At 40.3% G+C, this 72,089-nt stretch overlaps 1 non-coding gene and 1 pseudogene across 1 annotated transcript; one reads left to right on the plus strand and one right to left on the minus strand.

Moving 5' to 3' along the window:
- Nucleotides 1-3,443: 3,443 nt before the first annotated feature.
- LOC140888701 (fructose-bisphosphate aldolase 2, chloroplastic-like) lies at nt 3,444-52,299 on the minus strand (annotated as a pseudogene).
- An 18,256-nt stretch (nt 52,300-70,555) lies between these two features.
- Nucleotides 70,556-70,628, plus strand: TRNAE-CUC (transfer RNA glutamic acid (anticodon CUC)). Its single transcript has one exon. It is a non-coding gene; the product is annotated as a tRNA-Glu (tRNA).
- The last annotated feature ends 1,461 nt before the right edge of the window (nt 70,629-72,089 follow it).

Raw genomic sequence — 72,089 nt, forward strand, 5'->3', positions numbered from 1 at the left:
TCAAAAAGAGTATCGTTTGGTCAAGGAAGTCACACAACTGAGCAACCATTGGCCTACATTCATTCAGATCTATGGGGTCCTTCTCGGACAAAAACTCATGGTGGAGGCAGATACTTCATGTCTTTGATAGATGATTACTCAAGGAGAGTATGGATATTCATCTTAAAGACTAAGGATGAAGCATATGACAAGTTCAGAGAATGGCTGCTGGCAGTTGAGAACAAGAGTGATCGAAGAGTGAAACACCTGAGAACAGATAATGGGCTGGAATACTTATCAGATAAGTTTGTCAAGCTATGCAAGGAGAAAGGCATTACCAGACACAGAACAGTGGCAGGAACTCCACAGCAAAATGGCCTGGCAGAGAGAATGAACAGAACTCTTCTGGAAAGGGTCAGATGTATGTTGATCAATGCTTCTCTTCCTAAGTATTTCTGGGGAGAAGCATTATCTATTGCGTGCTATTTGGTCAATAGGTGTCAATCCAGTGCGATTGGTTTCAAGACACCTATGGAAAAGTGGAGTGGAACACCAGCAGACTACTCAAACTTGAGGGTATTCGGATTTCTTGCATATGCTCATCTGAAACAGGACAAGTTGGAATCAAGGGCAGTCAGATGTATATTCATTGGGTATCCGGATGGTGTGAAGGGTTATAAGGTTTGGAACCTGGAATCAAGAGGTCCAAAGTGCTTCAACACCAGGGATGTGAAGTTTGATGAATCCAAACTGGGATATAAAATGAATACAGATGGAAAGGACAGTCAGATCAGTGTGAATGATAAACTACCAATTGAGGTGGAGTCTTCTGTGACAGATGAAGAGGCAGATGAGATGCAAGATGATGATATGACAGCGAGTGATCCAAAAAAGGACTTAAGAACTTATAATCTTGCAAGGGACAGAACCAGAAGGGAGATCAGAGCTCCTAAGAGGGTTGGTGAAGCTGATCTGGCTTGGTATGCACTGACAGTAGCTGAGGACGTGGAGTATTCAGAGCCAAATACTTATGATGAAGCTATGGCGAGTAAACAGAAAAACAAGTGGATTGAAGCTATGAATGAAGAGATGAACTCACTTGAGAAGAATCAAACCTGGAAGCTAGTAGACAGACCGAAGCATCAAAAGACATTGGGATGCAAGTGGATCTATAAACAGAAGGAAGGAACTCCTGGTACAGATCAGATCAAGTATAAAGCAAGATTGGTTGCAAAGGGTTTTGGTCAAGTAGAAGGGATAGATTTTAATGAGGTCTATTCTCCAGTGGTCAAACATTGTTCCATCCGGATTATGTTAGCACTGGTGAACTAGCTTAACTTGGAGCTTGAGCAGATGGATGTGAAAACTGCGTTTCTACATGGTGACCTGGAAGAAACCATTTATATGGAACAACCAAAGGGCTTCATACATCAGAAAACCCAGAACAAAGTCTGCTTACTGAGAAAATCATTGTATGGGCTAAAGCAGAGTCCTAGGCAGTGGAACAATAGGTTTGATGAGTTCATGATTGATATTGGTTTTGTGAGAAGCCAATATGACAGATGTGTCTATCTGAAGAAGGATGATGGGCAGGTTATCTTGTACCTACTGATTTACGTTGATGATATCTTGATCGCAAGTAAAAGTAGGACAGAGATATCATCCTTGAAACAATAGCTCAACACAGAGTTTGAGATGAAAGATCTGGGTGAAGCGAAGAGAATTCTGGGCATGGACATAGTGAGAAACAGGAAAAGACAGGAGATTCATCTGAGTCAGAAGAACTATTTGAAGAAGGTTGTTCTGCGGTATAATATGAATCATGCAAAATCTGTCTTGACCCCTCTGGGACAACATTTGAAGCTATCTGCGAATCAGTCACCTGAATGTGTGGAAGACAAGATGAAGATGGCCGGTATTCCATATGCTAGTGGAGTAGGGAGTCTTATTTATGGAATGATGTGTAGTAGGCCTGATCTGGCATACGCAATCAGTGTAGTGTCAAGATTTATGGCTAATCCGGGAACATATCATTGGGAAGCTTTGAAGTGGATTCTCCGATATCTCATAAACACAACTGGGCTGGGATTGAAGTTTGAGAAACAACAAGATGGGATTGATCCGGTAGTTGGATATGTGGATTCAGATTTTGCTGGGAACTTAGACACGAGAAAGTCATTGACTGGTTATGTGTTCACCTTTTATGGCACAGCGATCACCTGGAAGTCTAATTTACAGTCAGTGGTTGCTCTTTCTACCACTGAGGCAGAATTCATAGCTGTGACTGAGGCCATAAAGGAAGGATTGTGGTTAAAAGGGATGATAGCGGAGTAGGGTGTAAAACAAGATCAACTGGTAGTACACTGTGACAATCAAAGTGCAATACACTTGATGAAACACCAAGTCTATCATGAACGATCGAAACACATAGACGTGAAAATGCATTTCGTGAGAGATGTAATTGAAAAAGGAAATGTGATCCTTGTGAAGATAGCATCAGAAGAAAACCCTGCAGATGCTATGACTAAGTCACTGCCGTATGCTAAATTCAAGAAATGTTTGGACTTAGTTAATGTGGTGATTGGAAATTAGCCAAGGCGGCTAGGATGGAGAGCAGCATTCCTTTTGAAAGAATCAAGGTGGAGATTGTTGAAGTATGCTTCTGTTAGATTGAATGGGAATAGAGAAGAGATCGGATCGGATAGTACAGATCAGATGAACTCGGTGATCAGATGAGTTCATGGCCAGATCGTATATTGGGATCAGATCGATGTGATGGTCAGACGAGTCTTCGGATGAGTTCATGCAGATAGATTGCTCGAGTATTGTGACTTGGTTAGAAGTCAGATGAAGTGTCCAAGAAGCTATACGCTTGCAGGCAGATCAATGCAGATCGAAATACAAGGGCAGATCAAACTGATGAATGAAGACTTATCGGGCTGGACCATGTTGACTTTATAATTGGGTCATAAGTTACTGTTGACCTAAAGCCCAAGATGAAAGTCGGTCTAATTCTCTATGTAAGCAGATGGAAGCTGGCCGCAACGAGAACAACAAAAAATCAAAATTCTTCAGAATATATTGAGGGAGAAGAAGGAGAGATTTCGGAGGAGAAAACTAAGTGTAGATTGTGACGGGAAGATTCAAGTATCAATAGCTTGAATCGTGTCTGTATCTAGCTTGATAGTTTGTCTGAGTCCATCTCTTTAATAAGCTCTGTTCTTGAGCTTGGGTTGTTCTGTTGGGTGATTAATAAAAGTGTGTGTGTTTCTCTCCCATGGACGTAGGCAAATCTTTGCCGAACCACGTAAATACTTGCGTCGTTTAATCTCTTTCGCGTGAGTTAGTTGATTGATCTGTGTGCGTTGGTTTTATCTGCTTTCTGGGATTATTGTTCTTATCTGTGTGTTTTGTTTGCCTGGTGAATTCTCGATCTTCAAATTTCAGATTGATTCCTAACATGATTAGTAATTTATAATTCTCACATCATAGACTAAAATCAAACACTCGTAGAAATTCTCAATTCTTTTCTGGGAACTTAGTAACTGTAACCCTTTAACAAACATTCCTGTCTTGGCTTCCTCCGACTCTCCTTCGGCGGTGTATTTGCCTAGCTGAGCCAGAGAATTAGCCTTTGCTCTAACAAGTAACGTGTCCTGCGCCGCCTTCACACATTCTCAGGTCTTCCTCCCCATGTCTTGAGGCATGTGTTTTGAAGGGCTCGTGCGTATGAGAACGATACGTGCCACGGGTTGGGGCATTGGTTCATAGCGTTCAAGTTGAGTGTCGCCTCCACTTACGATTGCCCGCCAGACAAAAACTGTGTCACGAGAATACACATTTGCAATTCAGTATACCACATTCCTCTACATAGAATGATACAAATGTCATGCCCCAGAGCCCAGAACCCCATTAGTCCATGCAACGATCCATTCTAACTTTACGAAAATGGTTAACACGAGTAGAGATTGATACAGAATTTGAGAGTACTTGCCATGATTCCTGGGACAGCAGAAGGGACTCTTCTTTTCAAGAGTTTTAATTAGAGTGTAATCAGCGACCTCTTGCGGTGTTGCCTTATCCTTTCTTTCGGCTCCAGGAGTTACCATAATAGGTTTCAAAATAATGCCTTCGAACAAGACATTGTTCTCGGTGAGGTAGAAGAACACCTCAGCCCACACTTTTAAGGCAACTTCAAAGTTTCTTTCGATCCCATGATCTCCATCAAGTAGTATCTCGGACTCCACTATAGGAAACAAACCAGCATCCTGAAAGGTTCAAAAGAAGTAAATATGTCATATGGGACGCAAGAATATATATTTATATATATATATATATATATATATATAGTTCAAGAATCCACTGATTAAAGTCTAATGTTGTTGATGAGTATATATAGATAGATATATATAAACCTGGGAAATGGCAGCATATCGAGCAAGACCTGTAAGAAATATTGACTTGGACCTAACTCACCTCAAAAGCTAGCTCAAGAGGTGAGGGTTGTCCTTGTCTATATTAAGGGCTCCCAGGTTATTTAGTCAACCGATGTGAGACACAAACTAAGACACCAACAATGTAAGGCCCAGGATTATTTAATTTTAATCCGAGAATATTTAATTTGGGAATATTTAGAGTTTAGAATTAAATTCTAATATTCTTAAATGAATAAGGATTGAAATTGAATTAAATTGCTTTTCCGGGGACTGAATTGCAAATAGTCAAAAGTTTAGGGACTAAACTGCAAAATAGCTTATATATATCTATTTTGACCCTTATTCCATCAGCTTACATGACACAAAGGCAGAGAACACGGCTGAAGGGTTCCAAAACGCCATTTTCAGATTTTTCAACCACAAAAGCTTCGATAATTTATGATCCGGCCGTCAGAAATTCGAGATAAATATATATCTGCGATCACCGCTCCGAGAGCTACGTTTTGGTACAAGTTTCATTCACTTTTCTCAGATTTTATTTTTATGTTTAATATGGAAATTCATGATTTTTAGATATATGCATATATGAGTTGTACCGATTATGTATTCGCAGACGGTTCGGAAAAAGACTGTCGATTGGATTTCTTATGATTTTAGGAAGCAAAGTTGAAACCCTGTCAATTCTGATTTTGTGTTGGACGTGTATATGCATGTTTATATGATAAATATTATGATGAGAATAGCTTGGTATATTGATTGTGATATTAATTCGGTTGCCGGTTTTTAGCCGTTACGCCGCCGATTTCAGAATTTGTACAAGTTTAACCTTGTTTACCTAGCTATGTTGAAATGGATTTGGAAGTTGATTTTTATGATTCCAAACACTTCATTACAGCTTTGTTATTGACGTATTCGAATTCGAGAATCCGAAATTGAATCGGCGAAGAAGTCAAGAAGGTTTGAAGCCTTTTGCAATTGAAGTTTGAGTTGAAAGTTGAGCAGCCTTTTGATATGAATTCTCATTGATTTAATTGCAGATTTGAAGTACTTTCAAACTTGACATCGAAAGGTATAAATGTCAGCTAATCCAGATGGGATAGAACGCTCGAAATAGCTATTGTTTCGAGTATTCCCTTGTTAATCACATACTTTTTTGAGTTTGTATTCTATGTGATTTAGATGACTTTGATGATTTGTGTGCTTATATGCTTATATGTTCAAGATAGTTTATAGTCTTTAATGCATACAGATTATATTGCATTCATCTTGAACTCCAGCCTGACAAGCACAGAGGGTTGAAAAGCCTAGAGTGCATATGACGTTTGGAGGGCTGTAGTTGAGTGGCACGGAATGTAGACTTACTTCCAGAGCCAGAAGACTCACTATAGTTGCACCAAAGTCAGAGAAAATAAAGTATTTGACTTCACCTTGATTGGGTGAGTTGGTGTTCGTTGAAGATTTTATTTCCTCGGGATCCCAAGAACCAATATCCTATTGATATCAGATTGATAGCTTCTTTTGACATATGCATTGCATTTACGTTTATTATCTTGCGCTTTATGTTGTTTATACTGGGATTTATTCTCATCGGAGTTATCCGGCTATTGATTTGTTTTGTATGTGTGCATGGCAATAGGTGGGGCAGGAGCTGGTCAGAAGCGACAAGAATAGATCGAGAGAGAGATTAGCATGTGGTGATTTCGGGTATAAGAAGTAGAGTTGATGTCAACCTTTGTATCTTGAACTTGAGTTTTTCTAGTACTTGGAACTTTTGAACATATAGATATGTATGTTGGTCAAGAACAAGAGGATGTAAGATCTTGTGGGTTTTATATCAAGTTCCATGTTTTGTTGCTTGATTAGCTCATGGTTATGCATGATTTTGTTTAGATTTTGAAGCATGAATCATGTTTGAAATGTTAGATGGTGTTTGAGATTCAAAACAGGGGCAAAACCTTCATTTTTCAGCTGTTTAGGAGTGGTACCCGAGGCCTAGGCACGGCCGCGCCTAACCAAGGCACTTTGAGTGCCTCGGCCCGCGCCCAAGGAGGCGCGCCCGCGCGTCAGGTTTTAAAAAAAAAAAATTGTTGATCTTTTTGCGACGTATTTTTGCGTCGCCAAATGTAAGGTTTTGCGTCGCCAATTGTCCGATATTGCAGATTAACTATTTTTTAGTTATTAATCGCCCTATAAGATTTGATTAGCACCCGAGGTCCCCACAACAGGTGGTATCAGAGCATAAGTTTCTGGATTCAGATAGAAGTTGATGAGCGGGGTAGATTGAGTCTGTCTGATTTTTTGATATTACATGAGATTACATGTTGTACCTGATTATGTGCAGTATATGCTAGCATGCTTATATTGCAATAATTATGTGATTGCATGATTATGTGCTTTCATTGCTACTGCATGCTATATATGCAATTGTATTCCAGAATATCTTCAGTCAGAACCTGAATTCTCATAAGAATGCATGAGAATGCTTATCAGAGAAGGATGGAATAAATTGCTGCATATGATATTGTTTATGCACTAATCTGTTTGACAATCAGATATGCCTCCCCGTAAAGCACCGGCTACTAGACATCCATTATTGGTTCCTCAGGCCGAACCAGCATTAGTACCACCGCCAGTTGCTGAACCTCAGAATGCACAGGGTAGTACATCTGCTGATTCTATGGATGTTACTGCTACGCCGATGGAGACATTGCTGAAACGATTTCAATAGTTCAAACCGCCAAAACTGAAAGGAACAGAAAATTCAGTTGATTGTGAGAATTGGTTAGAAGACATTGAACAGTTGTTTGAGTCACTTGATTATTCTGATGATCGTCGTATCAGACTGGTTATACATCAACTTCATGAAGTTGCCAAGAGTTGGTGGATTATGACAAAACGGGCGTTAGAACATCGAGGTACGATTATCACATGGACTGTCTTTAAAACTGAATTCTATCAACGTTTCTTTCCAGTCTCCTACAGGAAGGATAAGGGTGCTGAATTTGCCAATCTGAGGCAAGGCAACTTGAATATCGAAGAATATGTGGCCAAATTTTCAAGTTTTTTGAAGTTTGCCCCACATATAGCAGCGACTGATGAAGCCATGGCAGATCAGTTTATCAATGGCCTCAATCCAGATGTGTTTACTTTGGTGAACAGTGGACGACCCAATACCTTTGCTGATGCCTTGAATAAAGCTAAGGGTGCCAAAGCGGGTTTATTGCGACAAAGAGGAGCACCATTTCTTCCACAGCCATCTCCATAGCCGGTATCAGCATCAGTTCCACATAATCCGCCACAGTTTCAGCAACCTTCTCCCAGATTTGAGGGAGGAAGTAGTGGCAGAAAGGATTATAGATTCAGGCCAAAAGGGAAGCAATTCAAGAAGGCATGCAGTAGTTTTTCCAGTTCTAGTGGACAGATACAGTTTGGTACAGGGCAGAGAACTGGTGAGTCAGGAGTATTTTGTGGTAAGTGTGGTGGACGACATGCTATTGATCAGTGTAGAGGTGTGTCAGGGAATTGCAATATCTGTCGCCAACCAGGTCATTATGCCAATGTGTGTCCTCAAAGAACAACTGGTGCAAGTTCTTCTCGACCATCACCTCAGACAAAAAGGCAATCAGTGCATTCATTTCAGCCTCAACAAAAAACCAGATCAGGAGGAAGCCAGACTGTGACTCAACCTCCTAGACAACAGGCACGAGTGTTTGCATTGACAGAGGAGCAGACTCAGGCCGCACCTGATGATGTTATAGCAGGTAAATGCTTTATCTTTGGTTATCCTGCTTACGTTTTGATAGATACAGGTGCATCACATACATTCATATCTGAAAAATTTGTTATGATGCATTCTTTATCGTCTGAGCCATTGCCTACTGTTGTTTATATTTCTTCACCTTTGGGTAAAGGTATTATATCTATTCGAATGATTCAAAATTGTGCTTTGCAATATGACGGGAATGTGATTGATATAGATTGTATAGTCCTTGGATTATCAGACTTTGATTGCATTATCGGTATAGACATGTTAACCAAGTACAAGGCGACTGTAGATTGTTTCCAGAAAGTGGTCAGATTTAGACCAGAAATGGCAGCTGAGTGGAAATTCTACGGTAAGGGTTCCAGAGCCAAGATCCCTTTGATATCTATGTTATCTATGACCCGTTTATTGCAGAGAGGTGCAGAAGGATTTCTAATTTATGCAGTTGATGTATTGAAATCCAGTCCAGTAGTAACAGATATTCCAGTTGTGCATGAATTTGCTGATGTATTTCCTGATGAAATTCCTGGTTTACCTCCAGTTCGAGAAATAAATTTCAGTATTGAATTAATGCCAGGTACGCAACCAATATCCAAAGCTCCTTACAGAATGTCACCTATTGAATTGAAGGAGTTGAAGGATCAGCTGAAAGATTTATTGGCCAAGGGGTACATTAGGCCGAGCGTTTCACCTTGGGGCGCTCCGGTACTATTTGTACGAAAGAAAGATGGCTCAATGCGGTTGTGTATAGATTATCGTCAACTGAACAAGGTAACCATAAAGAATAAATATCCATTGCCTAGAATCGATGATTTGTTTGATCAGCTACAGGGTTCAGCTATCTATTCAAAGATTGATTTACGATCCGGATATCATCAGCTAAGGGTAAGAGATGAAAATATTCCTAAAACTGCTTTCAGAACAAGGTATGAGCATTATGAATTTATTGTCATGCTTTTTGGACTAACCAATGCTCCTGCAGTATTTATGGGATTGATGAATCGGGTATTTCAGAAATACTTGGATGACTTTGTCATAATTTTTATCGATGATATCTTGATATATTCCAAGAATGTGCATGATCATGCTGAACATCTCAGAATCATTTTACAGACTTTGAGAAATGAGAAATTATATGCCAAGTTATCGAAATGTGAGTTTTGGTTGCAAAAAGTTGTGTTTTTTGGGCATATTATTTCAGGTGATGGAATTTCAGTGGATCCAAGCAAGGTAGAGGTTGTACTGAATTGGCCGAGACCTACATCAGTGCCAGAAATACGAAGTTTTATGGGCTTGGCAGGTTATTATAGACGCTTTATCCGAAATTTTTCCAGCATTGCGAAGCCTATTACGCAATTGACTCAGAAAAATAAGCCGTATGTCTAGACTGAAGCTTGTGAAACAAGTTTTTTGGAGTTAAAGAAGAGGAAACTTACCTCTTGGCGCTTCTTTCATAGATGTTTCTCCATCAGTCGCCTTCGGTTCTTCTTGTGGCTTCTCCTTGGTTGAAGTCTCCACTTCTTTTTCTTTGATCTTCAACTCCTTCCCATTCCTTAAAGTAATTGCACTTGCGTTTTCTCTTGGGTTCGGAATTGTCTGAGATGGTAAAGCATTGGAGTGCTGTGCTTCCAGCTTATTGATGGCGGTGGCGAGCTGTCCCATCTGGGTATTCAAGTTTTAAATACTTGTTCTGGTTTCCTGTTGAAAAGCTACAGTGTTAGTAGCAAGATCTTTAACGATATTTTCAAGAAACTCACCTGGATTTGGAATTTGAGGACGCTGCTGCTGTTGAGGATACGGCGGCCTATAAGTTTGATTGTGCGGTGGTGCTTGAGTCCCCGATTGATTTGCTTGAGGGTTTCCATATCTCAGATTCGGATGATCTGTAGTAACCCAAAACTCATTTTAAGATAATAATATGTTAAACATGATTAAGAGTTGGTAATTAATCAATTTCGGAGTGTTATTGGACTTCGAAAGAGAATTTGAGTTTTTGACTTTGGGCCGGATCGAAAGCTCCGAACTCAGATCGGAAGCTCCGATCCCATCCACTTCGGAAGCTCATCGGAAGCACCGAGATCGGAAGCTCCGATCCTGGAACGGAAGTTCCGATCTTCGGCTGCCAGCTTTGCCCGATGACTCAGCCGCGAGTTTTGACAAGTGTTGAACATAGAGCAGATCGGAATCTCCGATCGTCGGATCGGAAGTTCCGATCCTGGCGTGTCTTGCATGCATGCAATGAGCTGGATCGGAAGCTCCGATCCCGAAATCGGAAGTTCCGATCCTGGCCGGGAATTTTGCCTATAAATAGGTCTCGTTCGATTTCATTTTGAAATACGAATTCCCGAGTTTCTTTCTTCAGTTATATAGTGTGAGATATACACTTTAGGGCCCTATCGGTTATAATAGAGGTTCTGGAATAACCAAGCTGTGGTTATAGTCATCCGGGACTAGCGACTTCAAAGGGCTAACTACGGACGAAGGTATGGTCCGAGAATCTATTTAAGTTTTGGGAGTACTTATTAGCTTAGTTAAGGCTTATAGAATTTATGTAGTGATACGGTGAACTTTTGAATATAGGCTTGGAACCTAGGATCCTACTTTACTTAAACTAGCCTAGAGGTACGTACACATTGTGTAACACCCGGTATTTTAAATACGTAAATTCGCATGCATAATTAGGAAATTTATTTATTTAAAATTTTAAATTATGGGTTAAATTATTATGTGAATTATTTGTGTATGATTTAAATTATTTTCAAGCATTTAACCCATAATTAGTGATTTTTATGGATTATTGGTATTTGAATTATTTAATCGCGTAGACGGGACCGTGAACGGACGAGATGACAACTTTCTATCCAATTTATTTCATGAGCCTTTTTAAGAGCCCAAAAATATTATTTTGAGTTTTATTTCCTCAAAATTATCAATATTTATTTTATATAATTCTAGGAGTCCATTTTTATCCAAATTGAGCCAAAATATTGACTTTTAATTACTTTTAAAATTCCCTTAAATTATAATTTCGAGATTTTAATTTTGGCATCAGATTTTATTTATTATTTAGAGTTTTTAAGTTATATATTTCATATTCAAAAATTCCTTATTAATATTTTAATTATTCCAAAACTCTATTTTAATTAAAAACACCCTAATTCTACCCCAAACCCTCACGCCTCTAAGCTCTCAGCCGACACCTCCCTTGTTCTTCATCTTCTTCATCAGCCTCCCTCACGATTTGACAGAAAACCACAAGCCCTTAGCCGATCAAGCTCTAGATTTGAAGGTTTTTGGTCCGTTCGTCGTCCCGGAGCCCGTAAAACGCATCTATCTTCGTCGATTTAATTATCAAGGCATGTCTTCTTTCACTTTTCTTCACGATATCAGTATTATAGGTGTGTGTTGCGTGTGCATAGAAGATTTTTTTTAGAATTTTCAGAAAAGAGGATCGGTTTTTGTGGTTGAAGATTGTTTACATGTTTATTCATTCATATCACGATTTGTTTTTGGACATGGTTGGTTCTAGCTGCTGGTTACGGTTGGTAAGGGGGCTAAGATGGGTCTAGGCTCGAGTGGCTTGAGTGGCTCGAGCCAAACGAGCCCAGACTTGGAGTCAAGAGGCGATCGGCCAAGAGGGGACGCAGGTTAGGGCTTCGTGGAAGGGGGCTCGGGTTCGGCTCTGTGGGTTGCATGGGGCTGGGTCAAGGACTAGGTTCGAACTACCCAGACGTGGGCTACGTCTGGGCGGTGGGGCTCCGGCCAGGGGCGGCCGGAGCAGGGCGGCAGCAGCCCTAGAAGGGCTGCTGCTCGCGGCCGAGAGCTGCAGGGAAGAAGGGAATCGGGTTTAGGGTTTCTAGGTGGGTCCGGGTCGGGTTGGTGGTCCGGGTCAAGTCAGTGGGTCCGGGGTTATGTTAGTTGGGTCCGGGTCAAGTTAGTCGGGCTCGGGTATTTTTATTTTTAAGTTTTAAGTTTAATTAAGTGTTAAATAGGCCTAATTAAATCCTAAAAATTTAATTGGGTTCCATTTAATTACTTTGGGTTAAATTTAATTATTGTTGGGCTTAATTAAATTAATTAAGTGAGTCCACTAATTTTTATGGGCCTTGGGGGCCCATGAGAATTATTGGGCCAGTTTTGGGCTTTTGGGCCCATTGGGCCAGATTAATTATTTAATGGTCTTAAGAAAATTAATTGGGCTTACATATAATTATTTGGGCTAAAAGTTTAAGTTATTGGGCTTAAGTATGTTAATGGGCCAGTCTCAGTGTTAATGGGCCAGTCTCAGTGTTATTGGGCCAGGTTTAAGTAATGGGCTTGAGAGTTTAGGGCCAGCAGTTCAGTACAACCCATGAGAAATTGCATGTGTCCTGAATATATATTTAATTATTTTTATGCATGGAAGTTATTTTTATATTTATATGTTAGTATGAAATTAAATTAAATATATATGAAGGACACACATTTTATTTAAGTACATGCATTCATGAAATAATTTTTATGCATGATTTAATGTTTAAGGTTGAGCAAAAGAAATATTTTATGTTGGAATTTGAACTAGTGTGACAATTTAAGGGGGATTCGTCCCCATATGTGAACTATTGAAGGGCAGTTTACTGCCAATTTAAGAGGTGATTCGTCACCGCCACGTACATTGGTTTCCACGCTGATCAGTATTTGATGTATGATTTAAGGTTACACTATGGATACAATCATGCGATGTTAGAAAATACTTTGCTCAACAATGTTTATGTATTATGTATGATTATGATATTTAAGTTAATTTAAGTTATGTTATGTCATGATATTATTTTAAGCATGCTCATTCATGTATATGTTATGTATTATTATTAAAGTGATTTAAATTATTTTAAATCCTTGTTATGTTAGCATATTGGGCCTCTAGGCTCACTACACTGGTATGGTGCAGGTGAGTATGTAGAGGACGTAGTACCCACCGGAGGCGAGGACCTATGAGCGAACATGCAGTGATCCCCCGCGGCCGTCGTCTGAGTTTTTATGATTATGTTTTTATGAAATATTAAACATGTTGTTCTTTTTATTCGTTTTCAGTGGTTGGTACTAATACTTATATTTATTTAAATATTTTCAGTGCATGCAAACTTTTATTTAATTGTTTAGAACAACATTTTTATTTAATGTATGACTCTGACATTTAATTTATTAAATGTTGCATTTTATTTAAGATATTTATTTTTAAATCTATTTATTCTGTGCATATATGTATGGGCATGTGTGTACATATATTTTAATTAGTATAAAAAAAAATAAAAATTTCCGCATTTATTAGTATTAGATGTTTCAATTGGTATCAGAGACACGTTCTTGGTGGGGTCATCACTGCTATGCGAGCTCAGAAATCCACGCTACCGGTCTGTAAGTTTTAATTGCTTTTAGTATGATCTAGTAGTATCATGTTTAAGACTTAAGCATTTATGTTAGCAGAAAATTTTTAAGTACTTAGTTATGCATGGCGATTTACGTAAAGAAATATGTGGTGGTGCAGAATGCCTCCTATACCGATGAACAGACGTGGGGAATCTACACCTCCACCTCCACCTCCGCAGAACCCACTTGCAGCATTGGAGCAGGCCAATGCTACTTTGATGGCAGGGGTTACTGCTCTGTTAGAGCAGCAGGCTTCACGTCCCAGAATTTCCCATGAGGAGGACGTAGCTGAGCGGTTCCAGAAGAAGGGGCCGAAGGAGTTCATTGGTACCACCGATCCATTGGTGGCTGAGGGGTGGATTCGTTCTTTGAAGTCCATCTTTGCATATATGGGGATCACAGATGCGGACAGGGTGAACTGTGCGACGTATATGTTGAGGGGAGACGCAGCTCTTTGGTGGGAGGGTGCTGCCAGGGGAGTACACCTCCCTACACTGTCTTGGGCGGAGTTCAGGCGTGTCTTCTACGCCAAGTATTTCACGGAGGATGTGAGGAGTCGCATGATCTGGGAGTTTATGAGTCTCCGGCAGGGGGACAGGTCAATGGTTGAGTATGTGAGCCAGTTCGAGAGGGGCTGTCATTTTGTGCCTCTGATTGCAGACAGTCCACCGGAGAAGATGAGGCAGTTTGTGGAGGGACTGAGAGCGGATATCAAGCACGACGTACGTATGATGGACGTCGCTACATATGAGGCGACAGTTAGTAGAGCACTGAGGTCAGAGGAGGGTAGGAGAGAGATGCAGCGAGAGCAGCAGGGGAAGAGACATATTCAGTCGGGGTATCAGCAACCATCTTCGCAGCCTCCTGCGAAGAAGCAGTTTACTGGGCCGGCTAAGGGCCCGAATCTGCAGCAGAGGCCGCAGCAGCAGAGGCCACAGCAGCAGAGGGGCGGGGCCCCTAATGCTATAGGTTTTCCTACTTGCCCAAAGTGTCAGAAGATACATTCGGGACCTTGTCTGTTGGGAGCAGGAGTTTGTTACCACTGCAGGGAGCCAGGGCATCAGATAGCTAACTGCCCGAGGAAGAAGAACACGGCTGGTAGAGTGTTCGTCATGCAGGCAGAGGAGGCAGACCCAGACACCTCCTTGATCACCGGTATATCTTATCCCTAGTATTTTATAATTTTTCCTTTGGTTAAGAATCTCGTTTTCTTGCGAAATTGTTGTTATTTGGGTTACCTATCTGCATGTTAGAATAAGAAGCATGTTTTACTTGTGATTAGAATTAAGGGTTATTAGTGTCTCGTTGGGGGAAAGTTTAGTAGTGGCATGAAGTTGTTGGGAATTTTCTGCGTGCAGGGAGAATTCTAGTTGGAGGAAACTCCACGTTTGCGTTGCTAGATTCTGGGGCTATGCATTCGTTTATCTCCCTGGAGTTTATCAGGCGGATAAGCATCACACCTGATATTATTGACAGTGGGTATGATGTTACTATGCCGTCAGGGCAGATTATTTCTACCTCGAAGGTCATTCGAGAACTGGAGTTGGAGCTTCAGGGACACTCCATTTGAGCAGATGTGGTGGTTTTGCCATTGAGTGGTTTTGATTTGATTTTGGGTATGGACTGGTTGACAGTCAATTGAGCTTTGATTGACTTTCGTCGGAGATCAGTGTCAGTGAAACCATCAGAAGGCGACCCGTTTACTTTCCATGCATCTCAGAGCAGTGATTTTCCTCAGGTGATATCTCTTATTCAGGCGAGGAAGTTGTTGATACGGGGTTGCCAGGGGTTTCTAGCAAGTATTGTCACGGCCTCAGAACCATCTAGCAGATCATTATCAGAGATAGAGGTGGTTCGTGACTTTCCGGATGTCTTTTCGGAGGATGTTGCAGGAATTCCACCAGTGAGAGATGTGGAGTTCAGCATCGACTTAGTGCCAGACACCGTGCCTATCTCTAAGGCACCGTACAGACTTGCTCCTACCGAGATGAAAGAGTTGAAGGAGCAGATTCAGGAGTTATTAGAGAAAGGCTTTGTTCGTCCTAGCTTTTCTCCATGGGGAGCTCCAGTGTTATTTGTGAAGAAGAAGGATGGCAGTATGAGACTGTGCATCGATTATCGAGAGCTCAACAGAGTCACGGTGAAGAATAAGTACCCACTGCCGAGGATAGAGGATTTATTTGATCAGTTGTAGGGAGCTTCGGTGTTCTCCAAGATCGACCTGCGATCTGGTTACCATCAGCTGCGAGTTAGAGAGGCAGATGTGTCCAAGACTGCTTTCCGGACACGTTATGGGCATTACGAGTTCTTGGTGATGCCATTTGGGTTGACCAATGCTCCAGCGGTTTTCATGGATCTCATGAACCGGGTATTTCAGCCGTATCTTGATCAGTTCATCATAGTCTTCATTGATGATATCTTGATCTACTCTAGGAGCATTGAGGAGCATAGACAGCATCTACAGACAGCCTTGCAGACCTTGAGGGAGCATCGTTTGTATGCCAAGTTCAGCAAGTGCGAGTTTTGGCTCGAGCAGGTGGCATTTCTTGGCCACGTTATTTCGAGAGATGGGATTGTAGTGGATCAGTCGAAGGTTGAGGCAGTGCAAAAATGGGGTATTCCGAGGAATGCTTCGGAGATTCGCAGTTTTTTGGGTTTGGCAGGATATTATAGGAAGTTCATCAAGGGTTTTTCCTCTATTGCAGTACCCTTGACTTCCTTAACCAAGAAGAATGCGAATTTTATTTGGAGTCCAGACTGTCAGAGGAGCTTCGATCAGCTGAAGGAAGCACTCACTACCGCACCGGTTTTAGCGATGACAGTACCACACGAGGAGTTAGTGGTGTACACCGACGCGTCTAAGCTAGGTTTAGGCGCAGTACTTATGCAGTGTGGTAAGGTTATTGCTTATGCGTCGAGGCAGTTGAAGATTCACGAGCAGAACTACCCAACACATGATTTGGAGTTAGCAGCAGTGGTCTTCGCTTTGAAAATCTGGAGGCACTATCTGTATGGCGAGAAGTGCAAGATTTTCACGGATCACAAGAGCCTCAAGTACTTCTTCACTCAGAAGGAGTTGAACATGAGGCAACGGAGATGGTTGGAGTTAGTGAAGGATTATGACTGTGACATTAGCTACCATCCAGGTAAAGCTAATGTAGTGGTCGATGCTTTGAGTCGGAAGTCGTCAGTGGTATCGTGTTTGTCAGTGCAGCTACCACTGCAGAGTGAGATTCAGAGGTTTGATTTGGAGTTTTACTCGAGTGGTCATGCACCGAGCTTGTCAGTGTTGACGGTGCAGCCAGTTCTGCGAGATCGGATCAGGGATGGACAGTCTACTGATGAGGAGTTGCAGCGATGGAGACAGAGAGATGAGGCCAAGGGTAATCTTCTGTATACAGTTGTGGATGACATTTTTCAGTACCGTGGTAGGATGTGGGTACCGAACGTCGATCAGTTGAGAGCTGAGATTTTAGCAGAGGCTAACACATCTCCGTACTCCATTCTCCCATTTTCCTACCGTTTAGCTCTACCACCAGGGCTAGCGGCAGTGCACAATGTATTCCATGTATCCATGCTTCGGAGATACATCTCGAACCCGTCACATGTGTTGGATTTTGAGCCTCTTCAGTTGACACCGGAGTTAGCATTTGAGGAGAGGCCTATACGGATCTTGGCTAGGGAGGAGCGGAGGCTTAGGACGCGTGTCATACCGATGGTCAGAGTCCAGTGGCTGAATCACTCGGAGGAGGAATCTACTTGGGAGACCGAGGCACATATGAGGACTCTCTACCCGGAGTTGTTCGGGTAAGTACTTTAATTTCGAGGACGAAATCCAATTTAAGGGGGGGAAAATTGTAACACCCGGTATTTTAAATACGTAAATTCGCATGCATAATTAGGAAATTTATTTATTTAAAATTTTAGATTATGGGTTAAATTATTATGTGAATTATTTGTGTATGATTTAAATTATTTTCAAGCATTTAACCCATAATTAGTGATTTTATGGATTATTGGTATTTGAATTATTTAATCGCGTAGACGGGACCGTGGACGGACGAGATGACAACTTTCTATCCAATTTATTTCATGAGCCTTTTTAAGAGCCCAAAAATATTATTTTGAGTTTTATTTCCTCAAAATTATCAATATTTAATTTTATATAATTTTAGGAGTCCATTTTTATCCAAATTGAGCCAAAATATTGACTTTTAATTACTTTTAAAATTCCCTTAAATTATAATTTCGAGATTTTAATTTTGGCATCAGATTTTATTTATTATTTAGAGTTTTTAAGTTATATATTTCATATTCAAAAATTCCTTATTAATATTTTAATTATTCCAAAACTCTATTTTAATTAAAAACACCCTAATTCTACCCCAAACCCTCACGCCTCTAAGCTCTCAGCCGACACCTCCCTTGTTCTTCATCTTCGTCATCAGCCTCCCTCACGATTTGATAGAAAACCACAAGCCCTTAGCCGATCAAGCTCTAGATTTGAAGGTTTTTGGTCCGTTCGTCGTTCCGAAGCCCGTAAAACGCATCTATCTTCGTCGATTTAATTATCAAGGCATGTCTTCTTTCACTTTTCTTCACGATATCAGTATTATAGGTGTGTGTTGCATGTGCATAGAAGATTTTTTTTAGAATTTTCAGAAAAGAGGATCGGTTTTTGTGGTTGAAGCTTGTTTACATGTTTATTCGTTCATATCACGATTTGTTTTTGGACATGGTTGGTTCTAGCTGCTGGTTACGGTTGTGAAGGGGGCTAAGATGGGTCTAGGCTCGAGTGGCTCGAGCCAAACGAGCCCAGACTTGGAGTCAAGAGGCGATCGGCCAAGAGGGGACGCAGGTTAGGGCTTCGTGGAAGGGGGCTCGGGTTTGGCTCTGTGGGTTGCATGGGGCTGGGTCAAGGACTAGGTTTGAACCGCCCAGACGTGGGCTACGTCTGGGCGGCGGGGCTCCGGCCAGGGGCAGCCGGAGCAGGGCGGCAGCAGCCCTAGAAGGGCTACTGCTCGCGGCCGAGAGCTGCAGGGAAGAAGGGAATCGGGTTTAGGGTTTCTAGGTGGGTCCGGGTCGGGTTGGTGGTCCGGGTCAAGTCAGTGGGTCCGGGTTTATGTTAGTTGGGTCCGGGTCCGGGTCAAGTTAGTCGGACTCGGGTATTTTTATTTTTAAGTTTTAAGTTTAATTAAGTGTTAAATGGGCCTAATTAAATCCTAAAAATTTAATTGGGTTCCATTCAATTAATTTGGGTTAAATTTAATTATTTTGGGCTTAATTAAATTAATTAAGTGAGTCCACTAATTTTTATGGGCCTTGGGGGCCCATGAGAATTATTGGGCCTGTTTTGGGCTTTTGGGCCCATTGGGCCAGATTAATTATTTAATGGGCTTAAGAAAATTAATTGGGCTTACATATAATTATTTGGGCTAAAAGTTTAAGTTATTGGGCTTAAGTATGTTAATGGGCCAGTCTCAGTGTTAATGGGCCAGTCTCAGTGTTATTGGGCCAGGTTTAAGTAATGGGCTTGAGAGTTTAGGGCCAGCAGTTCAGTACAACCCATGAGAAATTGCATGTGTCCTGAATATATATTTAATTATTTTTATGCATGGAAGTTATTTTTATATTTATATGTTAGTATGGAATTAAATTAAATATATATGAAGGACACACATTTTATTTAAGTACATGCATTCATGAAATAATTTTTATGCATGATTTAATGTTTAAGGTTGAGCAAAAGAAAATATTTTATGTTGGAAGTTGAACTAGTGTGACAATTTAAGGGGGATTCGTCCCCATATGTGAACTATTGATGGGCAGTTTACTGCCAATTTAAGAGGTGATTCGTCACCGCCACGTACGTTGGTTTCCACGCTGATCAGTATTTGATGTATGATTTAAGGTTACACTATGGATACAACCATGCGATGTTAGAAAATACTTTGCTCAACAATGTTTATGTATTATATATGATTATGATATTTAAGTTAATTTAAGTTATGTTATGTCATGATATTATTTTAAGCATGCTCATTCATGTATATGTTATGTATTAGTATTAAAGTGATTTAAATTATTTTAAATCCTTGTTATGTTAGCATGTTGGGCCTCTAGGCTCACTACACTGGTATGGTGCAGGTGAGTATGTAGAGGACGTAGTACCCACCGAAGGCGAGGACCTATGAGCGGACATGCAGTGATCCCACGCGGCCGTCGTCTGAGTTTTTATGATTATGTTTTTATGAAATATTAAACATGTTGTTCTTTTTATTCGTTTTCAGTGGTTGGTACTAATACTTATATTTATTTAAATATTTTCAGTGCATGCAAACTTTTATTTAATTGTTTAGAACAACATTTTTATTTAATGCATGACTCAGACATTTAATTTATTAAATGTTGCATTTTATTTAAGATATTTATTTTTAAATCTATTTATTCTGTGCATATATGTATGGGCATGTGCGTACATATATTTTAATTAGTATAAAAAAATAAAAAAAAATTTCCGCATTTATTAGTATTAGATGTTTCACATTGACTGAGATTGCCAGCGAGTATACATGTTTATATGTTGCATTTATTTGGCATTAATATATGGCATGATGTATGCTTTACCGTTTTCTATACTCATATGTTATGTGCATATACACGTTGAGCCTATACCTTGTTATACCTAACTATAGAGCCGCTCAGCTCTATACTCGATAGTCTGTCACTGAGAGTACTGCGACGGCGGGGGCATTTATGTCTGTCTACTCTGGTGTACTAGACGAGTGTGGTTGCACCCAGAGGTTGATCCGTGCGGTGGCAGCACTCATGTGGCGCCGGTACTGAGCATGATTTTTGGATGACCCGTTACCAGTCATCATGTTGCATGCATCATATATTTACGTGTACTCATGTTTATGTACTGGGCGTTAGCGCTCACGTCCTAGTTGTTATCTTGGACACCCTATTCCATGGGGCAGGTTGCAGGATGGACGGAGCTGGTAGTTCAAGGCAGGACTAGGGAGCAGGAGCCTTGAGGATTTTATTATACAGCAGGATTCGATATAGCTGTATAATGTTTACTGTTTAAGTTTTCGATTTGGTTGTATCACTACAGTATTAAGCCTGGATTATTTACTAAGCTGATATGTAAATTATGAATTATGTTTCCGCACGTTTTTACTCTGTTAAGTATTTTTCTGTATTAAGTTTAATGCATGCTATTAGTTGCCAGTTAGTAGGTGATTCCATGCAGGGTCACTACATTTTTGGTATCAGAGCATGCTTAGATTTTGGGATTAGTACTTGGAATTTAGTTTAGTCTTGAGTAATTCTTGCGCATTTGGGATTTTAATGTGCAATTCTTTTCAGGATATGGCTGACGAGAGTCACGGTAGTGTTGGCCAGGGAGGTGGTCATCATCATCGTCATCACCGCCATCATGATGATCAACATCGTCATCATGAGGGTAGACGTCGCTACTCTATTAATAAGTTCATGCAAGTAGGACCGAAACCTTTGGTGGGAGGCGAGAATCCTGAACAGGCGAGGAGTTGGATGTCTAAACTCGAGAGTACTTTTCGTGCTTTCGATTGTACTGAGGAGCAGAAATTGGAAGTTCTGGAATTTGTTCTAGAAGATCGAGCACGTTTTTGGTGGGATGCCAAAGCTGCTCAGGCACGTACTGAGAGAGGACAGGTGACTTGGGGGGATTTCTGTCGGGAGTTTCAGAAATTGTATTTTCCTCCGGCTGTTCGCCAAGCACGATCTATGGAGTTGCTTACTCTGAGGCAAGGATCAATGACTATTGATCAATATCAGCAACGATTTCTTGATCTGCTACCTTTCAGTCCCCATATCAATGAGAGTGATGCATCGAAGTATGATATCTTTCTACAAGGTTTGAACCAAGATATCTACTCTCAGGTTGTCGTCTGTGATGACCCGGTATCTTTTGAGACTTTAGTGAACCGTTGCCGTCTTGTGGAGACCAGCAACAGGCGTGCATAGCTGATGATGTCAGCACAGCCTAGTGGATCTTTTGAGCCTCGAGCTCAATCTGTTGTGCAATCTGGACCTACGTCTTCTTCTACTCCTACTACTTCATCTGGATCTCGTGGTTCACGAGGTATGTTCCATTTCGGAAAGAAGAAGAAGAAGGAGGAGTTTTATAGTCATTGTGGAGGGAAGCATCCTGCAGCTTCATGTCGGAAAGCTACTGGTGCTTGTTATATTTGCGGTCAGCAGGGACATCTGCGGAGAGATTGTCCTCAACGTATGGGTTCTGTTAGTGGATCGGGATCACAGGTTGGATCTCAGGCTTCTATTGTTCTACGTCAGCAGCCAGCACCACAGAGTTCTTCTGGTTATCGTCCACAGACTCAAGGGCAGGTGTTTGCTCTGTCTCAGGAGCAGGATACAGAGGGAAGCGATCGCATGTTGGCAGGTACCTTTCTGTTATGTGGTATTCCTGCACTTGTATTAATTGACACTGGAGCATCGCATTCCTTTATTTCTAGTCGCTTTTTTAAGAGACATAGATTACCTTATGTATCATTAGATATGGATTTAATTGTATCTACTCCGTTGGAGCAAGAGATAGTAACTAAGCGTCTAGTGATGGGTTGCCTTCTGGAGTTTGAGGGTAATGTGTTAATAGCTAATTTGATGATGTTAGCGATGGCAGATTTTGACTGTATTTTGGGAATAGATATGCTGATTTTGTATCATGCTACTGTGGATTGTTATCAGCGTATGGTACAGTTTCATCCGGATGAGGGTGATAGCTGGTATTTTTATGGTGAGGGTGCGCGACCTCCGATGCCACTTGTTTTGGCTCTGAAGGCATGTCATGTCTTGGAGTCAGGTGGGGAGGGCTACCTCATTTATGCAGTTGATATGTCCACGAGTAGTACGGGTATTGATCAGTTACCGGTTGTCAGCGAGTTTCCTGACGTATTCCCTGATGAGATTCCTGGTTTTCCTCCAGTTCGAGAGGTTGAATTTGGTATTGATCTAGTACCAGGAACTACGCCTATATCCCGAGTACCTTATCTTCTAGCACCTTCAGAAATGAGGGAATTGAAACAGCAGTTACAGGATCTGCTTGATAAGGGATATATTCGTCCGAGTGTTTCTCCGTGGGGAGCACCTGTTTTTTTTGTCAAGAAAAAGGATGGATCGATGCGATTGTGTATTGATTACAGGCAGTTGAATCGTGTCACCATCAAGAATAAGTATCCTTTGCCGCGGATTGATGATCTGTTCGATCAACTACAGGGTACTTCTGTTTATTCTAAGATAGATCTGAGATCTGGATACCATCAGATGCGGGTACGAGACTCAGATATATCTACGACTGCTTTCAGGACCAGATACGGGCATTATGAATTTCTGGTAATGCCATTCGGTTTGACGAATGCACCGGCAATCTTTATGAATCTGATGAATCAGATATTTTGAGAATATCTGGATAGATTTTTCATCGTCTTCATTGATGATATTCTTGTCTATTCTCATAACAAGGATGAGCATGCACAACATCTAAGGATTATTTTACAGACGTTACGAGATAAGCAGCTGTATGCGAAATTGAGCAAGTGTGAATTCTGGCTTGATCGGGTAGTGTTTCTTGGTCATGTGATTTCTAGTGAAGGACTATCTGTTGATCCAAGTAAGATAGAGGCAGTGCTAAACTGGTCTCGACCGATGACGGTTGCTGAGATTCGTAGTTTCTTGGGTCTAGCGGGATATTACCGTCGGTTCATCGAGAATTTTTCACAGTTGGAAAGGCCTTTGACACAGCTTACACGGAAAGATGTTGCCTTCATATGGTCCTCGGATTGTGAGGAGTCATTTCACGAGCTGCGTAGACGTCTTACTATTGCACCTGTGCTAGCTCTACCTTCTGGATCAGGAGGTTATGTTGTCTATACTGATGCCTCTGGTCAGGGGTTAGGATGTGTTTTGACACAGCATGAACATGTTATTGCCTATGCTTCTCGACAGTTGAAGACGCATGAGAGTAATTATCCAGTGCATGATCTCGAGTTAGCCGCCATTGTATTTGCGCTCAAGATTTGGAGGCATTATCTTTATGGCGAGAAATTTGAGATATTCACGGATCATAAGAGTTTGAAGTATTTATTCACTCAGGCGGAGTTAAATATGCGACAGAGACGCTGGATGGATCTTCTGAAGGATTATGATTGTGAAATCAAATATCATCCAGGTTCTGTTAATCTTACTGATGATGCCTTGAGTCGGCAGGTGAGACTTTCTGCACTTCAGACTAGTGAAGTATCTCATATGATTCAAGAGTGCTGTTCATTGAGTTTTACGCTCAAGCACAAGAAAGGGAGGAATGGGATTCGTTTGTATACTATTCTATCTGAGCCAGCATTGTATTCTCGGATCAGAGATGCTCAAATATCTAATGTTAAGACTCAACGTTTGGCACGTCTGGCCAATGGAGTTAATACATCTGGATTCCATTTTCAGGCAGATGGTTTATTGTGCCTATCTAATCGAGTGGTTGTACCTAATGATGCGGAGCTCAGGAACGATATTCTTTCTCAAGCTCACAGGAGTCGATTATCAGTTCATCCTGGAAGCATGAAAATGTATAAGGACTTGCGAACTAGATTCTGGTGGAAAGGGATGAAGAGGAGTGTGTATCAATTTGTTTCGAGATGTTTGGTTTGTCAACAGGTCAAGGCTGAACATCGACGACCAGGTGGATTACTGCAGAATCTTGAGATTCCCAAATGGAAGTGGGAGCACGTAACTATGGATTTTGTCACCCACTTACCTATGACATCACGTCAGTGTGATGCTATCTGGGTCGTTGTTGACCGTTTGACGAAATCAGCACACTTTATTCCTTATAACCGGGAGTATTCTTATGATCGCATGACACGTTTATACATCCAGGAGATAGTGCGATTACATGGGATTCCAGTGAGCATAGTCAGTGATAGAGACCCACGATTTACCTCACGTTTTTGGGGTAGTTTTCAGGAGGCATTGGGTACCACTCTGAGTTTGAGCACTGCATATCATCCGGAGACTGACGGGCAGTAAGAGCGTACGATTCGTACGCTGGAGGATATGCTACGTTCTTCTGTCATAGATTTTGGCTTATCTTGGCAGGATCAGTTACCTTTGATCGAATTTTCCTATAATAACAGTTATCATCGTAGTATTGATATGGCACCTTTCGAGGCATTGTACGGTTGACGGTGTCGTACTCCGTTATTCTGGGATGAAGTCGGGGAACGACAAGTCGAGGGTCCTGAATTGGTGCAGCAGATTGTAGGCAAGGTAGATTTGATCAAGCATAGGATTAAAGTTGTTCAAGATAGACAAGCCAGTTATGCTAATATTCGCCGCAGGCCACTTCAGTTTGAGCCTGGTGAATATGTGTTTCTCCGAGTATCACCTTTCAGGAAGGTGATAAGATTCGGTGTGAAAGGCAAGTTGTCTCCTCGTTTTATTGGGTCTTTCCAGATACTGGAGAAGATCGGAGATGTTGCATATCGTTTGGCTTTACCGCCAAATCTTTCCAGTATACATAATATGTTTCATGTGTCGTTACTTCGACAGTATATAGCTGATGAATCTCATGTGATTCAGTCTACTGATATTCAGCTAGAGCCAGATCTGTCTTTTTTTGAACGACCAATCCGTATCCTAGACAGGAAGGAGAAAGTTCTTCGGAACAAGACTATACCACTTGTGATGGTACAGTGGCAGCGCCGAGGCGTTGAAGAAGCAACTTGGGAAACTAAAAGTCGTATGCAAGCGGAATATCCTGAGTTGTTTGCTTTGTATTTTTGATTTACCATGTAAGATGTAATTACAGTTGTTGTAATAAAACATGGTTTGATGTTTCCTATTGTTATCTTAATTTGTCTTTAGATGTTATTTCGCGGACAAAATATCTAAAGGTGGGGAGAATGTAGTAACCCAGAACTCATTTTAAGATAATAATATGTTAAACATGATTAAGGATTGGTAATTAATCAATTTCGGAGTGTTATTGGACTTCGGAAGAGAATTTGGGTTTTTGAATTTGGGCCGGATCGGAAGCTCCGATCCCAGCCACTTCGGAAGCTCATCGGAAGCACCGAGATCGGAAGCTCCGATCCTGGAACGGAAGTTCCGATCTCCGGCTGCCAGCTTTGCCCAATGACTCAGCCGCGAGTTTTGACAAGTGTTGAACATAGAGCAGATCGGAAGCTCCGATCGTCGGATCGGAAGTTCCGATCCTGGCGTGTCTTGCATGCACGCAATGAGCTGGATCGGAAGCTCCGATCCCGAAATCGGAAGTTCCGATCCTAGCCAGGAAGCTGTGGTTATAGTCATCCGGGACTAGCGACTTCAAAGGGCTAACTACAGACGAAGGTATGGTCCGGGAATCTATTTAAGTTTTGGGAGTACTTATTAGCTTAGTTAAGGCTTATAGAATTTATGTAGTGATACGGTGAACTTTTGAATATAGGCTTGGAACCTAGGATCCTACTTTACTTAAACTAGCCTAGAGGTACGTACACATTGACCGAGATTGCCAGCGAGTATACATGTTTATATGTTGCATTTATTTGGCATTATTATATGGCATGATGTATGCTTTACCGTTTTTTATACTCATATGTCATGTGCATATACACGTTGAGCCTATACCTTGTTATACCTAACTATAGAGCCGCTCAGCTCTATACTCGATAGTCTGTCACTGAGAGTACTGCGACGGCGGGGGCATTTATGTCTGTCTACTCTGGTGTACTAGACGAGTGTGGTTGCACCCAGAGTTTGATCCGTGCGGTGGCAGCACTCATGTGGCGCCAGTACTGAGCATGATTTTTGGATGACCCGTTACCAGTCATCATGTTGCATGCATCATATATTTACGTGTACTCATGTTTATGTACTGGGCGTTAGCGCTCACGTCCTAGTTGTTATCTTGGACACCCTATTCCATGGGGCAGGTTGCAGGATGGACGGAGCTGGTAGTTCAAGGCAGGACTAGGGAGCAGGAGCCTTGAGGATTTTATTATACAGCAGGATTCGATATAGCTGTATAATGTTTACTGTTTAAGTTTTCGATTTGGTTGTATCACTACAGTATTAAGCCTGGATTATTTACTAAGCTGATATGTAAATTATGAATTATGTTTCCGCACGTTTTTACTCTGTTAAGTATTTTGCTGTATTAAGTTTAATGCATGCTATTAGTTGCCAGTTAGTAGGTGATTCCATGCAGGGTCACTACATGATCCTTCCAACCAGAAATGTATGTGTTGGAATAAGGATCATTTTTCCGCTGTGGTGGTCCAGAAAATCCTCCAGTAGCATTGACCTGCTCAACCGAATCTTCTTGAAGTATGGGACACATATCAGTAGCATGTCCCACTGCAGCACAAATTCCACATGCCTTTGCAGTCTCTCAATTCCCTACAGCCATCTGACGCACAAGAGATGTAAATTCAATTAATTGTTGCTCAAGGGAAGAGACATTTACCTCGTTGTTCTTCTTTTGTACATGCTCATTCCTGATGGTGCCAAATTTTTGAGAATTGGCAGCCATATTCTCTATCAGATTCCTCGTTTGTACAGGAGTTTTATCCACAAAAACTCCTCCACTGGCTGCGTCTAGCATACTCCTGTCATGAGGTAACAAACCTTCATAGCAAAATTGTATTAATTGATTTTCACTTATCTGGTGTTGCGGACAGCTAGCACAAAGCTTCTTGAACCGCTCCCAGTATTCATGCAGTGATTCCCCGGAGTATTGTTTGATTCCATAGATTTCTTTTCGGATTTTCGCAGCTCTAGAGGATGGAAAGTATTTCTCCAGGAAAGTTCTTTTCATCTCTGTCCAAGTTGTGATAGACCCAGAGGGCAAGTAGTATAGTCAATCCTTAGCAGCACTCTTCAAAGAAAAAGGAAAAGCTCTCAGCTGAATCTGCTCCTCTGTCACTCCATGGGGTTTCATACTCGTGCAGACCACGTGAAATTCCATCAAGTGTTTATTTGGATCCTCACCTGCAAGACCATGAAAGGAAGGTAGTAAGTGAATTAATCCAGACTTAAGCTCAAAAGTTGCATTATTTTCTAATGTAGGAAAAGTAATGCATAAAGGTTGTTGATTGGGGTCAGGAGTGCCAATTTGTCTTAGACTCAGGTTAGCATTGGCAGCCATCTCTTCTTCTGGAAAAGCAGCTCGAGCAGCGGCTTCTTGTTGTTGCCTTCGGAGTTCTCTCCTTCGCCTATGCAAAGTTCTTTCAATCTCCGGATCGTAGAGAAAGTCTTCTTCAGAAAAATCACCTGAAAGCATGAACTAGAGAGAACTAGAAACAAAGAAAAGAGAAGAGAGTGAGATTAAACAAAATAAAACAAAAAAGAAAGAAAAAGAACACAAAAAATTAACACCGTTCCCCGGCAACGGCGCCAAAATTTGGTAGCGCTTGATCGTGTCACACCCAAATTACCCGACTCAATCAGATAATCACTAAAAAATGTAGTAGTGTGAGTAGGGATCGTTCCTACGAGGAAAGGTAAATTTAATGCGTTCTAAATAAATAAAAAGGGGTTTTGAAGTTTGGACTAACTACTAAAAAATTTAAGCAATTAATTATTCAAATTATCACTATCATGCAAGATTGAAAATTAAACTGGAGAAATCAATAAGAGACGAGACTTGGTATCAGTCGACTACACCCTTGATATTCATTCATTCAATCATCGATTCCCTGAAAATAATTAATCCGATTAAATATTTGTCATTGAAAATCGAATTCCTGTTTCACCTTAATTTTAGTTAATTAGAAAACAGCATTCTAGATTAACCCTTACCATTAAATTAACTCAGATAACAGCAATCTAGATTTAAATCCACGGTAGCATTCAAACTAGTAAAACTGACAAACCTAGACAACACAAACACCAGCGGTTGTATTTAGCCTAGTCAATAATTGATCCTACAATTTAATAAATTCAACAGTAGAAAATATCAAACGTAGTTGCTTCGCAAATTAGATTATTCAAACAATTACGGATTTGAATTCTAATTTAGCTATAGCTTGCAAAACAAAATCCTAAGATGGCCAATCCTAAAAATCTCGCATACAAACATGAAATAAACCAGATCAAATATTGATACTTAACAAGGATTAAACATTACAAATCGAATCTTATGAATAAAATATATCAAGGTTTCATCTCCCTCAACCAAGTATTAAAACTTAGCCACAACGATTCATGAAAATTCCAGAATAATTCAAAGAAAAGAAGAAAACTTGAGAGAAAATTGAAGAACAAAACCTAGCCTCCAAGAGAATTTTTCCACAATCTGATAATAATCTCCCTAAAACGGAATTAAAAGCTTAATAAAGCGTAGAGTCTAAAATAACAAAGTTTCTAAAAATATAAAATTCTTCCCGGATAGCGATGCCCGCTCGATCGGCAATATCTTGCGGATCGAGCGAGCCAAAAATCCCTAACCTACTGCCTTCAAAACACATGCGCCGCTCGATCGGTAACATATTGCGGATCGAGCGGCTGAAAAATCCCAAAGTTACTGTTTTCATCAAAAAGGCGCCCGCTCGATCGGTAAAGAACTGCGGATCGAGCGGCTGAAAAAATCTTCAGAAATTCCAGCACTTCCATGCCTCCAAAGTTCCGTCATAGTCCGCCAAAATATGCGACCTAACCACAAAAAAGAGAAACCAATCATGCAAACACGGAAAATGCAATACGAACAAAATGCAACAATAAAACATGTAAACAAACGCAAAATGACAACAAAATGACACTAACAAATGCAATAAAAACATAACTATCAAACTCCCTCACACTTAACCCTTACTCGCCCTCGAGTAAGTCATGCAAAACAAAATGAAAGAAAACAAACACATAAGTAAGGAGAATTATGCAATAATATAGCCTCAGAGAATACCACTTATATTTAAAACAAGTTCATAGCTACTCTCAATCATCAATGATATACCTTCATTCGAATGCGAACGTGTGTGTGTGTCATGTTACCCCAGCTACATGCAATTTCAAAAGACAAAGTTTCAAGACTGTTCGCCGACCTATAACAATTCAGTGTAAGCCTCACCATCAAGAACTCTCCTCCCAACAATCTTTCAACACAACACAACTGCCTTGAGAATAATTACGCACCGTCGGATTGTTCACCCGACATTTTTTTAAAAAAAATCCCAATAATTACCCGCAAACTTAGCTATAACTAGATAGGATTCGTATTTCAATCCCCTCGTCTATAGCCCGGATGGAACTACAATCCCATTAGGTCCGCAAACTTAGCTATGAAATAGAGAATAGAATTTCATTCACATCTCACGCCCGGATGGAATTGTTATATTATTTTGTCAAAAGAATAACCATATGTAATCCGCATACTTAGCCACAAACAAGATGAATAGGATTTCAAACATCTCGCTCGCAACCCGGATGGAGTTAATTGGTTTTCAAAAAATTTGTTTCTCTTTTTCATAAAACAAAAAATTTTAAGGTGCGCCCAAGAAACTGTATGCCATATAAAATAAAATCAAGATTCAAGCACTATCAAATTCCACAAACACCTATTATCATGCAATGGTCCAACAGTCATCCACAAAATCTAATACATCACTACACTTCACTGGTTAAACATGTGTGCTTAAAAATATTCAACAATCAACCTACGGTTTTTCATATCCCATCAAGAGTAAATTTTTTCAAAAAAAATCATAATTTTTCAACTATCTCATCATAGGCAGATAACTCATCCTCAACTTATGCATTTTGACAACATAAACCACAACAACAACAATACGATGCATAACACAAGAAACATGCAATACAAACAAAGGAAACAAAATGCATAAAAAAATGCATACCATGCAACCCCCCACACTGAACCTAAGCATTGTCCTCTATGCATTACAAGACAAAATATGAACAAACAACTAAACAGAATGAGATGCAAAAAATGAAAACGGAACTCCCCTGGTTTAAAGGTCGGCGGCGTCTTCCTCTTCAGCCTCCGGAGGAAGGACAGGAGCGGCATACTAGAACGGGAAAGGCGGCGGATATGGCAGAGCAGCCGGAATGGAATTTGGATCAAGACCAAAGTGCAATGTGAGATTTCGCAATAAAGCATCCATAGCTTGCGAATTATGAGCCGCCACCGTATTATATGCATCCTGATGATGGGCGTAGGTAGTGAGCTTACGGATGGCATCGGCTTGAGAGCGACGAGGAGGTGGAGGTGGCCTTGGCAGGGCTGGCGGTTGTTGAAAGTGGTCGTCCCTCATAAAATGCTTAACACGATACACCCTCTTGGCTTCGATAAAAGCGGCGTCGAGTGGTCGCTTAGGCTGCAACCACTCTTCATCATTACGAATGACAACTTCGGTGCGTATGCATAGAAAAGAGATGATCATGGGAAAGTAGAGGCCCACTGCGACATTATGGATCGACCGGTGGATCTCGCTATGAAGGACGCACCCCACATTAATTGTCCATCCCATATCAAGCGCGTATAGGAGAAGAGCGTGCTCAAGATTGACCTCGCTAGAATGTAAAATCGGCATCAGAAGCCGAGTCACAAAAGCATACCAAGAGGCAGGAAGCACACGTAGGAAATGCTCCTTGAAGTTCACGACGAAAACTGGGTCAACCCATGTAGCTCCAGGGTAAGCCAGTTGTTCAAGCAACTCATCCAAATTCGGGCCGGCTTGCAGGCTTTGATAGAGAGAATCGTCCACTCCGGTATTTCATACAAAGCATTCAACTCATGGGGCAAAAAAGAAATCAGTTTCCCCCTAACAACCGCCTTGCTATCCGTCCTTTCTGCTGCATTCGCATAAAATTCACGAACAATCGGTACTACAGCTGGAGGAGGTGGCTCGCAGAATTTTGTCCAACCCCGCTCGTGAATAGTCCCAACAATATCAGGATAGCCTAATTCTAACTCAAAGCCGCGTTCAGGAATGGGGGAACGATTTACCTTGGCGGTGATGTAACAATCACGAGCGGCGTCATTGACAAAGAGCCCGGTGAAGTCGGTATAAGATCGAGCGGCGGCTCCAATTCCACTGGCAGATGAAAAGGTTTTCCAAAAATTAGACAATATGGAGACATTCCAATCGGTGTCTTGAATGCGGTCCTATACGCCCACAAGGCATCATCCAAACGCAAGTTCCAATCCTTTCTAGTAGGATTCACGGTCTTTTCAAGGATAGATTTGATCTCTCTGTTCGAAACCTCAGCTTGACCGTTGGATTGTGGATGATATGCAGTGGAGATCCTGTGCGTCACATGGTACTTTTTAAGCAAACTCGCCACAATTCGGTTGCAGAAGTGTGTACCTCTATCACTGATGAGGGCTCTTGGAATTCCAAACCTAGAAAAAAGGTTATGCTTGATAAACTCTGCAACAACTTGAGAATCGTCAGTATGGGTGGCCTTTTCTTCCACCCATTTCGAGACATAGTCCACAGCAAGTAATATATAGATAAACCCATATGAACTTGGAAAAGGTCCCATGAAGTCGATGCCCCAAACATCAAAGATCTCACAAACTAGAATAGGTTGTTGGGGCATCTCCTTTCGTTGGGAGATGTTACCTGTCTTTTGGCATTGAGCGCACGACTTACAGAACAGGTATGCGTCTCGAAATAAGGAAGGCCAGAAAAATCCGCTGTACAACACCTTTCTTGATGTCCTTTTCGCTCCGAAGTGGCCACCGCATGCATAAGAATGACAAAATGTGAGGATAGGGATTACCTCGCTCGCGGGTACACATCGTCGTATGACTTGATCAGCGCAGTGTTTCCACAAGTATGGATCATCCCACACATAATATTTCGCATCGCTCCTCACCTTGTCCTTTTTCGCCCTTGAAAATTCAAAGGAAAACCCATTAGTAACTAAATAATTCACAATGTTTGCGTACCAGGGTAATTCGGCGCTTGCTGAAAATAATTGCTCATCAGGAAATTCTTCTCGCAAATTCAGCTCCTCATCAACATGAACTAGGCGACTCAAGTGGTCAGCGACTTGATTCTCGGTCCCTCTTTTGTCTTTGATTTCTACATCAAATTTGCTCATAAGTAGTATCCATCGGATCAGCCTTGGCTTTGCCTCCTTCTTCGCCATCAGAAAACGAAGAGCTGCATGATCAGAGTAAACAATAACCTTAGTACTAAGTAAATAAGAGCGAAATTTTTCTAATGCAAAGACCACAGCTAAAAGCTCCTTTTCAATGGTGGAGTAGTTTCGTTGGGCATCGTTCAGGATACGCGAAGCGTAGTATATAGCATGCGATGCTTTCCCAACTTTTTGTCCTAAAACAGCGCCAACTGCATAGTCACTGGCATCACACATGATCTCGAATGGCTTGCTCCAATCCAGTGGCTGGATTATCGGTGCAGATGTCAAGGAATCTTTGAGTTGATCAAAATATGTTTTGCATGGTGCATCAAACTCAAACGGAATATCTTTTTGCAACAGCTTGCACATGGGGGATGCTATCTTGGCGAAGTCCTGAATGTATCTCCTGTAGAAACCTGCATGGCCAAGAAAAGAATGCACTTCCCGCACACATGTGGGATAAGGGAGAGACTGAATGATATCGATTTTAGCCTTATCTACCTCTATTCCCTTAGATGAAACGACATGACCCAATAAAACACCTTGCCTAACCATAAAATGCCATTTTTCAGAATTTAAAACCAAGTTGGTTTCGACACACCTTTTAAGGACAAGTGCAAGGTTAGACACACAATATTCGAATGAATCACCATAGATAGTAAAATTATCCATGAAAACTTCTAAGATATGCTCGATGAAGTCCGAAAAAATAATAACCATACACCGTTGGAAAGTGGCCGGTGCATTGCAAAGTCCAAAGGGCATATGTCGATACGCAAAGGTGCCAAACGGGCATGTGAATGTCGTCTTTTCTTGATCCTCTGGCGCAATAGAAATCTGAAAATAACCAGAATACCCATCAAGAAAACAATAATAAGGGTGGCATGCTAGACGTTCAATCATTTGATCAATAAATGGCAAAGGAAAGTGATCCTTTCGGGTTCCCGCATTTAACTTCCTATAATCTATACAAACCCTCCACCCGTTTTGAATGCGGGTGGGAACCAATTCATCATCCTTGTTTTTCACCACGGTTATCCCGGTTTTCTTGGGTACTACTTGTACTGGGCTGACCCACTGACTGTCAGAAATTGGGTAGATGACTCCAACTTCAAGTTGTTTCAAAATTTCAGCCTTGACCGCCTCCATCATCGGTGGATTCAACTTCCTCTACGGTTGACGTGAGGGGTTTGCTCCATCCTCCATCAAAATTCGGTGCATGCATGTGGACGGGCTAATTCCCTTGATGTCTGCTATAGTCCATCCAATAGCAGTCTTGTGCTCTTGTAGTACCTTGACTAGTTGTTCTTCTTGGTCGGCTTCCAAACTATTGGAGATTATGACTGGTAATATTTCTCCTTCACCAAGGAAAACATACTTAAGATGGTTTGGAAGTGTCTTTAGTTCAACCACTGGTGCCTGCAAAATAGATGTAAGACGCCTAGTGTTATAGATTGGTAAAGATATGTAAGAGACATTACTTGACTGAGGTAGCTCAGGCGAACTATTCAGAATTTCCTCAATCTCCTTCACTTCCTCGCTGAATCCAAATCCATCATTCTGCTGAATGGGTGCAATAATAGCCACCTCTAGATCATCTTTTCCTGCATGCTCACAATAATCTTGTGCCAAGTAATCCACAATATCAACAGAAAACACACAATCATCACTATCAGGAAATTTCATAGCATCATAAATATTAAATTTCACAACCTCGCCATCAAATTCCATAGTAAGTGTGCCACTGTGAACATCAATTTTAGTCACGGACGTTTTCAAGAATGGTCTGCCTTATAAAATAGGACTATTATGATCACCGTTTTCCATGTCTAGCACATAAAAATCTGCAGGAAACACTAATTCATTTACTTTCACTAACACATCCTCCACTACTCCCCTAGGGTATGCATTAGACCTATCCGCTAACTGAATAACAATTCCAGTTTTGTTCAATGGACTAAGTTTCAAGGATGCATAGATAGAATATGGCATAGCATTGATTGATGCTCCTAGATCCAGCATGGCCTTCTCAAGTTTAACATTCCCTATAGTGCATGGGATAGAAAACATACCTGGATCCTTGCATTTTGCGGGAAATTTTTGTTGGATCACAGCAGATACATTCTCACCAAGTTCCACTTTTTGACAACCCTTCAGTGTCTGCTTCCTCTTTGCTGTGCACAATTCCTTCAAAAACTTTGCGTATCGAGTACCTGCTTAATGACATCTAACAACGAAATATTCACCTCACATCTACGAAAAGTTTCATAAAGATACTTTATCCCTTTATCTTTTCTAGATTCCTTAAGTGCTAATGGAAAAGGGGCAACAGACTTATATTCAGAAAGGGGAGGAAACTTACCTCTTGGCGCTTTTTCCATAGATGCTTCTCCATCAATCGCCTTCGGTTCTTCTTGTGGCTTCTCCTTGGTTGAAGCCTCCACTTCTTTTTCTTTGATCTTCAACTCCTTTCCATTCCTTAAAGTAATTGCACTTGCATTTTCTCTTGGGTTCGGAATTGTCTGAGATGGTAAAGCATTGGAGTGCTGTGCTTACAGCTTATTGATGGCGGTGGCGAGCTGTCCCATTTGGGTATTCAAGTTTTAAATACTTGTTCTGGTTTCCTGTTGAAAAGCTACAGTGTTAGTAGCAAGATCTTTAACGATATTTTCAAGAAACTCACCCGGATTTGGAATTTGAGGACGCTGCTGCTGTTGAGGATACGGCGGCCTATAAGTTTGATTGTGCGGTGGTGCTTGAGTCCCCGATTGATTTGCTTGAGGGTTTTCATATCTCAGATTCGGATGATCCTTTCAACCAGGAATGTATGTGTTGGAATAAGGATCATATTTCCGCTGTGGTGGTCCAGGAAATCCTCTAGTAGCATTGACCTGTTCAACCGAATCTTCTTGAAGTGTGGGACACATATCAGTAGCGTGTCCCACTGCAGCACAAATTCCACATGCCTTTGCAGTCTGTCCATTTCCTACAGCCATCTGACGCACAAGAGACATCAATTCAATTAATTGTTGCTCAAGGGAAGAGACATTTACCTCGTTGTTCTTCTTTTGTACATGCTCATTCCTGATGGTGCCAAATTGTTGAGAATTGGCAGCCATATTCTCTATCAGATTCCTCGCTTGTACCGGAGTTTTATCCACAAAAACTCCTCCACTGGCTGCGTCTAGCATACTCCTGTCATGAGGTAACAAACCTTCATAGCAAAATTGTATTAATTGATTTTTACTTATCTAGTGTTGCGGACAGCTAGCACAAAGCTTCTTGAACCGCTCCCAGTATTCATGCAGTGATTCCCCGGAGTATTGTTTGATTTCATAGATTTCTTTCCGGATGTTTGCAGCTCTAGAGGCTGGAAAGTATTTCTCCAGGAAAGTTCTTTTCATCTCTGTCCAAGTTGTGATAGACCCAGAGGGCAAGTAGTATAGTCAATCCTTAGCAGTACTCTTCAAAGAGAAAGAAAAAGCTCTCAGCTGAATCTGCTCCTCTGTTACTCCATGGGGTTTCATACTCGTGCAGACCACGTGAAATTCCATCAAGTTTTTTATTAGGATCCTCACTTGCAAGACCATGAAAGGAAGGTAGTAAGTGAATTAATCCAGACTTAAGGTTGCATTATTTTCTAATATAGGAAAAGTAATGCATAAAGGTTGTTGATTGGGGTCAGGAGTGCCCAATTGTCTTAGACTCGGGTTAGCATTGGCAGCCATATCTTCTTCTGGAAAAGCAGCTCGAGCAGCGGCTTCTTGTTGTTGCCTTCGGAGTTCTCTCCTTCGCCTATGCAAAGTTTTTTCAATCTCCGGATCGTAGAGAAAGTCTTCTTCAGCAAAATCACCTGAAAGCATGAACTAGAGAGAACTAGAAACAAAGAAAAGAGAAGAGAGTAAGATTAAACAAAATATAACAAAAAAGAAAGAAAAAGAACACAAAAAATTAACACCGTTCCCCGGCAATGGCGCCAAAATTTGGTAGCGCTTGATCGTGTCACGCCCAAATTACCCGACTCAATCAGATAATCACTAAAAAATGTAGTAGTGTGAGTAGGGATCGTTCCCACGAGAAAAGGTAAATTTAATGCGTTCTAAATAAATAAAAAGGGGTTTTGAAGTTTGGACTAACTACTAAGAAATTTAAGCAATTAAATATTCAAATTATCACTATCATGCAAGATTGAAAATTAAACTGGAGAAATCAATAAGAGACGAGACTTGATATCAGTCGACTACACCCTTGATATTCATTCATTCAATCATCGATTCCCTAAAAATAATTAATCCTATTAAATATTCGTCATTGAAAATCGAATTCCTGTTTCACCTTAATTTTAGTTAATTAGAAAACAACATTCTAGATTAACCCTTACCAATAAATTAACCCAGATAACAACAATCTAGATTTAAATCCACGGTAGCATTCAAACTAGTAAAACTGACGAACCTAGACAACACAAACACCAGCGTTTGTATTTAGCCTAGTCAATAATTGATCCTACAATTTAATAAATTCAACAGCAGAAAATATCAAACGTAGTTGCTTCGCAAATTAGATTATTCAAACAATTACGGATTTGAATTCTAATTTAGCTATAGCTTGCAAAACAAAATCCTAAGATGGCCAATCCTAAAAATCTCGCATACAAACATGAAATAAACCAAATCAAATATTGATACTTAACAAGGATTAAACATTACAAATCGAATCTTATGAATAAAATATATCAAGGTTTCGTCTCCCTCAACCAAGTATTAAAACTTAGCCACAACGATTCATGAAAATTCAAGAATAATTCAAAGAAAAGAAGAAAACTTGAGAGAAAATTGAAGAACAAAACCTAGCCTCCAAGAGAATTTTTCCACAATCTGATAATAATCTCCCTAAAATGGAATTAAAATCTTAATAAAGCCTAGAGTCTAAAATAACAAAGTTTCCAAAAATATAAAATTCTTCCCGGATAGCGATGCCCGCTCGATCGGCAACATCTTGCGGATCGAGCGAGCCAAAAATCCCTAACCTACTACCTTCAAAACACATGCGCCGCTCGATCGGTAACATATTGCAGATCGAGCGGCTGGAAAAATCCCAAAGTTACTGTTTTCATCAAAAAGGCGCCCGCTCGATCGGTAAAGAACTGCGGATCGAGCGGCTGAAAAAATCTTCAGAAATTCCAGCACTTTCATGCCTCCAAAGTTCCGTCCTAGTCCGCCAAAATATGCGACCTAACCACAAAAACGAGAAACCAATCATGCAAACACGGAAAATGCAATACGAACAAAATGCAACAATAAAACATGTAAACAAATGCAAAACGACAACAAAATGACACTAACAAATTCAATAAAAACATAACTATCAGTGAGATCAAATATTATCCAGGAAAATCCAATGCAGCTGCAGATGCCTTAAGTAGAAAGGTATGTTCATTATCCTTATCTACGATAAGAGTATCTCAATTGGTGGAAGATTGTTGTATTTCTGGATTAGTATTTGAAACAGATATACAGCCTATTCGTGTTTATGCTATAAAAGCTGAGCCAGAACTGCTAATGAGAATCAAAGAAGCACAGAAAGAGGATCCGAATATTCAGAATTCGATTGCTATGGTCAGATCTGGACATCAATCTGAATATCAGGTCAGTGTTGATGCTGTGTTATATGTGAATAACAGACTTGTTGTTCCAGATGTTTTAGATTTGAAACAGCAGATCTTGAAAGAGGCTCACAGCAATAGATTCAGCATTCATCCTGGTGGCAGAAAAATGTATAATGATTTGAAAATGCAGTATTGGTGGAAACAGATGAAGTCAGATGTGACTGAATTTGTATCCAGATGTTTGAATTGCCAACAGGTAAAAGCTGAACGGAAGAAGCCAGGTGGTCTATTGCAGAGTCTATCAGTTCCAGAATGGAAATGGGATCACATTTCCATGGATTTTGTCACACAGTTACCACGTTCATCCAGAGGGTGCGATGCTATTTGGGTGATTATTGATCGTTTGACGAAATCAGCATGTTTCATTCCGTACAGAATGACGTACAGACATGATCAGATGGCAGAAATCTACGTCAAAGAAGTGGTAAGATTACATGGTGTGCCTAAATCTATTGTTTCAGATCGAGACCCTAGATTTACATCACACTTTTGGCATAGCTTGCAACAAGCTCTTGGTACTCAATTGCATCTGAGTACAGCTTATCATCCTCAAATAGACGGACAGTTAGAGCGGACTATCCAGACACTTGAGGATATGTTGAGAGCTGTAGTACTAGATTTTGGTACTAGTTGGCAAGATTCATTACCACTTGCAGAATTTTCTTATAATAACAGCTATCAGACTAGCATTGAGATGGCTCCTTTTGAAGCACTGTACGGAAAGAAATGTAGATCACCGTTGTATTGGGATGATATCTCAGATGTACCAGATGTTGGACCAGATATGATCAGAGCAATGACTGAAAAGGTAAAGCTTATACATAAAAGAATGAAAACAGCTCAGGACAGACAAGCAAAGTATGTGAATATCAGACGACGACCTTTATCTTTTGATCAGGGAGACAGAGTTTTCTTGAATATTTCTTCATTTAGAGGTACAGTTCGATTTGGCAAGAGAGGAAAATTATCTCCACGTTTTATCGATCCTTATGAGATTATCGAGAAGATAGGCGATCTTGCTTATCGACTCGCTCTTATCTTTGTCTGGTATTCATGACGTATTCCATGTCTCTATGTTGCGGAAGTATCAGCCTGATTCTTTCCATATTCTTCAGCCTGATGAAGCTGAACTTGACGAGACTCTCAGTTCTTTTGAGCAGCCTATTCAGATTCTTGATCGCAAAGAAAAATAGCTCAGAAACAAGACAATTCAGCTAGTCAAATTTCAGTGGAGTCGACATGGCACAGAATAAGCGACTTGGGAGACTGAGTCAGATATGAGACAGAGATTTCCAGAGTTGTTCCATTGATGTGAGTTCTTATTCTGCTTTCTGTTATTTCATTATGTTATGCGTATACAGATTGTCTATACAGCTTGCTTATGATTTCGAGGACGAACTCATGCCTTAGTGGGGGAGAAATGTAAGGCCCGGGATTATTTAATTTTAATCCGAGAATATTTAATTTGGGAATATTTAGAGTTTAGAATTAAATTCTAATATTCTTAAATGAATAAGGATTGAAATTGAATTAAATCTCTTTTTCGGGGACTGAATTGCAAGTAGTCAAAAGTTCAGGGACTAAATAGCAAAATAGCTTATATATATATATATCTATTTTGACCCTTATTCCATCATCTTACACGAAACAAAGGCAGAGAACACGGCTGAAGGGTTCCAAAACGCCATTTTTAGATTTTTCAACCACAAAAGCTTCGATAATATGTGATCCGGCCGTCAGAAATTCGAGATAAATATATATCTGCGATCACCGCTCAGAGAGCTAAGTTTTGGTACAAGTTTCATTCACTTTTCTCAGATTTTATTTTTATGTTGAAGATGGAAATTCATGATTTTTAGATATATGCATATATGAGCTGTACCGATTATGTATTCGCAAACAGTTCGGAAAAAGACTGTCGATTGGATTTCTTATGATTTTAGGAAGCAAAGTTGAAACCCTGTCAATTCTGATTTTGTGTTGGATGTGTATATACATGTTGATATGATGAATATTATGATGAGAATAGCTTGGTATATTGATTGTGATATTAATTCGGTTGCCGGTTTTTAGCCGTTACGCCGCCGGTTTCAGAATTTGTACAAGTTTAACCTTGCTTACCTAGCTATGTTGAAATGGATTTGGAAGTTGATGTTTATGATTCCAAACACTTCATTACAGCTTTGTTATTGACGTATTCGAATTCGAGAATCCGGAATTGAATCGGCGAAGAAGTCAAGAAGGTTTGAAGCCTTTTGCAATTGAAGTTTGAGTTGAAAGTTGAGCAGCCTTTTGATATGAATTCTCATTGATTTAATTGCATATTTGAAGTACTTTCAGACTTGACATCGAAAGGTATAAATGACAGCTAATCCAGATGGGATAGAACGCTCGAAATAGCTATTGTTTCGAGTATTCCCTTGTTAATCACATACTTGTTTGAGTTTGTATTCTATGTGATTTAGATGAATTTGATGCTTTGTGTGCTTATGTGCTTATATGTTCAAGATAGTTTATAGTCTTTAATGCATACAGATTATGTTGCATTCATCTTGAACTCCAGCCTGACAAGCACAGAGGGTTGAAAAGCCTAGAGTGCATATGATGTTTGGAGGGCTGTAGTTGAGTGGCACGGAATGTAGACTTACTTCCAGAGCCAGAAGACTCACTATAGTTGCACCAAAGTCAGAGGAAATAAATTATTTGACTTCACCTCGATTGGGTGAGTTGGTGTTCGTTGAAGATTTTATTTTCTGGGGATCCCAAGAACCAATATCCTATTGATATCAGATTGATAGCTTCTTTTGACATATGCATTGCATTCACTTTTATTATCTTGCGCTTTATGTTGTTTATACTGGAATTTATTCTCACCAGAGTTATCCGGCTATTGCTTTGTTTTTTATGTGTGCATGGCAATAGGTGGGGCAGAAGCTGGTCAGAAGCGACAAGAATAGCTCGAGAGAGAGATTAGCATGTGGTGATTTCGGGTATAAGTAGTAGAGTTGATGTCAACCTTTGTATCTTGAACTTGAGTTTGTCTAGTACTTGGAACTTTTGAACATATAGATATGTATGTTGGTCAAGAACAAGAGGATGTAAGATCTTGTGGGTTGTATATCAAGTTCCATGTTTTGTTGCTTGATTAGCTCATGGTTATGCATGATTTTGTTTAGATTTTGAAGCATGAATCATGTTTGAAATGTTAGATGGTGTTTGAGATTCAAAACAGGGGCAAAACCTTTATTTTTCAGCTGTTTAGGAGTGGTACCCGAGGCCTAGGCGCGCCCGCTCAGCCAGGAGGCGCGCCCGCGCCTAACCAAGGCACTTTGAGTGCCTTGGCCCGAGCCTTAGGCGCGCCCGCGCGTCAGGTTTTAAAAAAAAATAAAAAATTTGTTGATCTTTTTGCGACGTGTTTTTGCGTCGCCAAATGTAAGATTTTGCGTCGCCAATTGTCCGGTATTGCAGATTAACTATTTTTTAGTTATTAATCGCCCTATAAGATTTGATTAGCACCCGAGGTCCCCACACCAACACACCCCTCTCACGCCCACGAATAAAATGACTGAAGCGTGGAGATATGTGAGACCTCGGTTCTAAACATCTAATTAAGGAGTAAACAATAATTAAGCATACAGGATCCAAGAACTAAAAGCAAAGCCAAAACAAAAAAAAATTTTTTTTTTTTTAAAGGGGCCGCGCTCGGGCGGCCATAAACTGCCGCTCGAGCGCGCCCTACTCCTTGGCGCTACTGGAATACACGGAAAGGGGTGCGCTCGGGCTGCTAAAAAATGCAGCTCGGGCGCCCTCCTACAGCAGAAACAGAACAGCAGAAAAATGCATAGCAACTCAAGCTAAAAGCTAATCCAATGCATCAACTCGAAAGCATGCATTACAAACACAAAACCTCCAATCAATACATGAAGTGCTAGTGTTTAACAACTACTCCAAAGTAGGACATACAACGATAATAACACGGCAAAGCTTGCATGACAATACAACATAATAATGAAGTTCGTTATCTAAACATGTTCCAAAATCACTAGGTAGACATGTTAACTTGACTTCTAAACCGAGTCTCACTACTAGCTCTCCCTCTTGAAGCTAACCATGCCTCTTCTAACTTGATCATGCCCCACCTGTTGCCAAGTACACATACAAAACAAAGCAACAGCCAGATAACCGGTGAGAACGACATTCCAAGTAAAAGCAACAATAAACATGCTTTTAATGTAACAACGAATTCAATAACAACGTAATGAAATGCATGTCTTTAAACCGGGATATCAAATCTGATAACGAGGGATTGCTGTTGTGCTTTTGGGATCCCGAGGGTGAGATTACGTAATGACACACCGAATCACCCAATCGAGGTGGTGCCACGTATCCCACTCCTCTAGACTTTGAGCAACTATAATGAGTATGCTAGCACTAGGTGAAACGACTACGACCTAGGCCACTCAATCATAGTTCCCAAACGTCTAAAAAAAAAAGGCGGTTCTGCCCGCTGAAAACAAGATTGGCTCAAGATGAATGCATAACAGAAACATAAAACATAGCCATATACAAACGCTCAATCAAAACAACAAAACACAAGTTCCTCATGCTAGAACGAGTGTAGATGCAAGTATGTGATTTCAAAAGGGAAAACTCGAGAACCACAGTCCCGAGTATGCTATCCCGCTACGATGACTGCTTTTACCTTTCAATGCAGTAGCTCCCAAGTCTGGATACGCTACAAAGGGATTGTATCAAAGTCTAACCAATCTATACAACAACAAGGTAATGGTTCAAGGTAAACTCTTTATACCGTTCTTCGTTCAAATCTTTGAAACGATCAAACAGCTGTTAACTCAGGGCTTGAAAACTCCAAACGAATCTGTTCAGATACAAGAGATGATTGATCAATAACCACGATCAACTTACAAGCCAAGTTCATAACTCAAAAACGGTTCGAAATCTCCAAAACTCAAACCGACGGCATAACGGCTATAACTGAACAAACCAGCAACGCAGACAGCAGTTCAATACCGATAACAACTCAATTCAATGCTAATACAACAACAACAAGACAAAACCAACAAATCTCAAAACCATGATTTTCGAAAATGGCTTCCAAAAATCATAACAATTCCGAACGTCGCTCTATTTCAAAACCGACAGATAATAAACGATCAGAACTCTGTCAAGAACAACATACTCGAATCTAGAACGATTCTAACAACATCCAAAAACTAGAATGTATCGGATCGAAGAAGAACTTACGATATAACAGAGCTCTCACTGCAGTGATCGATAATCTGCCTTCAGAAATAAATTCAAACGGCCGGATCGAGCTCGGACTGAAATCTAGGAGCTTGGAGAAAGCTTGGGGCGTTTCAATGGAGTCTCTCGGTTGTGAGGAGGAGGAGGAATGCTTTCAAAAGTCAATACAAGTGTAGATAATATATTAAATCCCCTATTTGCATTTTAGTCCCTGAAATTTCCAAAATTTGCAAAAAGGACCCTGATCAAAATCAAGTCGGCTCGTGAACTCTGCAATCTCCGATTAACTCAAATAAACTCATTTAAGATAAAAACGGGGCGTTACAAGATATTAACGGGTGGCCAACTATGGGACGGGTGAGGCCAATTATGGGTCGTCCAACACATAACGGTAGAACCCGAGCTCTGATACCATGTTAGAAATATTGACTTGGACCTAACTCACCTCAAAAGCTAGCTCAAGAGGTGAGGGTTGCCCTCGTCTATATTAAGGGCTCCCAGGTTATTTAGCCAACCGATGTGAGACACAAACTAAGACACCAACAAGACCCCACGCTGCCTCTTTGACTGCAAGTGCTAATGGACCATTGGGTATGCTCACCACTGTACGCCTGCAAGAACATAGTTAAACGATACAAAACTAAGTCCGTGTTTGGGAGAGTTTTTAAAAAATGAGTCTATTTTCGTTACGAATATTTGCGGACAGGCATTGATACATGTTACATATATACCACTTGGCAAAATGCGCACCCTGTTGGTAGTAAGCAGCGGAGCGAGAAGCCAATCCGTCGAGACCTTGGCACCAAGACTCGTTGTTTGAGCCAGCCAAGGGAACAAGACCCTGTGATCAATTAACACCGATCGAACATATATATGACTTATTAGGTGATTTCATATATATATGTGCACGAATTATCATGAGGAAAATAAAGGGAGCTTAATTAGTACTTTGTCAACTTTGCTTCCAGGAACGATTCCCTGTTCAACAAGCAAGTCAACTATCATCTTTCCATCGACAGTGGATTGATAGAGGGTTTCCTCAAAGAGGATGGCGTCCGAGATGTACTGGCCCATCCCCGAGCCGAGACGAGCAGGGTCCTGTAGGATTGGCGGTTGACCTCCGTGTTTTCGAGCCCGATGGAGTCCAAACGCTTCCCGTAGGTGGCGTTTGACTCGTCCATGAACAAAATGCCACGCCCCGGCGATGCAACAGTTTTCTGTATTCCCCATTAACAAAGAAATTAACAAAACACCTCTAAATAATCTTGATCATCAAATATATATATATATATATATATATATATATATAAGTCAGTCATATATATATAAGAGAACCAAAAGGACCTCAGTGGACAGGGAATGGGATGTGTTTGTTTATATGTCCCGTTCGAAATTTCACAAGCTAACATTTCCACCACACAATTCACTTTTTAAACACAAGCCTCTCGCCCATCGGCTTAAATCCAACCACAATTTGTATACATAACTGAAATTTATACACACACACACATCGCACTGGATGGTCGTGTCAAATTTCAAATGATCAAAATCTATAACAAACCGAAGGGGTACTTAAGAAAGCCAGAGGAAAATGAAACCGCGGATCAATTCTTCCATTCCAAACTTCTTGGCATTCGAGTGCACGGTGTTATCGATTATGACGGAGCTATCATGACGATAATAATTGCGGAATAAAATAATCAATAAGAACACCAAGAATTTACGCGGTTCACCCAATATAGGCTACGTCCACGGAGCTGCTGCAAATATTTATAACCGAGAAAAAATTATAAGTATATACAAAACACTATATCTCTCACACTTTCCCAACCCCTGAGTATTATCGAGAAAATATTTCTCTAACTACACAGGAGAACACTCAAGAAAACCCAAGAAACTCTATCTTTTCTTTTCTTTCTTTTTCTTTGCTCTCTGCATTGTGGGATGATTATACTGAAGGAAATGAGCTCTATTTATAGAGATCTTTTTCGCATTTCGTGTGAATTAAATGCATTTAATTCAATCTCCCATCCTCCACCTACCATCATCCCATCAGTCTGTCACCTAACAATTCTTCCACTTGAAGACTTGATTTCTATCATGGCTTCACACAGTCAAAGCAGTAGCTCATTCCTCCTCTCTTATGCTTGTAGTTCAACTGAAGTCGAGCATAACTTCAGTTTGTCAATCGTCACCGCCTTTGTGAACATATCAGCCGGATTTTTGCTTCTAGGAATCTTCTCAAGCATCAAGATTCCATCTTCCAAAATTGATCTGATAAAATGGTACCGAACCTGTATATGCTTCGTCCTAGCATGATAAACAGGATTCTTTGCCAAATGAATAACACTCTGACTGTCACAGTGTAATGTGATATCATCAAGCTTCTGACCCAATTCCTCAAGGAATGATCTCAACCATATCATCTCCTTGCTAGCTTCTGTCACTGCAACATACTCAGCTTCAGTAGTCGAAAGTGCAACAATCTTTTGTAACTTGGACACCCAACTTACTGCCGTACCACCCAATATGAACACATATCTAGTAGTACTCTTCATGCCGTCTAGGTCACCACCCATGTCGGCATCTACAAAATCTTGTAAGCCTGAATCTGACTTTCTGAAGCACATAGATGAACTGATAGTACCTTTCAAATATCTGAGAATCCACTTCACTGCTTCCCAGTGTTGTTTTTCAGGATTGCTCATAAACCTGCTCACAACTCTCACTGCATGTGCTATGTCTGGTCTGGTGCACACCATTGCATACATGAGGCTTTCGACAGCAGAGGCATAAGGAACCTTATTCATATAAGCATGCTCCTGCTCCGTCGATGGTGATTGGGCTTTGGTTAGTTTGAAATGACTAGCCAAAGGAGTACTCACCGGTTTAGCTTCATCCATGTTGAATCTTCTAAGAACCTTTTTCACGTACTCTGCCTGAGATAACTTCAAAACTCCGTTCACCCTATCTCTCAAGATCCTCATACCAATAATTTGTTTTGCAGCTCCCAAATCCTTCATATCAAATTCTTTTGATAACTCTCTCTTGAGCTTATCAATCTCTTCCAGACACGCTCCTGCTATTAACATGTCATCCACATATAGCAGTAGAATGATATAGGAACCATCAATCTTCTTCACATAACAATAGTGATCCGCCTGGCACCTCAGGAAACCATTGTTATTCATGAATCCATCAAACTTCTTGTACCACTGTCTTGGAGCTTGTTTGAGACCGTACAAGCTCTTCTGAAGTTTGCATACCATTTTCTCCTTCCCTCGTACTTCAAATCCTTGTGGCTGCTTCATATAAATTTCTTCATCAAGTCACCATGAAGAAACACCGTCTTTACAACCAACTGCTCCAGATTTAAGTCTTCCTTAGCCACTAGTCCAAGTACTGTTCTGATAGTGGTCAACTTCACCACTGGAGAGAAAATTTCGGTGTAATCAACGCCTTCTTTTTGTTGAAAGTCTTTTAAAACAATTCTTGCCTTGTACCGTTTGCTACCATCAACTTCTTTTTTGATCTGGTACATCCACTTGTTGTGTAATGTCTTCTTGCCTTCCGGAAGTTTAGTCAACTTGCACATCTGATTGGATGACAGTGAATCCATCTCATCTTCCATGGCAAACTCCCACTTGATTGAATCATCATTTTGCATCGCTTCTTCAAAGGTTTTCGGTTCACCTTTATCAGTCAGCAAAATATAGTGAAGTGCAGGGGAGTATTTCTGAGGTGGTCTGATTGTTCTAGAAGATCTCCTGAGTTCAATTTCCGGAGTTTGCGGGTCATCATCTTGTGCATCGGTTTTTTTATCCTTCATGTTACTGGTTTCTGACTCATTCACAGGAATATCCATCAATGGTACTTCATCCGTCTTCTTGACTTTAGGACATTCATCTTCAGCTCCAACGCTTGACCTGTCCTTATACATCACAAACTCATTGAATATTACATCTTTTCTCCGAATGATCTTCCGATTTTGGTCATCCCAGAACCGATAACCAAACTCATTATCTCCATAACCAATAAAAAACACTTCTTTGATTTTGGATCAAGTTTCATTCTGCTGACTGAATCGATGTGAACATATGAGAGACAACCAAACACTTTCAAGAACGAAAGGTTTACTCCTTTGCCGCTCCAGACCTCCTCTGGTATTTTGCAATCAAGTGGTACCGAAGGTCCTCTGTTGATCAGATATGCTGCAGTGTTAACTGCATCAGCCCAGAATGATTTCGGCAGTCCAGCGTGCAATCTCATGCTCCTAGCATGTTCATTCAGGGTCCTGTTCATTCTTTCAGCCACACCATTCTGTTGAGGTGTACCAGGAATGGGTTTCTCCATCTTGATCCCGTTCTGTGTACAATAATTCTTGAACTCAAAATCTTCATATTCTCCTCCGTTATCAGACGGTAAACACTTCACCTTCAAGTTGGTCTCATTCTCCACCATGACTTTCCACCTCTTAAAGGTTTCGTAAACATCAGATTTATTTTTCAAAAAATAAACCCAAACTTTTCTGCTCGAATCGTCGATGAATGTGACATAGTATCTTGAGCCTCCAAGGGATGTCACATGAGATGGTCCTCATACATCAGTATGAACCAACTCCAACTTTGCTGCTTTTGGTTCTCTACCGCCTTTCGAAAAGCTCACCCTTTTCTGTTTTCCAAGAACACAACTTTCACACAATTTGTGTTCGACAGTTTTTAACTCCGGTAGTTTCCCTTTTGATATCAGCATCTTCATTCCCTTCTCACTCATATGTCCAAGTCTACAATGCCATAGACTTGTGTTAGCTCCAGCATCCACAGCTGCTAACATGTCTCTGCAACTGGAAGTCATATAAAGGGTTTCAGTTTTCGTTCCTCGAGCAATAATCATGGCTCCTTTGCTCACTTTCCAAGAGTCATCACCAAAGGTCACTTTATGGTTGTAACGCCCCGTTTTTATCTTAATTGACTTTATTTGAGATATTCAGTGATTTCAAAATTCGAAAACCGACTTTTTATTGATCAGGGACCTTTTTGCAATTTTTGGAAATTTCAGGGACTAAAACGCAAAAAGGAGATTTATTATATCCTTAGACTTGTTGACTAAGTCTCTCATTGCTTCTCTTTCTCCTCCAAGTCGCCTATCTCCATTGAAGGCGAGAGAAAAGCTTCCAAGATTTTGTGATTTCGATTCTAGCTCGATCCGTCCGTTGGAATTTGATCTGAAGTAGATATCTGCGATCACAGCATCGAGTGCTCCGTTTGGAAGTAAGTTTCTCTTAATTCTACGAGGTTTGAATTTTTGGATGTCTTTAGAATTGATTGATATTCGGAGAGGATGTTCTTGAGGTTGCTGTGATAGTATATCTAAGACGGTTCGGAGATTTATCGACGATCGGATTTGATATGATTTTTCTTATGATTTTCGAAACTTAGATTTTTGAGATGTGTTGGGTTTGACTTGGAAATGATGTTAGATGATTGGTTTGAGTATTTGGAATCGATATTCTGTTGTCTGCAATTTCGGTTTGATCAGTTTATAGCCGTTATGCTGCCAGTTTGAGTTTCGGGATGTCGTTTCTATTGATTTGATTATACCGAGTTTGATGAGGTTTTGCTATCGATATTGATCATGTGACTTCTTCTGTTAGATTGATTCGAAGTCCTTGGAGTTGCGAGATTACAGCTTCGATCTGTTCGAAAGAGTTGAGCCGGTATAGTATCGATGTCTTCCTATATCGATTGATGAACTTGAACGGATATTGAATTGAGATTTGTTGTTTTACAGATTGAAGATTGTGAACTACAAGAAGGTATAAGACGACTTTGGAATGAAATAGGACGATTAACTTGAATCCGGATTGATTCGAGTGTCCTAGAAGAAATCACATATTTCATGTTTATATGCTTATTTGAACTTATGATTGAATTGATGATTGAATGCATGAGATTTCATATGCATTCATTTTGAGCCGATTGATTATTCATTTTGAATTAGACAATCTGGAGATTATAGTTGAGTGGCCTTGGTAGGCGATTTACTACAAGTGTCGATTAACTCACTATAATGCCCTAGATTCTAGAGAATTAAAATATACCTCATCCACCTCGAAAGGGGAGTTCGGTGTGATTGTTGGATATTTTAACCTCGGGATCCCAAACCGAAGAAAGAAAGAAGAATTCCTTTTGATTATCTGAGTCTGATAATCCAGAAGTTTTAAAGTCATGCATATCATTTTAATTCCGCAATTGAATGAATTACTTGAGGTATATGTGGAATTTGATTATATATCATGTTTTGATATATTATGTGATATTGTATGCTAGTATCTTTTACTGGGAATATTATTCTCACCGGATTATCCGGCTGTTGTCTTTGTTTGTATGTGTACTTGGCAACAGGTGGGGCAGGATCAAGTCAGAGACCTCATGGCTAGATCGGGAATGAGATGATAGAAGTGAGGCTTAGATGTTAGGAGTCATTTATGTATTTTTGAACTCCTGTTGTTTTGTATAAGTCGAACTAGTTGGAACTTATGCATGATTTTTGTTGAAGATTGTATGCATCTAGAATCGAATACTTTTATATCTTGTTGAATGGGATTATGATGTTTGGAATGTATTTGTTAGAGTTGGAGTTGAATTTTTGAGGAAAAACCAGTTTTATTTCTGGTACAGAGCATCTCTCTCGATCGGTAGAAGTTCACCGATCGAGCGAGCACCCCTGTACCAAAACAGAGAGTGGGACATTTTTGTGTCCGCTCGATCGGTAAGATTTTACCGATCGAGCGGGAGTCCTGATTTTTGGGCAGTGACTTCGAAATCCTTGGCCGCTCGATCGGTAAGAATTTACAGATCGAGCAGGCACTATTCATTTAAAAATATATATATATTTCGATGTCTTAATCCTTATTGTTTATTTGTGTTGATCTATTGCTTTACTATAAGTATATGATTAGAATCGAGGCCTCACATTAAGTGGTATCAGAGAGATAAGATCTTGGACTGAATTTAGAAGAGAGCGGGGTAGATCGAGTCTGTTTGTATTGGCTTCTCGCATGTGTTTGAGTTATTTTATTGATTTATTAAATACGATGCAAGCATGCTTTATTGATTGAGAATTATTTGAATTACATGATTATGTGATTTAATGTATAAAGCATGAATTTATTGAGATATGAACTATAATCATTCATTGGATCCGAGTTCCATCCTTTGAATTGTGTTAGAAGATCAGAGGTTGTGGGACACTGGAATTTTGAGATTGAGATATCTATGTCCTAATCCCTTGTTTTTAGATGGGTACTCGAAGAAGATTGAACTTGAATACTCCGCCAATTTTTGCTACGACTGAAACTCCACCTGTAGTGACTTCTCAGAATGACCAGGGCGATACGGTTGAGAATCAGATGGATGCCACGGCTACCCCTATGGAAACCTTACTGAAGAGGTTTCAGTCTTTCCGACCACCGATCTTGAAAGGTACGGAGAATCCCGTGGATTGCGAGGGCTGGTTGGATGATATAGATCAGCTTTTTGATTCTCTCGACTATTCCGATGACCGGCGAATTAGATTGGTTATTCATCAGCTGCACGGAGTGGCTAAGAAATGGTGGACCTCGACTAAGAAAGCCATGGAGAACAGAGGTACGCTTATCAACTGGATTCTGTTCAAGACTGAGTTTTATAAACGATTCTTCCCAGTTTCGTACCGTAAGGATAAGAATGCCGAGTTCGCAAATTTGAAGCAAGGAAATTTGAGTATCGAAGATTATGTTACCAAATTTGACAGTCTATTGAGGTTTGCTCCACACATTTCTGACAATGAGGAAGCGAAAGCTGACCACTTTATTAACGGTCTGAACCCTGATATCTTTGTTCTGGTGAATACCGGAAGGCCGAATAACTTTTCTGATGCAATGGATCATGCCAAGGGTGCGGAAGCTGGACTGATAAGGCAGAGAGGGAATCAGTTTGCCCCTCAGCAACAACAGAGGCAGTTTCAGGCCCAACCATCCCAATACCAGAATCAACCATCGAGGACTGAAGGTGGTAGCAGTGGAGGTAATAAGAAGAATTAATTTCGTCCCAAAGGAAAACAATTTAAGAACTCGGGAAGCAGTTCTTCAAGTTCTGGTGGCTCGAAACAGAACAGTTACAGCCAAGGTTCAGGTTCCTCTGGTACGTCTTGTAGCAAGTGTGGAGGTCGTCACTCCAGCGACCAGTGTAGAGGGATATTTGGGAATTGTTATATTTTTCAGCAGACGGGTCATTATGCTATACTTTGTTCTCAATGGGGCTCTGAGCAAGCATAGAGTGGAAATGCTTCTCGACAGTCATCTCAGCCTCAGAGGCAATTGAATGCAGTTCACTCTTTCCAACCTCAACAACAGAATCGTCAAGGAGGCAACCAGAATTTGAACCAACCTCCTAGACAGCAGGCGAGAGTGTATGCTCTGAATGAGGATCAGGCTCAGGCTGCACCTGATGATGTGATTGCAGGTAATTGTATGATCTTTGATTATCCTGTTAATATTTTGATAGATACAGGTGTTTCTCACTCTTTCATATCTAAGAAATTTGTGTTGATGCATGCCTTGCCTTTTGAGCCATTATCTGCTGTAGTTTCTGTTACTTCACCTTTGGGTGGAGGAATTGTTTTGAGGAATTTTGTTAGGAATTGTGGATTCAGTTTTGAAGGAAATTTGATCGAGCTCGACTGTATTGTACTTGGTTTGTCTGACTTTGACTGCATAGTTGGCATAGATGTTTTGACTAAGTACAGGGCTACAGTAGATTGTTTTCAGAAGATAGTCCGTTTCAGACCAGAGATGTCAGACGAGTGGAGATTCTTTGGTAAGGGTTCTCGTTCTAGAATTCCTTTGATTTCTGTATTGTCTATGACTAGATTGTTGCAAAAAGGAGCCGAGGGATTTTTTATTTATGCGGTCGATGTTTTGAAGTCTAGCCCTGAGTTGATTGATATACCAGTGGTTAGAGAGTTTCCTGATGTGTTCTCGGATGAAATTCCGGGATTACCGCCTATTCGTGAGATTGAATTTGGCATCGAATTGACGTCAGGTACTCAGCCGATTTCTAAAGCTCCGTATAGAATGGCTCCGATTGAATTGAAGGAATTGAAGGAGCAGTTGGAAGAATTTATTGCCAAGAGATACATTCGACCTAGTGTATCGCCTTGGGGTGCTCCTATGCTATTTGTTAGAAAGAAAAATGGCTCTATGCGTCTCTGCATTGACTACCGCCAATTGAACCAGGAGACGGTTAAGAACAGGTATCCTTTACCTTGTATAGATGATCTTTTTGACCAATTGTAGGGTTCGTGTATCTATTCGAAGATAGATTTGAGGTCTGGGTATCATCAACTGAGAGTTCATGAAGAGGATGTTCCTAAGACTGCGTTTCGAACGAGGTATGGCCACTTTGAATTTCTTGTCATGTCATTCGGTTTGACTAATGCCCCAGCGGTATTTATGGGGTTGATGAACCAAATCTTTCAGCGTTTTCTAGATGAGTTTGTAATTATTTTCATTGACGATATCCTGATCTATTCGAAGAGCCGTGCTGATCATACAGAGCATCTGAGGATTGTTTTGCAGATTTTGAGAACCGAACAGTTGTTTGCCAAACTGTCAAAGTGCGAGTTTTGGTTGGACCGAGTCGTTTTTCTTGGTCACATTATCTCGGGAGATGGGATTTCTGTCGATCCCAACAAGATCGAGGCAGTTATGAACTGGCGTAGGCCGAATTCTGTGCCTGAGATTCGAAGTTTTATGGGTTTAGCTGGTTACTATCGCCTATTTATCCAGGGTTTCTCTTCTATTGCGAAGCCGATTACCCAGCTGACTCAGAATAACGTGCCTTTTGTCTGGACTGAAGAGTGTGAGAACAGTTTCATTGAGTTGAAGAAGAGATTGACTAGTGCTCTGATACTTTCTATTCCATCAGGTTCTGGAGATTTTACGGTGTATTGCGATGCTTCTCATTCTGGGCTTGGATGTATTCTTATGCAGAGGAAGCATGTGATAGCGTATGCATCGAGGCAGTTGAAACCGCACGAGACTCGCTATCCAGTTCACGATCTTGAACTCGCTGCTATTGTTTTTGCCTTGAAGATCTGGCGTCACTATTTGTACGGTGAGTCTTTTGAGATCTTTTCGGATCATAAGAGTCTTAAATACTTGTTTTCACAGTCTGAGTTGAATATGAGACAGAGGAGATGGCTAGATTTATTGAAGGACTTTGACTGCGAGATTAAGTATTACTCGGGGAAGTCGAATGCAGCTGCCGATACTTTGAGTCGCAAGCTTTGTTCTTTATCTCTTTCGACCATCGGTGTGTCTCGTTTGATTGATGACTGTTGCAATTCTGGATTGGAATGTGAATCAGATAGGAGTCCTATCAGATTTTGTGCTATCCAGGTCGAGCCAGAGTTGTTTGTGTCGATCAGAGAAGCACAGAAATACGATGAGAGTATTCAGAATTCGATAGAGAAAGTGAGATCTGGACACCAGTCTGAGTTTTAGGTCAGGGATGATGTTTTATTTGTGAATAATCGTATTGTCGTTCCTGATATTGTTGAGATGAGACAGAGTATTCTGCGAGAGGCACATTGCAGTCGGTTCAGTGTTCATCCAAGAGGCCGAAAGATGTATAACGACCTGAAGAGTCAGTTTTGGTGGAAGAAGATGAAGAGTGATGTTGCGAGGTTTGTATCCCATTGTTTGAACTGTCAGCAGGTGAAAGCCGAGAGAAGGAGGCCGGGTGGTCTTCTGCACAGTTTATCTGTTCCGAAATGGAAGTGGGATCATATCTCGATGGATTTTGTCACGAAACTACCCCGATCTATTCGAGGATGCGATGCCATTTGGGTAGTGATTGATCATTTGACGAAGTCTGCTTGTTTTATTCCGTATCGGATGACATATCGTCACGATCAGATGGTCGAGTTGTATGTTAGAGAGATTGTCAGATTGCACGGTGTGCCGAGATCAATTGTTTTAGACCGAGATCCTCGGTTTACTTCTCATTTCTGGCACAGTCTACAGGAGGCTCTTGGTACTCGTTTGCACTTGAGTACAGCTTACCATCCTCAGACCGGCGGTCAATCAGAACGGACGATTCAGACTTTGGAGGATATGTTACGAGCAGTGGTGCTTGACTTTGGCACTACTTGGCAAGATTTATTGCCTCTCGTTGAGTTTTCGTACAACAACAGCTTTCAGACGAGTATAGGAATGGCACCATTCAAAGCGTTGTACGGAAAGAAGTGCAGATCTCCTCTGTACTGGGATGAGATGTCTGAGTCCCCAGGCTTGGGACCAGATATGATTCGTGATATGGCTGAGCAGGTGAAGATTATTCGATTGAGAATGAAGACTGCTCATGATCGACAAGCGAAGTATGCGAATATCCATCGCAGACCTCTATCTTTCGATCAGAGAGACCAAGTATTCTTGAAGATTTCTCCGTTTAGAGGTACTGTTAGATTTGGGAAGAGAGGGAAGTTGTCACCGAGATTCATCGGTCCGTATGAGATTTTGCAGAAGATAGGCGATCTAGCCTACAGATTAGCACTTCCTCCTTCTTTATTTGGAATTCACGACGTATTTCACGTCTCGATGTTGAGGAAATATCACCCCGATCCTTCTCATGTTCTTCAACCTGACGAAGCCGAACTTGATGAAACTCTGAGTTATTTCAAGAGACCGATTCATATCCTTGACAGAAAGGAGAAACAGCTCAAAACCAAATCGATCCATTTGGTGAAAGTTCAGTGGAGTCATCATGAAGTCGAAGAAGCGACTTGGGAGACAGAATCTGATATAAGGCAGAGATTTCCGGATTTGTTTATCTGATGTGAGTCTGTAGTGACCCGTATCCGTGATTAATGATTAATGAGTAATTAATCATGTAATCATGTTTGGGTTAAGTAAAACATGATTAAGGAAATTCTAGGAGGATTAACGGAGCCCAAAAATGGATCCAGGACACTCGAAATTGGTTTAGAGGGTTCCAAGACTCGAGTGGGATCGGAAGCAACGATCTAGGATCGGAGCGTCCGATCGACGATCGGAACGTCCGATCAAGAACGGAGCTTCCGATGGCTGTCGGTGACAGGTGTGTGGTTGCATGTGGACCGAATTGACACGTGGTGAACGGAGCATCCGATTGAGGAACGGAGCTTCCGATCTGCCGGAACGGAACGTCCGATCGAGGAACAGAACTTCCGATCGACGTTTATAAATATAGGGTCCGAGCTCCTCATTTCTTGCCAATTCCGAATTCCTCTCCTTCGCACTAGTAGCTCTATTTTGGGCTTTGGGTACTCTTATTTTAGAGTTGGAGTAGGAAATATATTTTAGTATAGTCAGACAGTGTCTGACATAGTAGCGGGGCAGTGCTCGTGTAGCGGAGCAGTGCTCAAAGCTGTGGAGCTGCAGCAGGGGTGTGCCCCTAGTTGCGGGATAGTCGCCATCAGTGGGCTGACAACGGACGCAGGTATAGCTATGGTCTCCTTAAATTATTTAGGAGTATGCAATAGCTTAGTTAAGGCTTTTAGAGCTTATTGAATGATGCATGGATATTTGCATTGTAGAGTTGATGATAGGCTTGAAACCTAGAGTGGGACTGCTAGGATTTGCCTGTAGTGAGGTACGTAAGTACTGACTGAGATGGCCAGCATGATATATATTATATGTGTTGCATGAGTATGTGTTATATGTTTTACCATGTTTTACGGCTTTAGCACATGCATATGTTTTTACGGAGACTGCATCGGGATGATGTGAGTCATGACAGTTTCCATCAGTTGAGGCAATTCTTCCTGAGGATTCCTGTCTTGGGAATATACGAGTACCACGCGGAGTCGCTCTCTAGCCCGGTACCGTGTATTCCAGGCGCCCAGAGAAAGTGATTTAACCCTGATTTTTAAAGTCACTTATGTGTTGCATATAATATATATATCATTGCTTTCGTATTGAGTTTAGAGCTCACGTCCAGTGTTTCTGTATGTCTGGACACCCCATTCGACGGGGCAGTTGTAGGTGCATGGTTGGGCACCAGGAGCTTGGAGTAGCCAGTGACCAGTGAAGACAGCAGGATTTAACTGTAGGTTTTGCCTTTAGGGTTATTTATTCGATTGGGTTGTATAATCGAATTTATTTATCCGATTGTATTCTGCCGGTCTGTTTTAATTTAAGTCTTCCGCATCGATTTATTTAATGCATGTTTAATTATGCTCCTAAACTCTGATTAGGTAGTGGATCCGGTTTGGGTTGCTACATTCATTGGTATCAGAGCATATACATGCAAGAGACTTGGGATATAGTACTGAGACTTTGGATTATCCTTGTAGGATTGGTGAGACCTAAGGATTATTTGGTTCTTCATTGCCAAGGTTTGCGGCATAAGTCTTCGCTATAAGTAAGACAACAGTGATGAGAACACCAGTAGTAGCATGCATATGCTGACTACAGTTCATCATTTGATGCATTGGGATGCTGATCGAAGAACATATGGATTCCAGCAGGAAAAGACTGGGAGAGAAGAAAGAGAATATCACGTCAGATATCTCTGAGGGCTTTTTGGAACGAATGGTGTGTAATAACCCATGTGGCTCCAGTCCGAAGAGATTCTCCACTCGTAGTTGGAGAGATTGTCATTTAAACTCATACAGAACATGGTTTTTCCGGTGTGCGTGTATCGATGCTTTTGGTACGCGTACGGGAAACTTCATGTTCAAAAGCATGATTTAGTTACAAGAAGAAAGCTGACGGTAGATCGTGAGCATAAAAGGTCGATTGACATGCACTGACGCAGAGCATAGCTGGTTAGCTAACACGTGCCATTTCTCCGGAGTTCTTTGCGGGAGGACATGTAGAGAGACTTGGATGGGAGTATGCTTGTATCGATGCGTATGTCAATTAGAAGCTTCATGCTCAAGGAACGAAGACTAGTACGATGATTTAAATACTGTATTGTTGTAGTTGTAAACAGTGTTTTAGTTGTAATAAATCATCAGATTCGGTTGTATCATTCAAGTTATTGATTGTACATTTTGTATTTTTGGAATACTGTAATTGTATTACATAGGGATTGTAATCAAGAAATTGTACATAACTTGAAGCAATGATACATGTTTTATTAATCTAGCAATTCGTGGATGATTGCATGTTTTTGCTAAGTTTAGCATTGATCCTAGTTGATTAGTGTTCAACTGTGGTGACTCATGGGATTTGAGTAGGGCCAACGGTGATTGTTGACTTGCGGTTAGTCTAGGTGTTTTCCTAGGATTGACCTAGTTAGTTAGTGGACTAAGATAGTGCCAGCGATGGGTGGACTCATCTAGAGGCATGGGAATATTGTTCGTTTTCGGACATTGGATTTTGTTCTAGTTTGTTTTCTTAGGACAGTAGACTGTCTGACCTTTGTTAGGTTGAGACTTGCGATGATGAGATTTCATCAGGATGCCAGGTCGAGTATATACCAAGAGTTGTGGACTATGATCATGATTAGACGTGATGGGGCGCGACCTTATGCCAGTGTTACTCTGGGAGTCTTTGCACTTCAGAGGATTACCTGGGAGCCTTTTGTGCTTCAGGAGATGGCGGTGGGAAGGCTACTCAGTCTAGGGATTTGGCAGTAGTCACAACAGGGTATGACCTTGGATTAGATATCACAGGTTTGATATTGATGGTTCGATATCGTCTGATGTGTCAGAGATATCAGTGATAGTGTTCTGCTATAGGAACCAGTCTTGGAGGGATTTCCTTGACAAGTGTGTGCTCTGAGCAGATAGATTTAATTTTTGACCGATGATTACTGCTAGACGTGTGGATCTAGTAGGTGGATGGAATTCTACCAACAATGACTTGTGGTTGTCATCAGAGTTGTGGATAAAGTTTCCTTGAGATAGGAATTATCCGAGATCCAGGATGGGATGCAGTTTCGAGACTTCGACTCGAATACAAGAATTACTTCATGATGATTGATTTCATCAAGTGTTGGATCATATGATAAGTATTGTACAAGGATTATTGAGATCTGAGGGAAGCATGGTCTATACCCGTGAAGCCTTGGTGGTTGTCCAGGTGGGTTATCGAGGTAAGCTACCCTAAGTCTTGAATTGTCGTACAGTCTTAGCAAGGGATCTGATCCGGAGCATGTTCGAAGATTGTGAAGATATTTGGTATTCGTTAGTTATGCTTCTTGGACTTGACGAATCGTGATGTTCATCTTGAAAGAACGAGGCAAGAATAATGAGTCCAGTGATTGCGCCAAGAACTGTCTGATATTTCGGAGGTTGAGCGTAGGATTTTCCCTGAGATGGAAATGGTCTAAGTTGATAAGATCGCGAGAAGATCTTGAACTTGGTTTGTCTTGATGATCATCTCGAGTGAACAAGACAAACTAGTAGTAGTGCTGAGAAGGCACAGGATTTGTGCTAATGACTACTAGTGGTTAATGATTAACTTTGTCAGAGTTAGATTGATTAAGTCAATGTACGAGATAGCTGTCAGTAATAAGACACGAGATTGTGTCATTGGATTACTAATAGCTATGTTTCGGTTACCAAGCGCGGGTTTGTTGTAACCAGAGAGTTTTTGTGTAATTCAATGTTTGGAATAGTAGACTTGGATCAGTCGAGTCAAGAGTAATTGATCGAGCCACTTAGGTGTTGACGATCAGTGGTTATCTGATTTGATAAGTGTGAGTATCAATCAGCAAATCGACGAGGTCGATGAGTAAGTCCAATCAGCGATGAATTGGATGTAGCAATCGAGAAATGCTTGGGATAGTACTTTGTCGCTTAAGTGCTTTTATGATGAGGTCTTAAGTGTACCATTGGAGTTTGGGATCCAACGAGGATTGGACACTTATATGGACATCAGTTGTATGATCGCGAGGTGTGACATTAGCTGGGACCTAGTTCTCGAGATCCAGCAGGGGGTGTCACTAATTTTTAGCATATGGTGTGTAAGATCATTGAGACGATCGAAGCAGTCGTTGATCGACTTAGTGGTCAACAAGATTGTTGTGGGAATTGAAGACTTCGCAAGACAGCGATGCAGCGACTTTGTTCTTTCAAGTTAGTAAGTCACATCCGTGCAGACTGTTTGTCGAAGATATTACGTTGCAGCAGTAGACAATAGTCGGAGGTGTTATATGTGACACACTACTCTAAGCACAAGTGTTTCCCAGGATCGGCTAGGGAATCGACGAATTAGTATTTTCATTGCTAAGGCTGATGAGTTCAGCAAGGGAAGCTATTTGACTATTGAGAATCCGTTGGGATTTAGTCCCAGGATCAGTGTGATTAACCTTGGGAGGTTGGTATGCGATGATGGTATCATCAAAGACTCCGAGTTGAGTTATACCAGGCACTTACAACTGTCGAGGTTCGAGACGGTATAGGAAGCGTTTCCAAGTCGAGCATATTGGTGGAAGCTTGCCTTAGTCTTGATTTGTATACAGTGATTGCGAGTATGTATAACTATCGGGGGATGTCCATCGATGGAATTCATGGGTGAATAACCTATGATTGAGATGATGTTGATCATCAGAGGCTAGAAATGACGTAGCGTCATTATTGGTGAGTGATGATGTTTTCATCATAGCAGGGTGCTGAGATATACTAAGAAACATGAACGGTGATTGGTATTAGACTGGATAGTTCCCAGTGTTGCCCTTGGGAAGCTGTTTTGCTTCGGTGAGGCATGGGGAGGATAATCAGTCTATGAAATCATGTTAAGCAGTTATATTGCAGTATGACCCTGTGTCAATTAGATTCTCTTGAAGAGAATTAGAGATTTGTTGTGTCAGCACAGTGTTGGGATTAGTGTTTCCTAACTAGAGGTGTTGGGCATTGAGAACTTTTGGGGACCAGTGGATGGTTAGAATTGTTTAGTGATTCAACGAATATCGTAAGCCAGTCAGGTTATGACTTGGTCTTAGTCAGTTTTAGATTTTACTTGGGATGATAATCTTGATCAAGTGGATTGTTGTATCCTTCGCGATCAGTAAGATCGTGATTGTGACGAAGGACGTATCAGTGCTGTGGCACGTTAGTGTCAAGCGAGGTTAATTGTCATCAAGTAATGCAGTGGTTTCCAGCTCGGAGAATGCTATTGTGATTTAGCATTTATGCAGTTTGCATATAATTCGACAAGAGTCTGAGTATGTCGGAAGCTATTTCGACCAGGCACTCAAGCAAGGGTCTTTTATATGTTCTCGAGGTTTTACCTTAGATTTCGAGGACGAAATCTTTTAAGGGGGGGAGAATGTAGTGACCCGTATCCGTGATTAACGATTAATGAGTAATTAATCATGTAATCATGTTTGGGTTAAGTAAAACATGATTAAGGAAATTCTAGGAGGATTAACGGAGCCCAAAAATGGATCCAGGACACTCGAAATTGGTTTAGAGGGTTCCAAGAATCGAGTGGGATCGGAAGCAACGATCTAGGATCGGAGCGTCCGATCGACGATCGGAACGTCCGATCAAGAACAGAGCTTCCGATGGCTGTCGGTGACAGGTGTGTGGTTGCATGTGGACCGAATTGACACGTGGCGAATGGAGCATCCGATCGAGGAACGGAGCTTCCGATCTGCCGGAACGGAACATCCGATCGAGGAACGGAACTTCCGATCGACGTCTATAAATATAGGGTCCGAGCTCCTCATTTCTTGCCAATTCCGAATTCCTCTCCTTCGCCCTAGTAGCTCTATTTTGGGCTTTGGGTACTCTTATTTTAGAGTTGGAGTAGGAAATATATTTTAGTATAGTCAGACAGTGTCTGACATAGTAGCGGGGCAGTGCTCGTGTAGCGGAGCAGTGCTCGAAGCTGTGGAGCTGCAGCAGGGGTGTGCCCCTAGTTGCGGGATAGTCGCCATCAGTGGGCTGACGACGGACGCAGTTATAGCTATGGTCTCCTTAAATTATTTAGGAGTATGCAATAGCTTAGTTAAGGCTTTTAGAGCTTATTGAATGATGCATGGATATTTGCATTGTAGAGTTGATGATAGGCTTGGAACCTAGAGTGGGACTGCTAGGATTTGCCTGTAGTGAGGTACGTAAGTACTGACTGAGATGGCCAGCATGATATATATTATATGTGTTGCATGAGTATGTGCTATATGTTTTACCATGTTTTACGGCTTTAGCACATGCATATGTTTTTACGGAGACTGCATCGGGATGATGTGAGTCATGACAGTTTCCATCAGTTGAGGCGATTCTTCCTGAGGATTCGTGTCTTGGGAATATACGAGTACCACGCGGAGTCGCTCTCTAGCCCGGTACTGTGTATTCCAGGCGCCCAGAGAAAGTGATTTAACCCTGATTTTTAAAGTCACTTATGTGTTGCATATAATATATATATATCATTGCTTTCGTATTGAGCTTAGAGCTCACGTCCAGTGTTTCTGTATGTCTGGACACCCCATTCGACGGGGCAGTTGTAGGTGCATAGTTGGGCACCAGGAGCTTGGAGTAGCCAGTGACCAGTGAAGACAGCAGGATTTAGCTGTAGGTTTTGCCTTTAGGGTTATTTATTCGATTGGGTTGTATAATCGAATTTATTTATCCGATTATATTCTGCCGGTCTGTTTTAATTTAAGTCTTTCGCAGCGATTTATTTAATGCATATTTAATTATGCTCCTAAACTCTGATTAGATAGTGGATCCGGTTTGGGTTGCTACAGAGTCCTTAATTCTGTTCTTGAATTCTTTATTCTTTCTTATGAGTTGATATATTTGGTTTCGAGGACGAAATCTATTCTTAGAGGGGAAGAATTGTAACGCCCTGTTTTTATCTTAATTGACTTTATTTGAGATAATCATTGATTTCAAAATTTGAAAACCGACTTTTTATTGATCAGGGACCTTTTTGCAATTTTTGGAAATTTCAGGGACTAAAATGCAAAAAAAAATTATTATATCCTTAGACTTGTTGACTAAGTCTCTCATTGCTTCTCTTTCTCCTCCAAGTCTCCTATCTCCATTGAAGGCGAGAGAAAAGCTTCCAAGCTTTTGTGATTTCGATTCTAGCTCGATCCGTCCGTTGAAATTTGATCTGAAGTAGATATCTGCGATCACAGCATCGAGTGCTCCGTTTGAAAGTAAGTTTCTCTTAATTCTACGAGGTTTGAATTTTTGGATGTCTTTAGAATTGATTGATGTTCGGAGAGAATGTTCTTGAGGTTGCTGTGATAGTATATCTAAGACGGTTCGGAGATTTATCGACGATCGGATTTGATATGACTTTTCTTATGATTTTCGAAACTTAGATTTTTGAGATGTGTTGAGTTTGACTTGGAAATGATTTTAGATGATTGGTTTGAGTATTTGGAATCGATATTCTGTTGTCTGCAATTTTGGTTTGATCATTTTATAGCCGTTATGCCGTCAGTTTGAGTTTCGGGATGTCATTTCTATTGATTTGATTATACCGAGTTTGATGAGGTTTTGCTATCGATATTGATCATGTGACTTCTTCTGTTAGATTGATTCAAAGTCCTTGGAGTTGCGAGATTGCAGCTTCGATCCGTTCGAAAGAGTTGAGCCGGTATAGTATCGATGTCTTCCTATATCGATTGATGAACTTGAATGGATATTGAATTGAGATTTCTTGTTTTACAGATTGAAGATTGTGAACGACAAGAAGGTATAAGACGACTTTGGAATGAAATAGGACGATTAACTTGAATCCGGATTGATTCGAGTGTCCTAGAAGAAATCACATATTGCATGTTTATATGCTTATTTGAACTTATGATTGAATTGATGATTGAATGCAAGATATTTCATATGCATTCATTTTGAGCCGATTGATTATTCATTTTGAATTAGACGATCTGGAGATTATAGTTGAGTGGCCTTGGTAGGCGATTTACTACAAGTGTCGATTAACTCACTATAATGCCCTAGAGTCTAGAGAATTAAAATATACCTCATCCACCTCGAAAGGGGAGTTCGGTGTGATTGTTGGATATTTTAACCTCGGGATCCCAAACCGAAGAAAGAAAGAAGAATATCTTTTGATTATCTGAGTCTGATAATCCAGAAGTTTTAAAGTCATGCATATCATTTTAATTCCGCAATTGAATGAATTACTTGAGGTATATATGGAATTTGATTATATATCATGTTTTGATATATTATGTGATATTGTATGCTAGTCTCTTTTACTGGGAATATTATTCTCACCGGATTATCCGGCTGTTGTCTTTGTTTGTATGTGTACTTGGCAACAGGTGGGGCAGGATCAAGTCAGAGACCTCATGGCTAGATCGGAAATGAGATGATAGAAGTGAGGCTTAGATGTTAGGAGTCATTTATGTATTTTTGAACTCCTGTTGTTTTGTATAAGTCGAACTAGTTGGAACTTATGCATGATTTTTGTTGAAGATTGTATGCATCTAGAATCGAATACTTTTATATCTTGTTGAATGGGATTATGATGTTTGGAATGTATTTGTTAGAGTTGGAGTTGAATTTTTGAGGAAAAACCAGTTTTATTTCTGGTACAGAGCATCTCGCTTGATCGGTAGAAGTTCACCGATCGAGCGAGCACCCCTATACCAAAACAAAGAGTGGGACATTTTTGTGTCCGCTCGATCGGTAAGATTTTACCGATCGAGCGGGCGTCCTGATTTCTGTGCAGTGACTTCGGAATCCTTGGCCGCTCGATCGGTAAGAATTTACAGATCGAGCGGGCACTATTCATTTCAAAAAATATATATATATTTCGATGTCTTAATCCTTATTGTTTATTTGTGTTGATCTATTGCTTTACTCTAAGTATATGATTAGAATCGAGGCCTCACAATGGCCTTCGTCATCGAACTGTCCCACTGAGATCAGATTTCGGGTCAACTTTGGTACATGCCTCACTTTGTTGAGCTTCTAGATGGATCCGCTTGACATTTTCAAACTGATATCACCCATACCAGCTATTTCCAAAGGTTTTCCATCTGCCAGGAAAACTTTTTCGTAATTACCAGCAATGTAATTACTGAATACCTCACGATCTCCGGTGGTATGAAATGAAGCTCCCGAATCCATAACCCAAGAATCAACCGGGCTTTTCATGGATAGTACTAAGGCATCATGTACATCCTCAGTAACAACATTTGCATTATTCTTGGGTGATTTGCAGTTTTTTTTTCAGGTAACCAGTTTCACCACAGCTCCAGCACTTTAATTTCTTTTCGAATGTATTTTTGTCTTTTCCACTCCTTGATTTGTGGATCTGCCACGCCATCGGTTAGAACATTTTTCGCTACTCCTGCCCCTACTTCTATTTTTGAGATTTAGGGCAGATCTCGATGATGTTGCTTCTCCCGAATCCCTCCTGCGAACTTCTTCACCAAGGATTCGATCTCTGACATCATTGAATTGTAACTTTCCCTTTCCAGCAGAATTGCTAACCGCTGCCCGCATCGGCTCCCAAGCATTTGGTAAAGACGCCAAAAGAATAAGTGCACGGATCTCATCATCAAATTTAATTTCAACCGATGTTAACTGGGAAACAATCGTGTTGAATTCATTGATGTGTGCCACCACCGAAGCACCTTCCTCCATCTTCACTACAAAAAAATTAACATTTAGAACCGGTACTTTTGAAGCGGTTTAACAACCGATTTTACAGTATCCACCAACCACTGCGGTATTTACAACCGCTGTAAAACCGCTTGCATTGTACTAGTTTTAGAAGCGGTCATGTAACCGCCTCTGTTGAACGCATTTAGCATCGGTTTTCAACCGCGTGTATTGTGGACCTGTTAAATCGTTTATGGCAGCAATACCAGCGGTTATTAACCGTTTCGGAAAGTGTCGGTATAATTAAAAACTCAGTCAGACGAATGTTTTATAATTTTGGTAATTCCAAATCTTTTACACAGGACCATTGCGCCGATGCCCTAAAAGCTTCCAACCACATCTTTCCTTCGAAATCGAATTGTTTTTGGTTTTGAAGGTAATTAACATCCTTATTTCTTAGAGGTCGGTAATTTTTTCATGTGTTATTGATTCTTTAGCTAATTCTATTTTTTGTTGGGTTGATGGATTACTATCGTTTCTGAGAAAAATCTGTTTGAATTACGTTGAAATTTGAGAAGGGATTTGTGCTTGATACAATATGTTTTTGAGTGTAAATTTGAGAGATGAGACTAATGGAAAGTGTGGGAACTCTATTGATACGCTAGGTGACTGTCCCACCTAGCTTCATATTTATTTAAAATAATAATCTTTTTTTGTTGTTTTATTTGGTGGATTACAATCCTCTTTAGTGATATTAAGTTTCATAATTTTCAAGTAATTTGTTTTCCTCTATATTAAATAGTGCCAATCTGTAGGCCGTAGGGACAGTCAATTGTGATCAGTGTTATCTTTTATGCAAGTTTGTAAGTTTATCATTTTTATTTGTTTATCAAGTGTATTTAATTTGATATAAAAAAAAAAAAAAAAACTTCCCGCTCATATAATAAGGGAAAATTTATTCATTTTTTTTCTCAAAAACACTAAAAATTTATTATCAAATATTTATTTAATTTTTTATGAATCTTAATTTATTATTACACTTTTAGATCGAAACATGAAGGAATGGATGGCTTCCCCACGTGGCAGTCTTGAGTATCGAGTGAGAATTTTATATTTTTTACGTCATGCATTTGGTGAAGCGACTCAGGAAGTCACGAGACCATGCCCTTGTTGCAAATGCATAAACTCATTGAATCATAACCGAGAGATAGTATATGAACATCTTATGATAAATGGTATCTTACAAGATTATCGCATTTGGACTTTTCATGGTGAAAAACCATTTGCACGAGATGATGATAACTTCAACAGTGAACTTCCGGATTCAATTCAACAAGTTTCTGAAGTAGCTAGTCATGCACCTGTGGTTGAAGAAATGTTGTGTGATGCATTTGGAATGCATGGAGGATCTACAAGTAATGATAACTATAATGGTGCGTCAGCGAGTCATACCTCAATGGATTCTAACGTGAAAGAATTTTATCGCTTGATCGAGGAAGGGAATCAACAACTATACGCCGGTTGCACTGAGTTTTCTAAACTGACTTTTCTTGTTGAATTATTTCAATTGAAAATGGGTGGAAAATGGAGTGATAAGTCATTTTCAGCATTGTTGGACTTCTTTCGTCGAGTACTTCCATCTAACGCTCAAGTGCCTTCATCTTTTTATGAAGCAAAGAAATTAATTTCTAATTTAGGACTTTGGTATGAAAAAAATACATGCTTGCCCAAATGACTGCATGATTTATTGGGGAGAAGATGAGAATGAACAAGCTTGCAAAGTTTGTCACCTTTCAAGATGGAAGAATTTGCATAAACCATCTAAGAAGTCATGTCAAGGTAGAAAAAAACGTCTTTTGGTTAAAATTCCAGCAAAAATCTTTTGGTATTTTCCGTTGAAACCAAGATTGCAACGGTTATTCATGTCATCCAAGACAAGTGAAAGTATGCAGTGGCATTTCAAGAAACGAGTTTCTGATGGAACTTTAAGGCACCCAGCTGATTCTCAAGCATGGTAGCCATTTGATGAAATACATTGCGAATTTGCATCCGATCCTAGAAACGTACGTTTAGGACTGGCCACTGATGGGTTTAATCCATTTAAAAATCAAAGTACTTCACACAGTACTTGGCCTATTGTCCTTATGCCTTACAATTTGCCACCTTGGGAACGCATGAAGCCCCATTCTATTATTTTATCCACATTGATTCCAGGTCCAAAAGCACCAGGAAATGATATCGACGTGTATTTACGCCCCTTATTGACAAAATTGAAATATTTGTGGGAAAATGGGATTGCTACATATGATGCCTGTGAAAAAGAGATGTTTCAAATGCGGGCTGCGTTACTTTGGACAATAAGTGACTTTCCTGGTCTGGGATGTTTATCTGGATGGAATACATATGCAAAGAATGAATGTACAACTTGTGCTGATAAGACTAATGCATTGTACTTGAAACACGGTAGAAAATGGTCATTTAGAGGGCATCGTCAATTTTTACCAGCAGATGCAGAAATCCGAACAATGTCAAGTTATGAAAAACCGGAGCATTGTGAGTTAGATTTGGCGCCAATCTCTGGATCTGACGTTCTAAGAATGACTTTGAACAGGAATGTGGTGTTTGGTAAGGGTAACACGTCAAAACCAACTGTGAAAGCAAAAACAGGGTCAATTGAACAAATGTGGAGAAAACAAAGCATATTTTTTAGCCTACCATACTGGGAATTCAATTTGATACGACATAATTTGGATCCTATGCACATTGAAAAAAATGTCTGTGATAACATTCTTGGAACACTCTTAGATGATTCCACCAAGAGTAAAGATAATTATGTTGCACGTAAAGATTTGAAAATTCTGGGTATTATGAAACAGTTATGGCCACGAGCACAACCAGATGGAACAGAATATTTGCCACCTGCATGTTTTTGTATGAGCAAAGCTGAAAAAAAAATATTTTGTTCTGTATTAAAAGATATTCGTGTTTCTGATGGTATGTCATCTGACATTTCAAATTGTGTGGATGTTGGACGTTGCAGGGTTATGGGTCTAAAAAGCCATGATTGTCACGTCATGATAGAACAATTTCTCCCAATTGCTCTTCGTCGTGTGTTGGCAAAAAAAGTGACTGCACCATTTATTATTTTGTGTGAGTATTTCAAAGCAGTCTGTGCAAAGTCTTTGCTAGAAAATAAATTACAAATGGCTGAAGAAGGGGTTGTTTTGGCTTTATGTCAGTTAGAGAGAATTTTTCCACCATCATTTTTCACAATAATGGTTCATTTGGTGGTGCATTTAGCTTATGAAGCAAGATTTGCTGGGCCTGTACATTATCGGTGGATGTATCCAATAGAAAGATATCTGGGGAAGCTTAAGAATTTTGTTAGAAATAAAGCAAGACCGGAGGCCAACATTGCAGAGGCATATTTAGCAGATGAATGTTGCAATGGCATATTTAGCAGATGAATGTGTTGTGTTTTGTTCTCGTTATGTAGATGGTAACAACACATTACAGAATCACGGAACACGGCACAAAGAGGCAACAAATGATGAATTTCCCACACTTACAATGTTTCCACAAGTACGGAGACCGACAAAAGGACATCATCTCAAGTTGAATAACTTTTTCATGAGGAACACTTTATTATTTGCTGATGGCTTCTCGTACATGTCCGATAAAATGGACATCATCTCCTCCGTGGTTTTTGCCTCCGCCACGTTGTGTGTCACGTTTTTTGTTAGGGTCAATCGTATTACCCCTAACACTTGTCGGTCAAGAAGCTCTCACTCATCATCCTCCATCTTTTCTGGCTTCACCCCAGATAGAGGTTGATGTAGCTTCTTGCTATACAGATAATCTTTAATCTGTAACCGCCAGAACATAAAATATGTACCGTCGAACTTATTGATTCATGGTCCCGATCCATCATTTCCGGCCATCGCTTCACCTGCCTTAATAAAATTTCAAAAAATCTTTTCTGATGTGGAAGATCAGACAAAGCTGCAACCACAGAGCATACTCATAATTTTAAGAAATTTTTCACCAAGGCTCCCGGACACCGTAACAGCTCTGATACCAGTTGTTATGGATTATGTCGGAGCTATCATGACGATAATAATTGCAGAATAAAATAATCAATAAGAACACCAAGAATTTACGTGGTTCACCTAATATAGGTTACGTCCACGGATCAGCTGCAAATATTTTTAACCGAGAAAATATTACAAGTGTATACAAAACACTATATCTCTCACACTTTTCCAACCCCGAGTATTACCGAGAAAATATTTCTCTAACTCACACAGGAGAACACTCAAGAAAACCAAGAAACTCTCTCTTTTCTTTTCTTTCTTTTTCTTTGCTCTCTGCGTTGTGGGATGATTATACTTAAGGAATATAGAGCTCCTTTCGGCGTTTATTTTGCGTGAATTAAATGCATTTAATTCACTCTCCCATCCTCCACGGTTCATTTCAACCTACCTATACAGGCATTACCCCCATGATAGATATAAGGGTCCTCATTTATCAATACACGCGGGGTTCACTAAAAAATAATGAATCTCACATTTATTAATAAATGTCCACCGTTAGATCTATCTCAAGGCAGTGCCTATATATGTAGGATCTAACTCACCCAACCTTCACCTACCATCATCCCATCAGTCTGTCACCTAACACACGGATCATATCACTATAACTACAAACTGTTACACCGATGGATATATCTTCGATTTTATCATGTTGCAACACTTGAATGGGATATAATATGAATATATGAAAACATAAAATTCTCTCAAAACTAGCTTGCGTTATTTATTTTTAAACATATGGTGGTATTGACTGGGGCACTGAGCTCAAAACGATAATTTGAGATATATATACGTTTGTTAAAAGCCATCGAACATTCGGTACCTTTTGCAATTGAAGCTCCTTTGGTTGAGGATATACGTCAAGCATGTGTGCAGGTTATTGGGCTTCTGTTATTCATTATGTCATCGCGAAGGCAACGACATGGCACATTCTTAGCTCAACAGGGCCTTACCTCTGGAACTCACTTGGAATTTGCTTCTTTTGTTCCTTTATTTTTGAAATTTTATGTTTTGAAGGACACGTCTGTTTAATATTAGTTAGCCTTGTTTGGCTTGAAAAGGGGAAAAAAAATGATATTGGTCAAATATTTCGAATGGTGACTGAGAACTATTTGTGAAATGACATTTGTAGTCTGTAGAGGAGGTTTGGCGCAAAAGTGATGAGGAGGAAGGCTTTACGAGATAATAATATATAAAATGCAGCCGTATATCAAGATCCGTTGTAGTCTAGTTGGTTAGGATACTCGGCTCTCACCCGAGAGACCCGGGTTCGAGTCCCGGCAACGGAATTTTTTTTCGTTTTCACTACTAATTGTAAAGGCCTAAAACAATTTGCCCAGTTGATATATAGTCAACATACTTGACGGGCCCATATTCCTAATGTTTCTTGCCGAATGGAATAGCCCACAAAATAATGGGCCTATCTTCCTACCTACGTTAATAATTTGGAAAGATTACAAAAAAATGACATATTATTCTACTTATGTACTTCCTTAATTTTTATTTTTTATTTTTTTTGAAGTCACTTCCTCAATTTTTCATTGTTATGCAAATTGCGTTACGTATTTTTAGAAAATGAATGTCATTTTTAGAAAAACAAAAACAAAAACAAAAACAAAAACAAACAACAACGTGGCGGGAATGTCATAAAATTTAAATGCCTCCATTTATTTATCTTGGGTGTGTCTTGTCTAATGTGTTGTATGTATTACTTTCTAGTATGTTATTTTCTTGTAATCTTCATTTGGTGCACAATATGTGGATTATCTATCCCATTGAACAACAAAAAATCATACCTTACCGATGACATGTAGCTCATCTGACATCAAAGTCTTAAGTGTGGGGCGAAGTCTCGATTTCAAGACCCAACAATAACAAAAAAAATTTCCCCAAATTCAAAAAAAACAAAAACAAAAAAAAAAAAAAAAAGCCATACTTTGTAAAGAGAAGACGGAATCCGTTGTAAATGTGGTGAGATAGTGGAACGCGTGTTGGATTATGAATCACCAATAGAAGCAAACTCTAATAGTCAAAATGTTGAGACACCATGTGTTACGCATGCGTTTCCCTTGTTCTCTTCTGAGGCTGACCACGTACCACCTAACATCCACGGTTGCATTGGTCAGCGGATCTACTAACAAATGCACTGTCCGGCAGCTATTGAAACGAGATGTTTGAACTGTTAATTTAGAATCATATAAATGTTAGTTAGTTATACTTTTTATAAATCGGTAAATGTTAATCTCGAAAACTACATATTTATTCATTTATATTTAATGTTATAGATTGTTGAGGTGTGATAAATGTTTCTGCTTATTAGAGCGATCAAACCATAGCGCTTAAACTGCTGTGCAGTTTAAAAGATTTTAGTTGCACAATTACCATCAATTAAGCTTTTGGTTAAAGCGGCAAGTGTTCGATCTTATAATTGGTATCAGAGATAAGGTCATAAGTTCGATTTCATTGATTTTCAAGGAGTGCAATTATTGGGATAAAGATTGTTGATGTGCAATAATTGTCCCTGCTTGGTAGGGCGATTGAACCATGACATTTGGACTGATGTACAGTTTAAAATTAGATTTGTATTGTACCATTACCACCGACTATGCTTTTGGTAAAGTGACAAGCACTCAATCCTACATAGATTTTACAAATGATGCTTATGCTCGTAATCCATTTTTTTAGATGTACAACTATTTTTTTTTTGTTAATTAAGTCTTGAAAAATGTCAAACTATTGTTTATGAATTA

This window comes from Henckelia pumila, chromosome 3 (genome assembly GCF_033568475.1).
Source record: "Henckelia pumila isolate YLH828 chromosome 3, ASM3356847v2, whole genome shotgun sequence".
Lineage (NCBI taxonomy): Eukaryota > Viridiplantae > Streptophyta > Magnoliopsida > Lamiales > Gesneriaceae > Henckelia > Henckelia pumila.